A 72,089-nucleotide genomic window follows, 5' to 3' on the forward strand; every position below is an offset into this window, starting at 1 on the left:
TGTGGAAGTATATGGTGATGGGATTCCCAGTATTCTGGGTATGTCCAGACCTTCTCTGTATAGACAGTTCTCCAAAAGCTTAAAAGTTGAAAAAATGTAAATGAAAACCTTTTTCATAACTTTTAAACGCAGAAAACTGCTAGTGATTGGTCAGATGTGATCAGAATTCATAAAATATTCTCCCACTCTACTCTTGCAGGCAGATTCATATTTCCAAGTTTGTTTTTTATCAGGTCAATGATTTTAAGTTGGAGCAAACTCTATCAGGTCCCTTTTGGCCTCTGTGGAGTTTCTCTTTCTGTCATCTCTGTGTCTTGCCTTGGAGATGGGAGTCAGTAACACCACTGATATACAAGATATGAAGTGACAGGTGCCCAGAGACTGTCTGCTCCCTGATGGCTTCCCCAGAGCTGCTGATGTGGATGCCTTTGCTGTGACTCATGCTTGGCTGCTCCCAGAGAAGAGATAATCCCTCCCTTCTGCAGGAGTGCTCCATTCAGCACAGACATCTTTTCAAAGGAATACAGACATAATGCAGATAAACATCATAGCATACAAACAGAGAGCAAGGTACCATCCATTCATTGCACACTCAATAAACTGACTTGGACTGTCTGGAGAAAAAAAGTCAATCTCAGGCCATAAAATCAAACCAGTTTACTGATGGCTGGAGTGAAGTCGTATCAAACCCTTACTTGGCAGAAAATAGGCAGGTTTGACATCTTCATTTTTAATTGTCTACAAGTTCATCATCTGTCTTGACTCTTGTCTATAATCAATGAAGCCTGATTCAACCTGTCCTGAGGAAATTCATTTCAGACAACAGTGTCTGAAGGTGCATCTCTCTTTTTCCTGATTACTGAAAGAAGACAGTTTAGGGACCTAATTTCTAGATTGCTATGCTTGTGGCTTAGGGTTGGTCATACTGTTCAATTTAAATTTCTTCAAAAGACTGAGTGTTTTGATGTGAAGTTTTAAAATGAGGAAATTAAAGACCTCATTTCAAAAATCAGTTTGGTTTTATTGTTAAATGATCAAATATGACAAAATAAGGAAACAACACATCACAACCTCCCACATTTTAAGGAGAAAAAATATTAATGCGAAAAGAAATAACTTATTAAAAGAGAAAATGTTTTCAGGCAGTGGAAATTCTTACAATTCAAAAATCTGTTACTTGCCAAACTTCAATGACAGAAAATAAATGTTGAGAATTCCCACAAATACATCTTGCATTCAGCAACACTGGAAAATAGCATGGTAGAAGAATTCTAAGCTTGACTAAAAGAATATCTTGAGTGATGGAGGATGGCATATTTTGATCTGTATTTGGACTATATATACGTATATAATTATATCGTACAATAAGAATATTTTTTATATAGCATATACAGTACAATGGGAATATCTTATATTTTACATGTTCATTCATAAAATGTGCACATATTCTATTTATTTTATGTGGTTGTAATCAAAAAAGGATGTTTATAATACAATTGGAGAGGAAAAAGGCAAACTGGATAAAATTTAAATGTTCTCTTTTCAATTAATAACTTTATTATCCACATGAAACACAACAGTGATGATGGGGTCTGGATGTACATGGAGATAAATTTCTAAATGCAAGATTCTTAGTAAGGTGAATCATAGCATCTTTGGTGAACTAGAGAAACTTCTGTAATTAGTTGATTTGAGATATAATTGCGATATTACTAAACCAAGGTTTTTATTTAATTTTTAACCTTCTACTGAAGTTTGAGCGTCAAGAAAAAGCTGATCATTTAGTTCTAGTTAATTAATATGGTTGTACATTATCTAAGAGTACTGCTATTTTGTTTTTCTTAATAGTACTCTTTTGTTCCTCATTTTCTTCACCTCCTAATGATTCATTTTCAAGACACTTTGCCCATTATAGAACTCATTCATCAAGAACTTGCTCAGTTTAAGCATTCTTGACTATGTGACCCATTTGGTTTTAAACTTTGCTATGATATTTACTTGAAAATATAAAATGAAAAAAAAATCCAATATCAATTTTCGAAAAACTTAGTTGATTTTAGGTAGTTTTCTGAACTAAGGGGAAGAGAATGAGACTTTTAATGTTACAAACTGAAATAAAATGATAAAAAACTTACTAGCGTAACTGAGCACTAGAAAACTGATGTAGGTAGATGTTATCTGTGAGAAATGTAATAAGAATTAGACAACAGTTGCATTCAGTAGGTTTCACTTTGGGAGATTCAGATTACCTTTGCATTCTAAATTTTCTGGACCAATACTAAATTTATTTTGTTTTCTGCTATATGCTGCTATTCTAGGTCTCCTTTCTGCTGGCATACATTTTGTTGCAGCTAATAGTACATATTCATGTGCCTTCCGTGTGGTGTTTGCCCTTACATATATAGGCAACATTTGCCGCACTGGAACTCTAAAAAACAGCCACACTTAGGAAAGTAAAAATGCACATAATCGAGTGCTGTGAACCAAATCTTGAAATCCTTTTCCCACCACATTTAATTAAAATTGTAATGAAAAAAATGAGATGGCTCTGAAAATTGTTAGAGGAATATGAATATTTTCCTTTCTAGGTCAGTAATTCAAATCTGTCAGACTTGATGGAGATCTGTAATTCCTTCAAGCTCTTTGCTGTAAGCAAAAAAAGTTGCTAACAGTCTGATTCAGGTTACTAGTAAGCAAGAGTCCACGTGGCAAACTTCTTTACAGAGAATTTGAACTACTCAGCACTCATATTTGAGTAGGCCTGAAGAATGGGTGTGAATGTAAGTGTACTGTATCTCTTTCTTTTGGCTAGCCTGTCTAGCTTAATAACCAATTAAGTTTAGTCCCCATTTAATAACATTTTGTGTCTTAGTGGAAGACTTCAAGTCTCCAGTTCTGTCAAGGCACATAGACAAGTAGTAAATTCACAGATACATTCAGCAAAATTAAAACTGGCTTTATCTGTCCAGTCAGTTAGTAATTATGCTCTCCTAGGTAGTCCAATGGATTTTAAAGTTACAGTAAAGTGGTGTTGCTTCAGTCAATTCAGTGAACTGTCTTTGTTTATGCTTTCCAGTTAGGTCTGAATTTATTGTCAGGGGTACCCACTCTGTGGACAGTTCTACAGGGAGGATCTGTGGAGCTGCCCAGACAGAATATTCTGGCAGTGTATTTTTCTCCCAGATAATGTTAATTCACCATAACAAAAATTATTTGCAGGGGTATTACTGTCATTGACCTCATGTGGGAGTTATTGGACAAGAAAGGCTACTCCATCATTTGGACAAGTAGGATATTGAAATGTACTGATTATCAGGTTAGGCAGAGTCAGAAACGGACAGGTCTTACCTCCCAAGTAAGACCCCTAAGAGTGAGCTGGAAAGGCAGTCTCTTTTGAGTATTATTCTTCTGCATAACCAGTATGGTGGCAAAGACCTCAGTGCTTTATGCTAAGAAACTAATGGTATTCCTCAAGTATGAGGAAACGTAGGTTAATTTTGCTAGTTTAGTATAATTCAGAGGACTGTAATATACCTTCTCTGCCCATGCTTTCATTGTTTTGAGACAAGAAATTACACGCCTATATGTCCACATCTCTTGGTATGATTGAATTTGATGAGAAACAAAGCTACATGTCAAATCCTTGCAATGTTTTTCAAACTGCATTCCTGGCTCTGACAAATTATTTCCATATTAAATACAAGCAACAGTCCTCTTGCCAAAATGCTAAACTTATCCAAATCTTATTTGTTCCTGCATGTGCAGATGATTGAATTGAAGTGGTGGGAAGGATAATACAAGACAGACTTATTCTAATTTCCATATAGAAGGAAAAGCAAGGATACAGTTCTATGTTCTTTTGATCTGTAGGAAAAGGTATTTCTTTACCTCACTGAAATAATGTAGGACAATATGCTAGCTCAGGAATGTAGGAAGGACTCAGCTTCCCATAGGTGTGCTGCAGTTAACAGTACATACTGAACTACCATGACTTACAACTTTAACATGGGGCAGTGGTGTGATATACTACTGATTATTTCTCCCTCCTGCCTTATTCTTGTCACTAATTCAAGGATCTTCCATTACAACTCGTATCTGTGACAAAGGAGAGAAAAATACCTCCTTTTAGCAGAAGCTGAGCCAAAGAACAATGTGTTGAGGTACACACTGTAAGAAATAAAAAAGCCTTTACTATAATTGAACCCCAAGTGACCTCTTCAGACTAAGGAAGGGGAAAAAAAAGTCAGTCATCCAGTCTGTAGGAAGAAGAAGATAAAGGGGCAACAGAGAAGCCCTTAACATATTTTTTTAATCCATGCAGCCAAAGCCATAGCTTTTAGTAATGATTAATGCATTCCACTCATGCATCACTTTTAACATTTGGGGTTTTTTATTTAAAGAAACTAAGTATTAAAAGGCTCTCAATTCAGGTTTTCAGTAAAAAAAAAAAAGAAAATAAAAAGAAAGTTAATAGCAAAATGGTCACTGATGGCATAAAAATGAGGCCAGTGTTCTGATGCATTAAAGAAGAGAGATTATAGGCAAGAGCTCCAGAGGACTAGGAAAAACATTGTTAAGGTACCTGCATTGTGGGGTGGTTGTAAATACTGTTGATTAGGTAGCGACAATATTTGTGTTAGTGCTTTCCTCCAGTTTAAAGGAAATTGAGGATAAAAGTCTTGAATTATCCTAGAGATATGTTATGTGAAGGAGAGTGTTGCTTTGTTTTGTTTTGTTTTTCAGGGAGGGAATAATGTAAAGAATCAAAATACCACCCACTGAAAAAAGTGACATATTAATATTCTCTCCTCAAAGGAGCCTTTCTCAGGGCTAAAATCAAAACCATACACTAGGGAAAGAAAACACAATACAATTGTGAAGCTGTGGACAAAGTGGTTAAATTAAAGTGTATGAAAAGTATCATTAGGTGCATTTTCCCTCTACCTCTTTCCCCCTACTAAGTAATACTGTATGGTATTTCACAGGTGTTAAATAACTAAACTCTTAAATAAGGCAATGAGACTTCTTTTTACTCTATGCATGAAGTGCAGAGTTAGATGAAAGTATACTGATACTCGGGGCATTTTAGAAAGTTTATAGCATGCCTGTGGAGGCAAAGCAGCAAGAAGACAGGCTAGCAGGTCTTTGTTTATATGTTCCCTCGTGTGGCTGCTGAGTGCAAAATCTTGATTTAGTTGTGCTTCACATCTCTTTGGTGTGATACAACATTCAAAAATTTAAACTGAGGAGAGAGGAGTTAGGATTTTTAACTATTTTTAGACATTATTGTAACAAAAATGCTAAGGGAAAGTGTTTATGAGATGAGTATTTCTGCCTTTCAGGTTCCTGTTGATGGCCAGCACTGAATCTTACTGGAAATTTTGTATCTTTGTGTGAGCCTTTTGAAAGAGGGGAGAGGAAATGTTCTCTTAAAAGGGATAGATGAAGAAGCAAAATTGGCTGAAGTAAAGAATTAGCCCCATCGCCATTAGTTTCGTATCTAGATAGTTCATTGTTAAAATGTAAAATTACAACCCTATGACAACTTTAAACCAAAGAATTCTCACTCTTTCCAGTAAAATTAATGTCAAAAGATATTATATATTTTCCAAATATTGCAAATTATCTTAAACCTTTTGAGGTGCTGACATGCAGATTTTAAATGCTGTGTTACAACTTTTCAGGAAGTCACACATTACATTGGCTATTAGCTAGGCTGCTCATAGTGTCCTTCACCATTAGTAAATTTATTCTGAAGCTAGAATAAACAAATTTGTGTCCTTCAGACATACAAGTCCATACTAAAACTACTGTAGCATATGGGGCCTCTGAATGTAAGCTCTGTTCCATCCTGTTGCCCTTATTCAAATGACTGTCCCTTTAAAGGCATTGCATGGAACATGACCAGGAGGGGTTAATAATAACAAGGAACTGTTTTGAAACTTAGTTGATTATAGTGAAAGCTGCTAAGGATATTTTTGTTGAGATCTTCAAGGAATATTTGCAGTGAAAATTAATGTGTTATTCTTGTGTAAAGAGACACAGAAAACCATTTGATGCTATGAAAAGAGTGAAAAAATCAAAGCTTCAAGGGAAAAAAGGTAGTTGAACCAAAAAATAAAAAGCCAAAGACAAAAAAGAAAAATAAAGGGGGATGGAATATAACGAAAATTAGAAAAGTAGAAGAATTAATTTACTGAAGAACCCAAGCGGCTAGTTAGAATACCAACCAAATTAGCACAATTGGGGTTTAATTCAGAGTAGCAAATCGTGATTACTAAGTCAGCCTAACTCCAAATCTGATTGTCAAACAGGATTTGTATTGTGATATGACTAAATATGGCCCCTTTCTCCTGGTGTTCTTTTTTTTTTTCTTTGTAACAAATAAAAATACCAACAAGGTGGAAAACTATCAAGTGGAAAATCTGGACGTTCTATTAAAACAGTCAAAGTGAGAACCTCTGCTCAGAGATCAAACAAAATTACATATCTGAAAAAAGCATTCAGAAATTACTTCTTTACTTTGTAATCTTAAGACTGTTTGCCTTTTATTTTCCTAAATGATTAAGTTGCTATTCCTTCATTGGTTCTTCCCCTTATCCTTGATTCCCTTCTATTTTATTTTTCTCTTGTTTTATGTTCTTTTTCTTTTTTCCCTCTACATGTCTTGCAGAAGACTCCATCTCACTGTGGTACTGTGGACCTTTATGTAACGTCTTCAGTTGTTCTTGCCCTCATCTTCTCTTTCCACAGCCTACCTAGCTGCAGGTGACTTGACCTCACAACACTTTATTTACCTATGTATGTATGTATGTATGTATTCATTTATTTATTAAGTTCATGAATGAAAGACATATATTAATGTAGTCCATTGTGCAGAGAGATTTAACCCTTATATTTCAAGTGAATAGTCTTCACTAAAGCTAAAACATTTCTTCTCAAGGCAGTTACAGAGTGGGATAACACTGACTATTCAGTACAGGCCCTGAACCTTTCTTGAGAAAAAAATGCTTTTAATTAGATTTTGGCTAGCGGTTTTTAAGCTTGAGACCATGGGAGACTTTCTCTGATAGCGAGAGATAATACTACTTCTACTTTGGTCCATTCTGTGAAACCTTATGGCTTTTCTGAAGATGGAGGTAGCCCATCCTGTAAGTTACCCTTTCTGCACAAAGAAGGAGAAACTGTGAATATCATATTCTGTGTTAAGTAGTAGAGCTACTTGTGCTTCTGATGCTCTGTGACTGAAGAAGCATTCCAAATACCTGCAGGGGGGAGAGGGATTTGAGGATTCGTGAAGCATTCTCCTTGGCTTTGCATTAGCCACTGCCACAAACTTCTTGCTCTTTGCAAGCAGACAGCCCTTGAAGAATGAATCTCAACACTACACTAGGGAGTTCATGTCTTCACTGTGTACCTGATAGCTTATCTGCATGCTGACTCTACTGCCAATGAACTTTATCCTACCATAGAAGTGAGGTTTGCCCCTGGCTTTTTCTTATTCCTTTGAGGACAGAAAATGCATGAGATTCTGTCCCTGAGCAGTAATGATTTTCAAATACCTCTCTTCAACCCACATATATGAAGTTAAAAATCCTGTATAACTATTTGCGAGTACCTAGAGACTTATGGGCCTATACCAGTTACTAAAATCAAATGCATAATTGCTATTCTTGTGGGAGAAGACTCATAGAGTAGGAGTATTTTAAAATGGGCACAGAAACCAATTACATACATCGAGGGGGTTAGATCCAGATCAAATTTAACAGGATATAAGCACTCAGTGGTGTCCTTTTGATACATATAATAATTGAGGATCAAGATAAAAGTTATGGTCTCACATTATCTATAAGTGGTCCTTCACAGTTTTTAAAAAAATTAAGGCACTTCTTCCACTGCCACAATGGTGACAATGTAAAATTACATGTCAATGTTACTGCAATGTCCCTGAAATGAATTCTTCCTTTCTCCCTGAATTCATGCTTTTCTGAAGTGTGCATAAACAGCTCCGTCCATCATTCAGGTAAACTTCTCTAAGAATTTTTAACAGTCACTACCAGAGTGGAGAAAGTACATTAAAATTCAGTCAAGTTGCTAACTTAAAAAAAATCTCCAATAAACTTGGTTACACTGTAGTTTAACTGCAACTGAATGTTTGCCCTAGTTCCTGGCTTTCAAAAACCTTGAATTTAAAGTTTGGATAAAGAACAGAAGCTGCAGGTCAGAGACACCTTCAATGGGAATCTGCCTATTTTGACTGTTGGAAGTGGGATTTCTGAAGTTTCTAGGGAAGGTGTCCCTTCCCCTCCCCCTTCTCCTTCCCCTTCCCCTTCCTTTCCCTCTTCCTTTCCTTCCTTCCTCCCTCCCTCCCTTCCTTCCTTCCTTCCTTCCTTCCTCCCTTCCTCCCTCCCTCCCTCCCTCCCTCCCTCCCTCCCTCCCTCCCTCCCTCCCTTCCTTCCTTCCTTCCTTCCTTCCTTCCTTCCTTCCTTCCTTCCTTCCTTCCTTCCTTCCTTCCTTCCTTCCTTCCTTCCTTCCTTCCTTCCTTCCTTCCTTCCTTCCTTCCTTCCTTCCTTCCTTCCTTCCTTCCTTCCTTCCTTCCTTCCTTCCTTCCTTCCTTCCTTCCTTCCTTCCTTCCTTCCTTCCTTCCTTCCTTCCTTCCTTCCTTCCTTCTCCTTTCCTTAGTGTCTTCCTTTCTTTAATAAGCTGAAAGTACTAAAATAGACTACTGAGCAAAAGTAGACTTAGGATGGACGTAAGTGCATTTGAAGCATCATTTTTCCTGACTTTGCTTGTAAATGTTCCCATCTAATTATGGGAGTGGCATGATTTTCATAGAATCATAGAAGCATTAGTTTGGAAGGACCTTGTAAAGGTCATCTAGTCCAACCCCCTGCAGTAAGCAGGGACACCTTTAACTATATAGATTGCTTAGCCTGACCTTGAATGTCTCCAGGGATGGGTATTCCACCACCTCTCTTGGCAACTTGTGCCAGTGCCTGACCACTCTCATAATGAAGACCTTCATCCTAATGTCTAGTCTAAACCTACCCTACTCTAAAAGCATTCTGGCCTGGTAGACTTTGTTGGCTCATATCCAGCTTTTCATCCATCAGTACCCCAAGACTTTTCTGCAGGGCTGCTCTCTATAACATCATCCCCTAGACTGTATTGGTAGTGAGGACTATCCCAGCCCAAGTACAGGACCTTGCACTTGTCTTTGTTGAGCTTTATGAGGTTTGCATGGGCCAACCTCTCTAGCTGGTCCAGGCCCTTATGGATGACATCCTGTTCCTCTGGCATGTTAACCACTCTGGCATGTTGTCACCTGCAAATTTGCTGAGGATGCCCTTGATCCTCCTGTCTATGTCACTGATGAATACGTTAAACAATACTGATCCCAGTTTGGATCGCTGAGGGACACCATTTGTCACTCCTGGTGACAAGTCTTAATCTGGTCAACTAATTTGTAAGAGACCTTATTTTCCACTCCAGGAGGGATTTTTTATCTTTTTTTTTATTTTACTATTGGCCTTTAGATTGTTTAAAATGGTAGGCTGGAAACAGGACAGAAAAATGTTTGGCACATCTTCTAAAGAGTGGGAAATTAGAAAGCTGCTGTTCATGCATGGCTTAGATAATACCAGAAGGTATGTGTTCACACAGTTAATAGATAGTTCCTTCTCTCTTGAGGCATTTATTAACCATTACAAGTGACTTGAACAGTAAGTATCATATAAGCGCTAATAGCTGTGCAATATTGCAGGACACATATTTTTGTTGAGACTTTTCAAGTTATATTATTAGAAGTAAACATGAGAATCAAGGATAGGTCTGTCAGCTACTGTGGGAAAAAAGAGAGGAAAAAAAAGTACTATACAGAGTTCAGGGGAAGGAATGTTAATGAGGTGTTTTGATGTTTTGGAGCTACAGACTTTCAACTATAGTCATTCAATTTCTCTTTCTTCCTTTCCCTGGTGGTTTCTGGCATTGCTCAACACAGGGATATCCATCTGGCTCTGCACTCTTCTCTGTGGTACAATTAATGTTGGTTTTGCACGCATACCTTCTTTGTCTCAAAATCACTAGGGAGAAAGAATGCTGGAGCTATTCTTTCTATGTCATTTAATACAATAGTCTTCTTCATGGAATTTATTTTGCAGGCAATTATTTGCACTATATATTTCATTAGATTCAAATTAGCTCACTGCCCTCTTTGCAAAATGTTATGTTGCCTTTTGTTGTGGCTAACCCAGATTAATCCCAAGAAGTACTTTTTTGGATTAGGACATGATGTAGTCTGAAATACTTAAAACAGTAAGATTCACAGATTTCATGTCATGTTCAAGATCGTTTCTTTTTTGTGTGTTTGTGTAAATGAAGTAAACGGTTCATGGGACAGCTGTACATTTCAGCATGGGAGCAGCAAAGCCGGCCTCTCAGAACCATGAATAGCAGCAGTACTGCAATGTAATACTGGGCAGCGGGATATTTGTTTCTGTTTCATGTGCTGCTGTACATGAAATCATAACTGTGGTACATAGTCGTGGCAGAGCAGGAAGAGTAGTAAAACTCTCCCCTCTCCCATTCTGCTTTTCTTCTTCCATCCCAGTTATGTTAAGACCAAGACTGAGAATCTGGGGTAGAGTGAGAGAGAAAAGTTGTCTGTTTTCTTCCTCAGATATGTTCTCAGAGGACCTTTCTCCTTTGCGAGTCTGAGGAGGCAATGGCACTGGCACAGCAGGGCATCCTCTGCTAATCGATGATGCAGATTACTCACTCCTCAACATAAACTGAAACTCCCGCAGTTCCCTTCCGTTAGCTTCTTGATAACGTTTTTCCTTGTGGTTTCAAAATCCAGGCTCTGCCTCCTATTACTTTGCTGTTTATCAATTAGCAATTCTGTTTCTTTTATCACGGGAATATTGAATCATTATTTTTTCGTCTACTTGTTTGCACATCTGGGTAATCACCATGGCAACTGATGTATGCCAGGTGTCTTCTCAAAAAGAACTCTACCATCCCAGAATCTCTCACTAAATTCATTATATTAATTGCCAAGCATATATTAAATCAAACATGGGACTGAATAAAAGATGAAAAAAGTATACGCCTTAATACAAACATTGCAAGTAATTTCTATATAACATAAACCAAATGTATAAATCACTTAAGTGATTGACTTTTAAATTAATATGCAAAATAATAGAAGTGCAAAATTTTAACTGAGGAGATGACAAACTTGCACTTTGGAAAACATCCTACTAGTTCTACTTGCCTAAGATCTCTTTCTCACTGCAGTTAAACAAGTCAAAATTTTCATTTTTTTTTGAAGTTCTTCTAGAGCAGCAATCAAATGCACAGTTAAGAATTCAAATATCAGGCAAATAAGGTAACAAGTTTTGAAAACCTAATAAACCCTGTTTTTTTACATGCAAATTATGTACTTGTATACACATTGAACTTTAACCATAATTATATATTTTTATGATTTTTTGTCCAAACTTGGGATATGCACAGCATTTAATTTTGCTTTATACTTATGTATATATAAATTACTTTTTTTTCCCCCACTGAAACATTATATATTGGTTCTTGAGACACTGATCACAAGAATTTTATGAAACAAGAAGATTGTGTGGTACAGGTAATACTCCACATACCACATTAACATCTGTTCTTTCTGCATATCCAAGTAGAGCTCTGCATCTTTAGCATTCTCTTTTTGTAGCTGTTATTTTTAGTAATTTCCCACCATAAATTACATAAATAGGAGTTTATAACAAGCTTATGCGATCTGATACTTGAATGTCATATCTAAATCATGGACAGGTCCATGCCACAGCCCACCCTGGTCACTGTGGACTTTGAATCTTTCAGGTCAGGTAGCTGACTGAGACAGGCTGTGTGCTCACTGGCAAACGTGCCTGGGTGCCATTTCTGAGGTTATGGGAGGATGATGTAAAACTGGATAATGTCTCTGTAGATTCAGGACACAATTTGAGAATCTCTTGGATTTGGGAATTAGGGTGCTTTGAAATGATTCATAAAATCATTTGATAAAAATATTGGCAATGCTAAATAACAAGTAATTAATCAGATTAACAACAATTTACACTTCTGCAGTCTGCTTACCTCAATTAATCTATTTTTTTTATTTTTCAGCAAATATGTTGATAATACACTGGATATTGTAGTACCTTTTAAACTTCCACATTTGGAACATTTAATGTCATGGCTACAAATGTTAAAAGTGTTCCACCGTAGAGATGAATTTCCTGAAGATGTATTCTTGATATCTAAATTAAAAAAAAACATTGACTGCATAAAAAAAATTGTCATTTAAAATTTTGACAATAAGCATGCTAGGCTTATTGTTAAATTTACTCCTTTAGATCCATATTAAACAGCACTGAAGAATGATTTTATAAAGGAGTGAGATTTTTATGTGTTTTCTGAAGGTCATCATCAACTAATTGTCGTTATAAATATTTCAATTGAGGTGAACATTGTGGAAAATTTTAAATGTTATAAATTCAGGTTAATATTGAAAAACATCATGATGCATTAACTATGGCAGATCTCATACATTTTGTTTACATATAGGAGAGTGTATTCCTACTTCAAGATCAAGGATAGAGAGCAAGCAACAGTGATTACATTGGAAAATGAGGCTGAAAGTGCTTCAGTATTTTCAGATTAACACAAAAATAACATTTTTGTCCCTTTATGACAGATAGAGAATATATGGGGTTTTTTACAATCTAGCATTCAAGAATGTCCCAGCTACCACTTACAAAATCTGTCCTTAATATTTGAAATTATTCCTTTTTAGCAGTTTTTGCCAAGCTATTTTTAAGTTTGGAGTAAAATAAACTCTCTTAAATATATCTGAAGATAATAGTAAGAGTGCAACTATTAAGATGTGTTCTTATTTTTAAGTAGACATTGGTTCATCAACAAGAGTTTATACTGATTAAGAAGTTATTCTGGTAATGTCTTCCATGCAATATGAGACACGATTTTATAGAAATAATTAAAATTTAAAGCTATTAATTATATTTGGTTTTATTAATTTATCATAGAGTACTTTTAAATCTGTTTAGGAAAGGAAATTAATTCTCTCTTTCTTTCCTTTCCCCCTTTATCCTTCTGTCTTTTATTCCTTGTGTCTCTCCTTCCCTCCCTCCATTTTTCTTTCCCTCTAATATCCTGCCAGTGAACTAACTTGCACAATTATACTTTGAGTTCACATATAGAAAGGTGACTTTGCAAAAGAGTAATGCAATCTGATAGAGGATCATAAATGAAATTGAAATGCTTTTTCTGATGATCTCCTGCTCCTTAAATAAAAATTAATGTAACATGTTACTGTAGATTTATAAAACTGCAAATAGCAGCAGCCACAAACCACTGTGATTACTCCCAGCACATATACTAGAAAATTAAAATTTTATTTTGAGTTATACAATATGCTTCCAATTATTTTAAGTTTATTTAAATGGTGTTTGTGTTTTTCTTTGCTTTGTAGAAAAAGTATGTTTGTTTCCAAGTGGCCATTTTAATTGTCATCTTCATCCTGCAGTTTATTCTTCTTTCCTAGCTCCAGTCCACTTTGAAGGGACTTAATATTCTCTCTGACTATTTTAACATTTTCATTTGAGAGAGAGAGTGTTTTCCCGCAAATACAGATTTTACAGTCTATGCAACTCTCTTGTATATCTTGACTTTGTATAATTGTAGGGGATTTGTATAACACTGTGAGCATGCAGGATATCTCCCCTATTAAAGAAATCACAGGCCAGATTTTTTTTTAAGACATGGTCAGTAAACTACCTGTCATGACAAAGATATGCAAAGGTGTTTATTTTCACAGTAATATAACAGATATTAAATTCTTATTTTTTGACATAGGGATTTACTTATTTCCTGAGGAAAAACGCTACTCCACATTTACTGCACCATAGAAGTGTCCATATGTGTAGGTATCACACAGTAACTGTATTATTCCATCCTGTTTTCCATCCTTATTTCCATTTCCATACAGACATATCTTTAGCAACTTCAATAGAATATCCATTATATTAGAATTATTAATGTGTTTTGCCATAATATTTCTATGAGTTACACTTACAAGAGTAAACCTAAAGGACACAGGCATGTGATTTAAGGCAAATCACACCATTTTTTGTGTTGCATGCTGAACCCAAGCATATTTTTCATGCTGCTACTTTTCTTTCACTTAATTTGTGAGAATACCTCAGGATCTCTGAAGTCACCAAACCATGTCTTTGAAAACCAGAACTGTGAATCTGATGATTTTTTTTAACCTCTTGAAGTCTATCAAAGTAAAATTTGCTTTCATTTAGTCTAATGATACAAGGGTAGAGTTAGGAGAATTATATTTAGTAGTGAAAAGGTTTTAGATTTGCTTCTCTTCACTGCCCCCTACCAACATCATGGATTATGTTTTATCTCGTTTCAGTGCAACAGAGACTTGTCCCCAGCATAAATTAGTTTAAATTAAGGGACGTGCTTAATCATAGTCATTAGAAGTAAAATGTCTAAGCTTAAAGTCTCATTGTCCATCGCCACTGCATAAGCATGAGTTCTATTTTAAAATAGAAAAGACAATAGTGGGAGGAAGACAGGTAGGGAATGGGTACAGAAAACAACACCCACAAGTTCATTGACAGACTGCTAAGGGTGAAAATACATCATGTTTATCACAACCACTGGTTCCAAAACGCAGAAATTTAATGAATTTGTGGGTTTGGTCCAGAAAATCCTGAACTCTGATGATAAGCAAAGTCCTAAATCCATGTCGCCACCACACAACTAGAGAGCGAATACTGACACAGAGGCAACCCCTATTTGTATGTACACTGCTGTTCAAGGTTAGCTTTCGGTTTAGGGAGGAAAGGGAGGTGGTGAAATAGGATGAATTAATCGTTTGACTGTGATTTGCCATTCTTTTTTCTTTCTGTGTTGCCCTTACTGGTGTCTACTATACAGCTTCAAAATGGTTAATGGAAAATGGAGTGAAAGAATGAATCCTTTAAAAGAACTTTCTGAACATGCAGATTCTTAAGTAGTTTGTCTGTGCCTATATTTGTAGCATTGCCAGTCAATTGCAATGTCAACATTGCTTTTTCTTGTCCTTTGCCCACATGAAAGAAAATTGCATTTGCCTTCTGGATCAACTTTAAAACTAGACAGCGTTGCCCCTTATGCGCAACATAGGCCATGCATAAAATAATCTTATGCACTATAAATTTCCTAGATGTAATTTAAAGCGTAAGGAAGTGTTTAATAAAATTTTAATGAAATTCTAAACATTAAGCAGACCAAGAATAGACCTCACCATTCAACCTAGCTGTTGTCTTCAAGTGCAGCAGAGGAAAGAAGAAATTCTTTTCTTTTTACTTTTCATTCTTTATCTCCTTCAATAAACGAGGGACTCCTGTACACGTTTCTGTTACAAGACCATGCAAAACTAATTATTACCTTTCTGAAGCAAAATGTGAATATCCCCAAAAGGTGCTATTGTATAAAATATATCATGTAACATCTATCAAATAGCCTTGAGGTCCTTCATAATTACTGACAGGGATATTAGAATTGACAGATTTCAGTTGTATGCTAAAGAATGAAAAGGAAATATTGTGGGCTTGGTTAACAGTTTCTTGTTGATATTTACACATTTGTTACAGGAAAGATCTGGTTTTGTTACCTTTCAGACAAAGATGGATAGTTCAAACTAGTCTGTTTTCTTTACTAACAGGAGGGTACCTGACATCCTGCAGGGAGAGACTTGTAAATCTTTAAGCAGCATAGAGCGGTTCCTTAGGAGGCTTCCAATGAATTTATTGAGATACCTCTCTAACTAATAGTTGCAAGAATATTAAGGGGAAACAATCAAGCATTTTAAGACTTCCTTTTAGGGTACCGAGCATAAAATTATTCCTTCACACGTAATTTTCTGGAATTTCATTGGAAGAAAAGACATTATACTTACAAATAGAAAGCATGCTAAATTGAGTTATTTAATTTTTAATGCAGCTGTGACCTCATGGGTCACAGTCTCCTTCAAGTGTCTCCACCTGCTCCAGCATGGGCTGCAGGTAGAATCTCTATTGCCCACTATCCTCTATAGCCTGCAGGGGAACAACCTGCTTCACCATGATCTTCACCACAGCCTGCAGCTGAATCTCTGCTCTGACATCTGGGGTGCCTCCTTTCCCTCTCCCTCGCCTGCCTCCCCTCCTTCTTCACTGACGTTGGTGTCTGCAGAGTTTCTCACATCTTCTCACTTCTCTCCCTGGCTGCATAAAGCTGCCACTAGGTTGGGGTTTTTTCCTTCTTAAATATGGCATCACAGAGGTGCTGCCACCATGACTGACTGGCTTGTTTGGCCAGTGACAGGGCAATCTTGTAGCCGATTGGTATTGGGTCTGTCTGACCTCGGGGAAGCTTCTAGCAGCTTCTCACAGAAGCCACCCCTGCGACCCTGCCCTTACCCCCATGCAAACCAGTATATCTTGTCTTCAACATTTCTTTTTGCATTGCTGTCATGTTAGCTTGGTAGATGAACTTGCCTCTCTGCACTGAATATTACGATAACCAATGGACTAGTGCTTATTTCAGCCAGCTTTCAAAACATTTTATTTTCTAATTTTGGCAACAATCAGATTTTCCTCCTCTGTCTTGTTTAGAGATACGTTCCGGGGACTAACAGTCTTAATATTTCTTGCCTTCATAAAATCAGATCAAAACAGTTCCTTAGATGCCTCTGAAGAAAAAATGTGTAAAAGCAAAGTCACAGCTTGAAGTCAGGTGAGCTATGAACATTTACAGCCACTGAGGGGTAACCTCAGCAGAGCACTTACCCTTGGTCCATGGCGCCTGCATCCAGCTGTCTCTGGCCTGATCCCAGCGAGTCACAGCTTCTGAGATTTACATCTGTGAAATGAAGACTACAGGGACATGAAGATATAGAGATGGCAAAAGTAATGGACATGTAGATATATAATATATTCCCTGTTCCATAGATGCTGGTCAAACATGGATTCTGTGACTCCTGAATGTCTGCTTTTTTTGTCCTTTATCAATATTTTACGTCTCAGTCAAAACTAACAATTTTTTACTGGTGATAGTGCCTGTATGACTAACCACTATGTGTTTCTATAGTGTGTTTCTGTGAGGCACTTATATGTTTGTTCAGTTTTTAATGTTTCTTTGACTCACTACACTCCATTTTCTTTTTTTCTAACACCTTTGTATTTTTTCCCTTCCTTTTGTATACTTTGCTCCTTCTTGCTATTTGTGCAAAAGTACCAATCTGTTGCATGCATGAATAATAAATTTTTTCATTCAAGAAGATTTTAAATTTAGTTAATTGATGTCTTAGTTTCATGATCATTAGATGAATAGAAGAATATGTCAAAGACATTGATGATTTGTTTCCCATGGATCAGAAATCCCAGCTCCTGATGACTTGAAATCATTATTCTTTGAATTCTTCCTACAGACTATGTTAATCAGTCCTTCCACCATGACTAAATCTGAATGTGAAACTCAAGAACATGAACTAGGTTTAAGGAAGCAGAGAACTGCTCTTTCCATGACTAGTTACTGGAATTCACGTGTACTTTCAAGAATGCTGTGACCAGTTAAATATAACATGAATTATGTTTTTCCTTCAGCACAGTGAAATTAACTTATTGCTCTGAAAATTTTCATTTTGTTACAGAATAAGATTTTGTGGTATAAGTGGTCTTCCCTGTACTTATAAATGCACCCACACTGTATGAAAAAGCTCTTATTGTTTGTATTTATATTAACAGAATAGATCAATATAATAAAAATGTCACAATACTATGAAACACTTTGACATGTATACTGTGGTCTTTTCTAACCATATTATTATTATTATTGTTGTTGTTGTTGTTGTTGTTGTTGTTGTTGTATATTTGAAGCGTATTTCAGATGCTAACATTGGGGCAGCTAAACTATATCAGTGAATTGTAGGAATAAATTTTAAAAAAAAGGAAAAGTTTAATTGCTAGTTTAGCTATACACAGATCTAGGATAGCCTCATCTAAATATCTTTTAGAACCTGGATGACCAGGGAAATGAAACCCCACAGCTACCATTCTGCTACAGTACAGCTAAACATGCAAATACTGGCAGTAGGTGTCAGTCATGAAAACTTTTGCAAAAGCAATTTCAAAATGAAAGTATAATTTTCCTTTTCAAAATGTGAAGAAATAAGCTTAAAAAGTCCTGTCAAAATGTTGAGAATTATGCTATTTTCTACCTTCCCTTCAATTGCCATGAGCTCAGATTGTACATTAATAAAACGCAGAATCACATTCTCCACGTATTTCCTTGTTTTTGAGGAAAACAGAAACTTTACAGCATGTCAGTGGAGCAAAAATAGCTCAATGTGCTATCTCATTCTTCTCTCCTTCATTAGGCCCAAATCCTGCAGGGACACACACAGGTTTACCTTTATGCACTGTAAGTTATTTTTTAACCTGATAGGAAAAACCAAAACCACAGACCTCTCCTTTTTTGAGCTTTGACTTGCCAACCTGTCAGCTACCCCATTAAGTTTCTGATGAAGAATTAATGAGTGAAAATAAGTTTTCTTCACACTGGCCAGGAATGCTTTGGTACAGGATTGAAAACTTCTGAATGCCCGAACCAGTCTGATTCAGGTATTTTTACCATTGAAGACCTTTCATGTTCTCCAAACATTCTCTCTTAAAAAAATGGTAAATAATGAAATTCATTATTTCCCCAAAGCAACAGAATAACACTTACCTCTATGTTTGTTATGGTTTCAGCTGAGATAATGTTTATTTTCTTTCTAGTAGCTGGTGTAGTGCTGTGCTTTGGATTTAGTATGAAATCTAGTATGAGAATAATATTGATAACACACTGATGTTTTTAGTTGTTGCTTGATAGTTGTTTTGTCTACATTAAGCCAAGGACTTTTCAGCTTCTTACGCTCTTCGGCCAGATACACAAGAAGCTGTGAGAGCACAGCCAGGACAGCTGGCCCAGGCTGGTTAGAGTTATATCCCCTACCATTGAATGTCATGCTCCATGCTCATGAAGAAGGACTTTGACTATCATCAACTTCAGGTAAACCAACCTTCCTGAGACTCAGAGGTAGTATTACACTATTGTCAAGCTCATTCCAAACCCAAGATGAATCCTGATCAATTTTCAGTGCAGGTCTATGTTAAGTGGAGGTCACAGTTGGTGACTTCTAGCAACCCTGCATGGACCTTTCGAATAAAAATTAGCGTCAAATATATGTGTGACATCAGATAGAAGCCTGATGTGAAACATGAGGACAGTGGATGTTACAACACAGTGGCTCTCAGCTTAAATTCATCACGATGTTTTTTCCAAGGTAGAAACATTGGCAGTTGTTTCTTGATTTGTTTTGTTTTTTTTCTTTTGTTTGTGGGGTTTTTTTAGAATTATATTCTGTAATTACCTTCCTTGCCTTCCTTTCTTCAAACAAATGCTCCCTGTTAACTTCTCAGCATTCCAAGGAAACAAATTATTTTCCAACTGCAAAATATTTAGATCAGTATTTATGTGATAGGGACACAGGTGGTTTTCCCAGATCTTTTACAAACTTGAGCTGCATACAATCCCTTATCTTCTACTTCTAATATCAAAACAGTTTGTTTCTGTGCCTTAGGCTATCATATCTGGCATTGAATGATGATTCCCAAGCTGGAAAAGTAACATTGGTACAAAATACTAATTTTAAAAGGTCAACATTATGTTACTTTGGAGAATCAAAAGGTCTATCTGCAAAAAGAGTGAAGCTGTAGTTCTCATAATACTTCAAAGATTGAGAAAACATCCAAACGGAAGCCAGTAAAAAGTGGCAAGCTTTGAAGGTCTGTACTGGGACAAATACTTCTTCATTAATCACATACATAGTGGGATTGAGTGCACCCTCATCAAGTTTGTGGATGACACCAAGCTGGGTGGTGCATTGGATACACTAATGGGAAGGGATGTCAACCTGGACAGACTTGAGGAGTGGGCCCATGTGAACATCGTGAAGTTCAGCAAGGCCAGGTGCAAGGCCCTGAAGCTGAATCAATGAAATCCACAGTATCAATACTGACTGGGGGATGAATGGATTGAGAGCAGCACTGTGGAGAAGGACTTGGGGATACTGCTGGACAAAAAATTGGATGTGAGCTGGCAATGTTCACTTGCAACACAAAGTGCATTAACTAAGCATGGCCAGCAGGTTAAGGAAGGTGATTCCACCCCCTCTACTCTGGTGAGGACCGCCTCCCTCCACCCGCCTCAAGTACTTCATCTGAGGTCCCCAACACAATAAGGATATGGGCCTGTTAGAGTGGGTTCAGAGGAGGGCCTCAAAAATGATCATAGGGATGGAACACCTCTCTTATGAATAAAGCTTTAGGGGGCTGGAGTTTTTCATCCTGGAGAAGAGAAGGCTTCAGGAGCACATTACTGTGGCTTTTCAACATATAAAAGGGGTTTCTCAGACAAAAAGAGAAAGAGTTTTTTACTAAGGTCTATAATGACAGGAAAAGGAAGAAGAGTTTTAAATTTAAGGAGAATAGATTTAGACTGGACATAAGGAATAACTTTTTTACAATGAGATTGGTGAAACACTGGAACAGGTTGCCCAGGAAAGTTGTGAATCATGGTAATATTCACTGTCAGGTGGGACAGTGCTTTGGGTGACCTGATTCAGTGAAAGAAATCCCTTCCCATGGAGGGGGAATGGAGTAGATGACCTGAAGGTCCCTTCCAACCCAGAGCATTCTATGACTCTGATATTGTGATTCTGTAATTCTATTAAATAAAATAAAATAAATCAAATGGAAGATTTTTTTTATATTTATAACAATAAATTTATTTGTTTAAGAAATAGAAACAGAACTACTCCCAAATTAAACCCCATTTGTCTGTCCATTTTATACCTAATACACACAAAAAATGAAACTCAATTCTTTTATGTTTGAAAAATGTCCCTGTTGTGTGCTGTGCCCAGGATGCTTGCAAAAATGAACTGTTTTCTTTGCAGTCAACCTTGTTGTAAAACAAAGTCCACAGAAAAAAAGACTGAGAGTTCTTTGAGGTTCTTTCAAAAACTTTCACCCAGACCAAGGAGAGCCTCAGAAAGTATCACAGGTGAGGAGCTCTGTGGGCCAGGACAGCATGGAGGGTGTCAAACAAGTGAGCAAAGAGTAAAAGAGAGTTCAGAGTTCAGACATAGCATTTGGAAAGAAGATATATTTAAAAATTCACTCTAAACCAAAGCAAACCACACACACCCTTTAAAGCAGTTAGGATTTTTTTAACTTGATTTTCTGTTTATGGTCACTTGGGGTTTTTCACTAAAAAGTACCATTCTCATTCCAGATCTGCACAAAATGTGACCAATAATGTGTTCTGTGATGATTACTTTTACCTTATAATTTATATAATCATCACAGTTTATTGTTGCTGATAACTCAAGCAACAATCTATTCCTATTCCTGTTACTGAGCTTGCTACGTAAGTAGTCATTGTTATCCTTTCATTTAAAAAGAAAATACCCAGATATTAAGCAGCAACATCCTTCAGAGGACAGCATTTTCACAACATGTTCCATTCCCTTTTTATTTAGTGACTTAGCCTCTTTTTATTTTTCTTTCCAGTTTTATTTCTTTCTTCGTACCCAAGAAATCTGTTGGTTTTGTCTTATACATACACATAGGGAAAAGTGGAATACGCCTTTTTGCAGAGGCTTTTGCTGTCACATTTTATGGGGAAGGCCAGAGCTGTGCCTCCCAGGCCGCTCTTTCCTCACCCACTCAAGCTGGAGAACAAATCATCACGAAAAAGAGAAGGTACACAGTCGTCCTTCTTCTCTTTCCCTCCACATGCTAGCTGTTGTAGCTGAACTGGAAGTGTCTTGGATTTGTTTGCACCACCACAAAAAGAAAAGAAAAATGTTCTGGGTCAGAACAGAATCTCGGTGAGGGTTTGATGCAATGCTACCATACGGGCCTGTTCCTCTTTTATTTCCTGGTTCTCTCAGTATCTTGTTCTTTTTGCTCACTGTTGCACAACACTTCACACATCACTGCATGTTCCCATCAAGTGGCAGCTACCCCATCCTTCCCCTTAGCCCTGATGGACTCTTGGGCTCAATGCAAGGAGACACAGCAGAACTCCAGTCCCAGGAATGCTGCGAATCTCTGCACCTCTTGGGTCTCTATGTAGAGACCACTGCTTGATGGTGTGTGGCAGCACCAGCTGTCTCCTTAGTTTGAGAACCCTGCTTTATTTTTTCTAAAGCTATCTGTTTTCTTTGTCCAACTCACTGGAGTACTTATTTATTAATATTTTAAAATCAGATTTACATTGTTTTTCTCTTGACAAGGGAAACCTGCTTAAATTGAAACTTTCACAGTTTGCCTCTAATAGAAAATTTCTTTTCAGTCTTGACTCTGTCCCTCAGAATAAATTTGCCATTTTCCCTCATGTTTACATGCATCTTTTTAAAAGCTGTTTCATTAGAATGTTAAAACCTTCCCCTTGGTTACTCTTATTTTATATTTGAAATACTTTTCACATACTTATGGTAAAAACAGATTTGTATTCCTATTTCAACCTTTTTTCTCTGCTTCTTAAAGAACTGCCTGGCTAAACAATACTTTCAAAGCCCAGCCCTGCCTCAGATAACACCTCTGGAATAACACAGAGTGCTGGGAGCACACTGCTAGCAGAGGCTGGCTACCACATTGATTTAATTGCCTCAGAAAAAAAACATCATGAAGATAAGTTGATTTCCTTAAGGTAAAATTGATGCTTTAACCCCTCTAAATTCCTCATTCCTAGTTCAGAAGGGGTCAAGAGACCTGACTAAAAAAAATATCAAGTCGCAATGTTTGCTTCGTAGGCTGAGCCGCAGCTGCATTTCATTGCAGGTGGTTGTTGATGCCAGAATAAATTGCAATAATACTTAAACTGTCATATGGCACACAATGAATGGCCATGCACTGAGCATCAATGGGATTATGACAGTGATGTGGTGAAATTTTAATCAAAGATGCACAACAAAATTAACTTGTGTGCTGAAGAGTTCAGCTGTAGTGAAGTAGGAGTGGGGGCGGATTTTCAAATATTAATACAATGATGTGATGAACTTAAGAACAATACACATGATTTGCTTATACAAGATTTGATGTCTCTTTATGTTTGTCTAAAAAGTAGTAATTTGAGTATAATGTCACATATGCATCCAGCTGATCATACTGGGAAGGAAAAGCATGTATCCTGAAGGGTGCAAAATAACAAGTTTAAGGGTAGAGATATTTCTTTGAATTAAGGCTGAGATCATATAGTTACAGAGATGGTAGAAAATAGAACATCACAAGTAAGAATAAGAGTTTGCAAGAGATTTTCTGAAATTTAGAGGGACACTGAGTTAACAGAGACTAAGCCTAAGATCAGGAACTTGTTTTGGATGGTTCAACAGAATTTTTTTTTCCCTTTTACTTTTTCCCTTTTTCTTTGGGCATGAAAGCTTTCTGGATCGGGGAACTTGAAATAAAGCAAAGGCTAAGTCAGCTCTAGCTCAACTGTCTGGCAAGTAAGGGCCTGTTACAAATGACAAAACTGTAATTAACAATATAGAAAAGAGCAAGTACTCTCTAGGAAGAAACGAAGCATTTTAAATATTTTTGCAACTTATTTTCTTCTAGCTATTCGCTGCCTAGTTTGTTCACATAAGGCTGTTTCCCTAGATAGTTCCTCAAGGCATTGTGGAATCTATAGGAAATAGATTTATTTGAACAAAATTTGCAGCCAGTAAGTACTCACACTGCTGTGGTGCCATAATCCAGGAACAACAAAAACAGAAGAGTAAAACCTATTGAATTTGAGTTATATGATCAAATGGGCTTAGGCAGACTCATATTTGCTTGCTGAAATTTAATCTAAAGATCTATGCACTATTTCAGCCATGGCTATGGTAATCTATCATGATCCCTAAAAGGCATTTTTCAGTGGGATAGTAAATATGTAAGCTGAATTTTCAGTCTCCATGAACAAAGAATAATGTGGATCAGAAATGTGGGAGTTTTGTGGAGAGTAGGTAAAAATACGCATTCTAGAGACTTATTTGCCTTTCACATCCTCAGTAGCAGATCTGGAAGACAGCTGTGTGTGTGTACACATAGTTTTTGTGTTGATAAACATGCTAAAAGTGACCAAAGATATGTTTTTCTTTTTATTTTTTTGCTCTCAAAGAACTTTCTCCACATTCTAATAGCAAAAAGTCAGGGTAGATTAACAAATAGCTATTTAGCAGTACCTTTTATGACTGACTTCATACAATGCTTTGTCTACCTATATTTCAGATCAAAGGCATGCATTAAGAGTAGTATTTGAAACAATATTCTTCTTATAAGTCTGTGAAACTTAAGACAAAACTAAATGCACATCTAATTCTTCATTTCCCTTGATGTGTCTAACCACCAGGTTGCTCATGATGTTTCTGCTTTTGGTTGCAAGACAACTTAATGAACCAGGTTTTTCTCTCCTTCCTCTTAATTCTCTTAGGAGCAAATGCATTCATGAGCAAAATCTTTGCTATACTTTGAAAATCAATTTTGCATGTTTCACCCAATGTTTCCAGCACAGTTATACAGCAGAATTTGTAGTCTCATTACATTATTTATGAAAATTCTTAAATAATTTAAAAAATGTAAGGTTTGGAATGGTATGACCAATAAGAGGACCCACTCTCTGTGATGTTAATTGCAAGATAAGTCTTTGTCAAAGCTATTATATGTTGTATACTATTCTCTACTATCCAGAGCAGAATAAATCTGGGTCTTGGAACTATAGCAGTAATTTTTAAACAGTGCTGGAAGTAGCTCACATCAGTGAGACAAAGAATGGAATGAAGGATAAAGAATCTATCATTTGTGACCTGAACCTCCTCAGATGATGTAAAAATATCTGCAGCTGTTACCTACGTAAGTATAAGGAGCAAACCTTCATTGTGACTGGAGGCAAGAGAAATGCCATCAGTACCAAATACTGAGGTAACAACCAAAATTGATCCTCTGAGCTCTCAGTGTTCATTAAAAAAGGTGATGGCAATAAAATTCCTTTATATCTCTCAAACACCATACGCAGACTTTCATATGAAATATTTCCAAAACCATTTCTAGATTATAATGGGGACAATATTTTCATTAACTTAGTTGTTTTCTCAATAGGATTTCCAGAAGATTTAAAAACTCATTTTGCATTTAGATTAATAAGACATCAATATTTTTCTTTTCAGTACTTTCTGATGATCCCAGGACTCACCTCTGACAACTGCAATATACTAAAATCCTTTTAAAATCTGGTTCAAAATATTATCCGACATGTTATCTGTTCTGTCACAGATATTGAAATGTAAAGCACATGAATCTGGATACAGTTCTGGTTGATGTGAACAAATCTGTTTACCTAAATTGGTAAAACCAGGTACAAAAATTTTAAGCAAATATCTTGTATCTGATCTGCCATAAGAACCAGAAATGCTAAGATCTCAAGAGCAAAACTCCCTGACTGAAGGAGAAGGAAGGCTTTGTAACAGATTAGTTAAATGAAGTAAACCCAAACGCAAAATTGAATTTAACTCTCAGCAGAGCAATATAATTCTGAATCTTATATAATTTGCAGAGTACACAAGCCAGATACAGTGGGGAGGAGGCTGTGTGATAGCTGCAGATTCCCATGTGGGCACACATCATGTTTACTGTGTGCCACTGGGGAAGAAAGGTGGTGAGGAAACTCAGGGACCTCCGCCTGGAAAGTCTGTGTCCTGCAGTAACAAGGAGTGGAATGAAGGCCATCTACTGCCCTGGTCAATCTACTAGAAAGAACGAAACATGCTCCCTTTTGCTTAGCTACAGTTTGATCAATGCAATGGAAAAGGAAAGTTTTAAATATTGTGGTGGAGATTTTTTTTTTTAACATGCTTAAATCTCCATCAGTCGCGTTGAGTATGGCTGGTCCTTCAGATTGGCAGGAGTAGAATTACACTGTGCCAGACACTACACAAACTCAGATTAAGAGACAGTACTTACTCCAAAAGCCTCCTTTCCAAATCTGTTTTTGTTGGAAGTTTTTCACGATCAACACTAAGTACAGTTTGAAGACATAAGTACATTGTTGCACGCTACCTTTTATGACACCTGTAAGTGTGCCAGACACTGCTGCACTCCACAGAAAGCACACAGAATGCTACGCAGAAGCTGTGTAGTCTTGTTGACTGATTAGGCAGGTAATACTGCAGGTGTCATGATGACAACAATAAAAGAGACATTTGATACATGCAAGCACTTAGGTTAAAGGAAAACTAAAAGCTTGAGATATGTCTAAGGACAGCAATGTAGGTGGTGGTTTGTTGGGGGTTTTTTTACATAAGGATATTCTGGGATTAGTAATATTCCAGAGTTGATATTCAGCGTCTGAAACTTGTAAGGAAACGAAACAATAAGTAGAAAGAATATGAGACTTCTGAGACAAAGGCGTGGAAGGCAGAGTTTTAAAGGAATATCTAAGCATTATTGGCAGAGATCCAAAGGGATGTGTTAGTTGATGAATACGTATAAATCTGGCATGGCTGCAGCATTAAATATGCTCACCTGTTATGTTTCATTCTCAAAGAGGGAGAAGGAACAAGGTTTGAAGAAAAGGACAAGATTTTGGTAATGATTTGCAGACAACTGGTAGAAACTGAGATCAGTCTAAAACAGACCCAGGAGGCAGATGTAGTTTATGAAGTAAGAAGAATAATGATTCAGATAATTAGGAGAATTATATTTGTTCCTCTTTCTCTAAAGCAGCAGATGCCAGCTGTTGGCAGTTGAATATTAAACCTGGTGTCCCTGTGGTATGATCCAGTACAAAGGAACCTCAGTTGTAATATCACAAAACAATGTTCTTAAGAATATAAACATTCTTATGTTTCTTCTTCAATATTTGGCTAGGCTTTTACCACAGCCAGAGGCAAACTACTGGGTCCCAGCTGGGTCAGGCTTTGTTTAATTTTTAGAAAAGCTAAACCAGAATGCATATGGCGTTTTTTCCCCTGACAGAAATATCCCTTCCACAAGGAATTCTGTCACTTACAGTTTTTCTTGCAAACTAAAATGTTTTCAAAACTCTAGAATTTCTTCCAGAATGGAAATTCAGCATTTTAATTACTGTTCGTTCACTTTATAGTATACACAGCTGAACTGGCTGATGAAGACATTTTAAAAATCCAGTCAGTAATAAATGCCTGCTATTTTCACTTCTGCTTTGATAAGACCAGTTGCCTTAGAGATAGAATATCTTCACTTCTAGTAGAAAGATTACCATACTGAGCAAAAAGGAAATATTAACTTAATTAGGTGTTCAGGGATATCTGAGACACAAGCAAATATTGTATGTTCTGAAAACAGAAGTTAAAGTATTGTCATGGGTCTTTCATAAGTAACTGTCTTCTTGAATTAATATATTATTTTCAGGCTAAGAATTCAATCAAACAGAAACCATTAATTTCATATACATTTTTATATGTTTACATATACAGAATGGGTGTATAATATGTCTTTCTTCCTAAGGGCAGTTATCTGTCCTGAATTAGATATATATATATGTGCACATATGCAGATGTTACTCATGTATATGCATAGTCCATTTACCATGCTCTGATTAGCAATGGGAGCCAGCTTCAATTTCAAAGTGCCATAATTAAACACTGGCCTGAGTTCTATCCCAAAATCTGGGAAAACTAAACCAAATTAATTGCTCACTGACCTTTGCTGCCTCCTCACAAACAGTGAATCAAGAAGCACAGACACTGTATTTGAGGGATAAATGAAAAGAAGAGAGGAAAGGAAAAATGTAGGATCTGATAGTAGCTCTTTTCCCAAATGACATGAATTTAATGGCCTTTTTCTTGTGTTATTTTGAAGAAAATGTTGAGTAGCTGGATTGCATCTTCATCTTGCAGTAATGCTCAGCTCCCTGGCTGCCAGCGGCAATACTAGCATCTCCTGCCTCCCCTGTCCCCTGTGCAATAGCCAGACTTCAGCCAGTCCCCTGCTGACATCCCCATTCCTTTCTGTATGTTGAAGTAGATCACTTTTCAGTGTCTTTTTTGCTTGTTAAAGTATATCACAGAGTACTGGACCACACACAGTCTTTCTACAGATTTCACAAGTGGGAGTTTCTTCACCCATGAATTTAGTGTCCCAAATCTGCAGGCTGACCCATTTGATTAGGATGAAAGCTTTCCCCAAAGCCTCATTCACTCAAATCCTTTTTTTCACACCAATTGTCAACAGAGTTTCGGGTTTCCTTCTACACTTTTCCAGGATGACCTCCTGTTCTCTCTTCAGCCACCTGTCTTACACATACTGTCACATCTTTGAACTGTTTGTATTAGGAAATTAAATAAATGTTTTTCTTCTTAATTTGTCTTTGTGGCCATCTATCTAAATTCATATGTGCTGATCTCCTAATGATTTTAGTGTGTTTTTCACATCTGCTAGCATATACTATGATCCTCAAAGTTAGGGACATACTGAAACTCATAACCTGATGATAGCAACGAGGCTGCTGCAACTCCCTGAGCTAGGTCCAAGCAGTAGCAAAGCCAAGAAAGGATTCACAATAGGCACATATGCAAACACAAACATGTATATACACATATGCACATCTGGACACACGGATCAGACATAAATATGTGTCACAGATAAACTCAGCACTCACACTAGCTTAATGGCCTCATCTTATTCCTCTCAATGGCTGATTATGGGGAAGGTCCAGCAGTGGGAAAGACACACGAGCACGTGTGCACATGTACGTGCACAATGTAGATCCCTCCAGCATTTGGTCAGCCCACGCATTGGCTACCCTGGCATCCGAATCTTCCCAGTAGCTGGCACAAAGACAAAGAAGACCCTGAGGGCACACACGTACCCCCTTTCAGCTGCTGGTACAGACCCCTCACATTCATTCGCACACTCACACTCATTCCAGTTGTTGGCACTCAGACCCCCATAAACTTACATGAATTAGAAATGGTGTTTAATAAGAGGACAGGGAAGATTGCGTTGAGTGCATACATGTGCTGACCAGCCACCTGTTTATATGTGACCAGCTCTATTTATCCTCTTATTCTTCTATTTTTCCACGTTTGTACCTCCTCAAACTACTTTAAATCCTCCCTTTTTCAACATTTGGTTCCTACCTTAATTGTTCTATAACATCATGTGAAATCCTAAAAATCTCTTCCCCTACATTCCATAATGTGCCCCATACTCCTGGGCAGTGATCCCCTTTCGTTGGAAAGGTGATCTTCACTGCCACTGCATTGGCTTACGGTGGTGGGTGTCCCACCCTGACATGGTGCTTCTTCTGGGACAGCTGTAGGAAAAAACACAGTTAATTTCTCAGAGGACTTACTGTGGTTCTCCTGCCTGCCACTCTGCCTCTCTGTCCTTCGTGTGTGTGTATAAGCCTTTAATCATATAACCTAACACCCATATCTCCTTTTCTGCTGCCACATGATGTCTTTTGTTTGGAAACATTTTAGACAGCCAAAACAGAGAGAGACAAAGTGGTCTTATTTCTGGCTGTTAACCTTACATTAGAAAGGCAGGTGAAGTGGCTGAGAAAGAGGTTAGAAACAAATGTCAAAAGAAAAGTATACTATGACAAAATAAAAGAAAAAAGTGAATGATTATATTTGGATAAATAAGTACTATTTTTCAATGGAAAATTTTGGCAGTGTTCGTTATAAAGCAAAAGATTCCAGGAGAAACACTTGAAGGCATACTAAGACCAAGGTTCAGTTTGATGTACTTAGAGAGTATTAGTGGTTTAGTCGAATTCACAAGATGATGAAATATTCACTACTGGTCTTCGGAATGTCAGTCTGGTGGTTAAAGGTCAATTCTGAATAAGTAGCTAAGGAAGGCTAATTTGCAATGATATGATTAATACTCCAAGACTATTATGACAATCCACTGCTGTCATTGTATTAGCTACCTCTTAGAAGACAATTTAGCAACTCTCTGATGAAAATGTTACATAAAATTTACGATGGGCTTTTAAACTTTGAAAAGATTTCCAAAACAGCTTTGGAGAAATTCAGTGGCTGCTTGATCCACTTGTTTGTTGATCACTTTATTGTTCTCTTGGTAGTTGCTGTGGTATTTACTCTTTGATAATATTAACTACTAAAATGGAGCTTTCAGGGTGTACTCATGGCAGGGCTAGTTGACCAAGTATTGCATTGTTACCCTACAACATGCTAGTGATCTAGCTCCTCTCAGCTAAACCTAATTCAGCTGAGGATTCAGCTGTTCCATATAAAACCAAGACTTTTTTTTAAATTTGCTGTCATTGCATATCACCTCAAATATGATTTGGATGAAACACTTATGTGATCTCCATACAGTTTCCAATCCCCTGATATTTAGGCATATAATATGGATCCAGAGGTTAGAATAGAAGTGTACATCCAGACTGTTTTGTGGTCAAAGATGGCACAAAATGTATGTAGCAACAATGAACTGACTACCTTCAGATGCACAAGTAGTTAGGAAGTGGCCTTAACTTTTCAATAGCGAAAGAGAAGGAAGCAAGGGGATTTGTCCATGTGTCCTGTTTTTTGCTGGGACAGATTTTCTTTCTAATAGCTGGTATAATGCTGTGCTTTGGATTTAGGATGAGAATAATATTGATAACACACTGATGTGTTTAGTTGTTGCTGAGTAGTTGTAACGTCTACACTAAGCCAAGGACTTTCCAGCTTCTCACAGCCGGCCAGGTACACAAACAGCTGGGAAAGCACAGCCAGGGCAGCTGACCCAGGCTGATGAGAGGGATATTCCCTAGCACAGAATGTTGTGTTTCATATATAACCAGAAGGCAGATTCACTACTCTGAAAAAGGCTGGGTGTCAGATTGGTTTATTTTCCTTTTGCACGTAATGAGCAACTGTATTTGTGCTTCACTTGTGGTGGTGGTGTTCCTTTGTTATCTGATTAAACTCTCTATGTGGTTTTTCCATTCTCCTTCCCTTCCCTTCCCTTTGGCATGGGAGGCTTGAGCGAGCAGCTGGTGCTCAGTTACTACTGTCTGGGGTTAAACCATAACACCATGAGTCCGGCCTTCCAAGTAATCACACTGTCTTTAAGCATTGCCAACCATGCCAGCTATCTTCAACTCCTTGTCCTTGGGGGACAGCAACAATCCCGCTTTGTCTATTCCTTGCTGCAGTGTTCCAGAAGAAATCAGCCCTTGCATTTCTTTCATCTGCTGCAAGGCAAAGGGTGTCAAGAGCTTGAAAGAGCATGGGAGATCACTCCTTTTAGAACTTTCTTATCTTGGATGGCAATCTGAATTTTTGCTTCCCATTTGTTTTTTAATCTGCTGTGACTTCTCCATTTCACACTACTTAGAATTTCAGAAAGAATGGCTATTTGTCATTCAAATACATCTGGGTTTTCCTCTTGCATTTTGGTAATTTATTTTCACTGTCAGCACGGGGCATGGACTGCTGCATGTGAATGTAGGTTTATTTCAGATGTAAAAATAATGAAATAGTTGTACTGTGTGTATAAGATATTCTGTGCATAAGGCATTCTGGGCTTTTGTCAGTGAACAGTCTAGATGGGTTCTGGTCTTATTCAGACATGGTATGTAATCTTTTATTTAGTCTGAAAATACATATATGCAGGAAATTATACATACGGATACATATCCATTTCATTCAGAAGATACTGAAGTTCTTTTAGAATGAAATCTGAAAAAAAATCAAAATTAATTTGGTTATTAATTTAAAAGTAATATATCATAGAGGCAAATATGGTTCTAGAAATGCATGAGAATTATAGGTTTAATACAAGACTTAAAAAATAGTTAAAATTTTTACTTATCAGAGACTCATTAAGCTGAGAAAAGTGTAAAGTCAAAGCTGTTTCTAAGTATGATCTCAACAACTGATTTTGATTTTTCACTGAAAATCAGTGCTTTTTGGTTCAAGTAGTAAGTGATCAAGTTGTGAACATGTAAAATAAGAGGCAAATTTCAACAATAATGTTAATATTCTTGTCCATGTAAGAGAAAAAAACCCCTTTTTATGCTGAAATTCTTTTTCTACTTGATTTAATATTGTGATGTGATAAAGCTGCTACGGTGCTTGGTATCACCACTGCCATTAAAGGTAGCCTTTTGTTTCTTTCTTACCACAGGAGTAATACATAAGGGACATTTTAATAGGTCAGAATTCAGGTTTTATTCTAGAATGAAAATTTAGATGTCATCTGGATAGGATATGCATGCTGTATTTTATGTTCTAACACAGTATACATATGCATTTGAGCAAAGCTATTGGCATATTATATTCCTGTTAGTACTGAATACTAACATGTTTGAAATTAAACAGACCTGCACGGATTCTTGACATCAACATAAAATTGCCTTTGAGAAGTGGTATCAAAGAAGGTTTTTGATGTAATTGCTATAATGCTTGTAACACCTCTACTAATGACTATGCAAATGTGCTCCACCACAACAGCAGCAGCAGTCCAAGTTTTAACAATAACAAACGCTCCTTCTGGCTTTACTCTCTATATGCCTGTGAATCTTCTCAAGTGTCCATATTACACCAGTGTACAAAAAGTCTGTATTTTGTATCTTGTGCTAGTACAAATAGATCCAGGCCACAATCCTTTGATTTTACTGAGTTGCATCACTTTACAGAAACAGATTTTCACTTTCGGAATTTCATAAAAAAAGAACATCAGCCACAATCCTGTAGTAAGCCTGGCAGCAGATCAAATAGATCCTATCTGTATGTCCTTAGTGCAGAGTAATGAACACTTGCCTCCTATATTTGATAACAACTAACTTGAAACCAGCTAACTTAATGCCCTTTTTCTGGGACATTATAACAGTTGATTTTATTTAATCTTAAACTGAAATATATTTTTTTTATAATTTGGTCAAGAACAAGGAAATAAATTATCTTGTGTTCAGATATTACCTATAATGCACAGTTATTTGGTTGAATAAAGTAAAACACCAGTTTGGTTTGTATCATTCTGATCTAATGTTACAGATGGGTTTTTCTAATTTTTTTCCCCACAGTATATTAGTATATTAAATATGGCTCATTGGTATATTAGTACATTAGAATCAGTAAACCTTCTTATTATCTAAGTTTAAAATAAGAGGCTTTTGGTTCTTATTTTTAGTCTATTTTCCTGAAATTTTTTCTCACAGTTTTTCAGCAATGATAAAAAGCTTTTGAATTAATAGATAATTATATTTTTAAAACTGTCATGCTCACAATTTTTCAGTTTTAATTGTTTCCACCAAAAGCTGTTAACTTTTCAACAATCCAGAACTCCAAGGTTGTTTTGCCTGAGATGCAATATTTGTTCTTTGTATACAAAATCTTTGTTCAGTCTTTCAAACTCTGTGTAACTTTTTAAAAATCTGTTTACTTACCTAAGTTAAAGTTATTGATTCTAAAAAAATTATTAAAACTGCATTTTTGATAAAAAGCATGAAGACAGATATGCTTTCATTTAAACTCCTCTTCTTATGTCTTCACAAAATCAATGTATTTTAATGAGGTTTATCCGAAGATGTTAAATTTATATAATTATGTGCAACTTGGAACCTCCCCAAACCAAAAAAAAAACCCAAAACGTGAACTATTTCTAATATACTCCTCTAGTTAGAGCAAGCTTATAGCATCAAAGTGTATGATGAGAATAATGTTTTGAAAGACAGTGCACATTTGTAGCCCAGGAATTGGTCTCTCAAACAGTATCTTTATGACTGCGATGAACGCTGAGGCCAACATTGAACGAATCTTAAAAACTCATGCACTACCCTCTGGCATGAATTTCCTGTCAAAGAGGTAGGGTAGTAATAGAGAGATCTATCCTCTTCGATTCTGGAAACTAAATACCCTCATGTATTGTGGAGCACTTATGACCCTGCTCAGTGTAGTGTGGTCGGGTTATGGTAGCCCAGCTGTGCAGCTATATAACTTCTCTTTTTTTTCTCATTCTCCTTCCAGCCCTGAATCTTTTAAACATTACAAGTGCTGCTCTGGGACACTACATAGAAATCTTGCTCTATTGCTCCTGTATCAGTCCTGTGCTGACCATTTGGTAACTTTCTGCCAGGGGCAGATGTAATCAGAAATCAGCAAAACAGAAAGAAGGAAAATTTATGTTACGAACTTCAATGTTACACCAGGCAGTAATGCAAAACAATATACAAATTTATACTCTTTTTAAAGAGAAAGGACTTTGTTTTGGTTTAAGGTTGTTATTTTTGTTGGGGTTTGTTTTATTTGTTTTTCCTGTGAGACTGATCTTTCAAAACCATCAGCAGTGTAGCCATCTACCTCATTCCAACACTAAGACATGACTTAGTGGTTGTGTTGACTGAAGAATGGAAGGTAAGACAGGAGAGAAAAAAGAGTGGTGATGTAGGAGGCCATAATGCCACATATTCAGAGAGGTTTAAATTTTTGCTATGAGAAACCAGAACACTCAAGCTCTGAACCACCCCCTGAAAGAGTTTCTATCCCTATGGATTATGTAGGGGTTCTTCGTTATTAGTCACCTGACCTAAGCAATGACATTAACTGAATGGTACATCTGATGGAGGAAAAGGAACTATCATTTACAGGCAGGAAAGGAGTTGCAGGAAAGGAGGGAAGATTGGAGAGTTCTTACTTGATTGACATGCTTCTTTAGCATCTCTAAGTGCAGACTTCTATGTCCTTATTAAAGACAGAAAGTCATACCAAGAACTTCAAAGGATAAGGAGGCCTCATTAAAACTTATCCAACTGACTTTCAACTTCTCTTAGCTTGCTCTTTCATGTTATGTATACGTCTTGGACATGAGAAGGTCCGTGGAGGAAAGATGGTCTCTGGATAGCTAAAAGTTCCAGGTCCTTAAAAGAGATGTGGTAAGCTCAGGAAAGGGACATTGGAAGCCCAGAAAAAGACATCAGGAGACCTCACCTGGAGTACTGTGTTCATCTCTGGAGCCCCCACATAAGAAGAACATGGACCTTTTGGAGCAAGACCAGAGGAGTGCCACAAAGATGATCTTGGGGCTGGAGTACCTCTCCTATGAAGGCAGGCTGTGACAGTTGGCCTTGTTTAGCCTGGAGAAAAGAAGGCTCCACGGAGAACTTCTTGCATTCTTCCAGTACCTAAAGGAGGCCTACAGTATCACAGAATCACAGAATGGTTTCAGTTGGAAACACTTTCATTGAGTCCAACCATCTATCCAGCCCTACTAGGTCCAACATTAGACCATGTCACCATGTACAACATCCACTCTTCTTTTAAAGACCTCCAGGGATGGTGACTCAACCACCTCCCTGGGCAGCCTGTTCCAATACCTAACAACCCTTCCAGTAAACAAATGTTTCCTAATACCCAATCTAAACTTCCCCGATGCAACTTCAGTCTGTTTCCCCTTGTCCTGTCACTAGCTACCAGCGAAAAGAGACCAACCCCCACCTCACTACAGCCACCTTTTAGATAGTTGTAGAGAGTGATGAGGTCTCCCCTCAGTCTCCTTTTCTCTAGACCAAACATTCCCAGCTCCCTCAGCCCTCTTTTAAACCCTTCACCACCTTTGTAGCCCTTCTCTGGACATGCTCAAGCAACGTCTTTCTTGTAATGAGGGGCCCAAAACTGAACACATTACTACAGGTGTGGCCTCACCAGTGCTAAGTACAGAGGAAGGATGACTTTCCTACTCCTGTTGGCCACGCTGTTCCTGATGCAGGCCAATATGCCATTTTGCACACTGCTGGCTGATATTCACCTGGTTGTTGATCAATACCCTGGTATCTCTCCTCCAGACATCTCTCTAGGCACTCTTCTCCAAATCTGTAGCTTTGCATGGGTTTGTGACCCAAGTGCAGGACCTGGCACTTGGCCTTGTTGAACCTCATGCAATTGGTCTTGGCCTATTGATCTACCCTGTCCAGATCCCGCTGCAGAGCCTGCCTACTCTCTGGTAGATCAATAGTCCTACCAATCTGTCGAGGGTGCACTCGACTCCCCCATCCATGTCATTGATAAAGACATTAAACAGAACTGGCGCTGGTACTGAGCCTTGGGGAACACCGCTGGTGACCGGCCTTCAGCAGGAGGTAAACTCCATTTACCACGATCCTTTGTGCCTGGGCATCCAGCCAGCATTTCACCCAGTGAAGCATATGACCCTTCAAGCCATGAGCTGTCAGCTTCTCTAGGAGAATGCTGTGGGAAATGGTGTCAAAGGTCTTACTGAGGTCCAAGTAGACAATGTCCACAGCCTTTCCCTCATCCACTAGGTGGTCACCTGATCATAGGAGAGCAGGTTAGATAAGCATTGGTGCTGCTCTAAAAAAACCCCTCTTTTGTTTTGTTTTGTTTTGTTTTCTTTGAGGAAGACTGTCTTCTAGTCTAAGACTTCTGAGATGTAGTTCACTCTTAACATCCAGATTAAGCAATGCAATAGCTTGCTCACTGGGGTTCCATGTGCTAGGAATGAATTACAGTCCCTTCTCTCACAGGAGCTGATTCATTCCTCATCTGACCCATGAGTGGTCCCATACAGAGGACTATCCGTGACCATGTTGGAGGATCCAGGAGTGTGTGTGACATCCTTCACAGTGATAAGCAGAAGGTAGTTGCTCCCTTATCAGGAATTACAGTACTGTAAGTACGATACTTTCACAATTATGGTGCCTCGGAGTGGCTTATTTGTAGCAGTTTTGTCTGTCTTGCAATTTTTGTATGTGACTTCTAGGATCATGAAGATTTACTATTTTTACGTTTCTCTTGATCTGATTTTTTATGAGTGATATAAAGAATCTTTTATATCATCTCAAAAATACAAAAAAAAATGCCATTTTGTGTAGGATATCAAGTGGGAGAGATCAATAGCTAGTTCTGGCAATGTACACTTCATACTATCAAGTGCTGAAGTGGAAATGAAGACAATTTTAGACTAGAGTGGGGTTTAAAAAACCTGTGACTTTCTGGGTATTTAGAGGAGTCTTTGAGAGTACTCTTTTGGGCTTTGTATTATGAACAGTTAAATTGACTTCTATGACCAAAGGCAGTAAAATAAGATGTCAACTTAATAATAAATATGTAAAGGTAATGATTTTGTTGGGTTTTTTTTTTAAACTATAGTTGATATGCTAGCTTCTTTGAAAAAATAATTTGTCATGATGACTTTATTTTTTTAATCTATTAAATTTTAAATCTACCATCTCCTCTACTGTTTCGTCCCTATAAACCAGTTCTATACGAGAAGAAGACTCAGTGTTCTTTAAAATAAGCATTTAGTTTGATGCAGTAGGTGCACTAATTAATATAAACAAAACCATAAGCCATTACTGCAAGCTTGAAACGAACAATTTAATGGGCTGAGCTTTATGCAGTTTCTAATGAAAGTTGACCCCTTTGGTTAATCAGAATTCATAGTAATGCAGCACTGTCTAAGTGTTTAATAAAATCCTTTACCTGAAGGTGGCAAATAGATTGTGGTTAAAAGAGGAGGTGGGAGGAAAGCAATAAAAGAGACCTCATAATAATAAAAGAAGCCTCATAAAAGTCCATCATATGCATTTACTCAGGTTAGTTATGTGATATTATTCAATATGCTCTGTAGAACTGTTTCTAAAATAATATGGAAATCCACAACTGCAAAGATATGTGTGGTATTTTAATGTAAGTGCTGCAAATCATTAGTTCCTGGCTTATTATATCCAATATAATTCTTCCGTTTAGACTTCTACTAAACAGTCATTAGTTAAGCAAAGTGCCCTAACAGTACTTCACATCCAAGGTGTAATTTCATGCCAAAGGTATAACTGGTAAGATATGAACATGAAGTATTCAATAATTTTTGTTTTAAGTAGATTGAGTTAATTTTTCATGTTGATTGTCAAATATACTGAATGTTAACAGAAGGCAGGATACCCTTGCATTTGTAGAAGCAGTTGCATAAATATCGCTAGAAATAAGTATCAAAACAGTGAGGTAATGTTAAAAATGTAGGAGGTTGACCCCAAAATCCTAAAATGGAAAAAATAATGAAAAGAGAAAAAAAATCTCAGGGAAGTTTATTGCTACTACTTCTGAAACAATGCACACAAAATTTTCTCATGCTATTGTAGTGTTGAAAGAGCCCCGTTGACAATTATTCTTTCTTTGGGATTTGGAGGTTTGACTTATATTTTCTTCTTCTTTTTTTTTTTGGGGGGGGGGAGGATGTGTGTGTGGGGGAGTAGGAATACAAAAAAAACCCTAGCTTTCGAGTTTAAGGGATTTAGAGTTTTGCCTAAAGTAGCACTTGCATTTCTGCAAATTATTTTCTTAATGAATGAAAATATTTCAGATTTATTTACATTTACTGGAAATAAATTTAAATTCTGAAAAATGCTGATTTAAGGCTGTGCTGTGAGCCATCAATATCCAGTGTAAATAGAATTTACAATTGTTCTAGTCTCCTAATGCACTGCTATTGGAGACGGGGGTCTAATAGGCTTAATCCCTTTGACAACAATTGGATTTGCAAAGGCTGAGATCCATAAATTAAATTATTAAACACTAGTGTTTAAAAGTGTCACGATCAAATGCTTCCTCTTATATTTCAAATAATACTCATCACATTTGTGCCAAAGAAACCTCCACAAATCATGTTTTCTGGTTAATCTTTCAAGTGATTTCTACAGGGGAAAACAAAATGCAAGAGAATAAATTCTCCTCTCTCCTCACTGGAAATAAAACATCTCCGTTGATATAATGGAGTTTACTGAAATTAACTTTGTGTGAGCAAAGACAGATTTTGACCTTTTTGCCCCTCTGTAATTCAGAAACTACGTTTGGTCAGGTAAGAAAGTGTTCAGTAGGGAAACAGTCTCTGTTAGTTTGTTCAGAAACTGCAGAGAGCTTCAATAACATCATATAGTTCCTGAAGGCTTATAATTGGCAAGCAATTTACAGTAATTGTCAGTTGCCTCCTCCTCTCTTCTGTTTCATAAAGCTACTCATAATAATTGGCCGTATAGGCAAAAGACAAATAACGCGAGCATAGCAGGGATTATACTTTAGCATTGCTATTTTATGTTAGCTTGCTTCAATGTCTTTTCATGAAGAAAAGCCTCCATTTTAATTTTTAATTGTGTTTAAATATATTTTTCTTCCTATAAATAGCATGCTTAGCAAGTGAATGCTGTATAACCTCTTTAAAATGCATTTGGAATACTCTGCTAGAATACAAGACCTGGCAAACGGTACTTCTCTAGGTAAAGGACTCTCCAACAAATTGATTTATTCTCTGGGCTCCAGCATCCCTGTTTCCCAACAATACAAAGCCACTATTTATTAGCCCTTCCACTTTGAGGACCTGACTAAATGACTGGAACTGTCTTTAATACAAAATTTAATATAGTTATTGGGGGGGGGAAGCCCCAAAGCAATCCACAGTAAATTATCAAGGAAACTGTTAGCACAGCAGACATCTTGCTATACATTTCCTTACCTCAGCAGAATTTCACTCTATCTGGCTGTATCAATCTCTCCCTACAGTTGAAGACAAACATTCTTGTTTTCCTTTGTGACACTTTTTGTAGGTTTGGTATTAGCACTAGCCAACCAGCATCCCAGGCATCCTTCCATTATCTCAAACCATATACATCCTTGTTGTTTCCTAAGAAACCCAGTCAGCACTTATTTAACATTCTATTATTCCTTAAGAGCTTACTTTCACTTAACTCCTAGCAGTATTGCAGGATAAAATACTAAGGAATGCAGAAGACTATAATGCACACGTGTATACATGTTTGAAACACATTCAAACATATTTTCCATTCTCCACAGCAATGGAAAGTATTTTTTTCTCCAACAGGTATTTGTGGTGCCTTTTTATCAACACATGGTGAGATAAAGCAATCAGTGCATGAACCAGGAATGACAGCAATAGTACAATGACAGAAATTGTATTACAAGGAAATGGATATGTTTTCTCAAATCTGCAAGGCAAAATAGACCCTTATGCTCTCACTTAAGCAATGCAAAGTGAGGGGGAATAAAGCTACATTCTTAGAAGAAAATAGCTCAATACTAACCTAGTTTGCTGCTTTGTTAATTTAAGCATGACACTTTATCTCTCCCAGCCTCACTTTTCTTATATATATAGGGATGATGAATCTACTCAGACTAGTTTGAAATAACAATGTAAATTACTTTTTCAAGAAAGCTTTTTCTTTCATGAACTTTATATAAGAAAGATCTGTTAGCCCAGTGAATTAAAAAAAGGATTAAATTCTGCCACTGTTTGAATGCAATAAGTGTTCTGTAATTAAGACCAGTTGGTCCAAACATCTAAGCACTTTGGATAAGTTCTCTGATGGAAAAAGAACTATGTAATACAGATTTCTTTTTTTTTATTTTTAATGAGAGTCAATATTACTAGTCAATGCAACAGTAAAACATGCTTAGAGAATTATTTAGATGTGAAACCAAAATACATGAAATTCTGATGCAAAGTGAAGGACGTCAGTATACAGACTGAGTTGCTGTGTTAGCTCTAGTGAAACAACACTCTCTCCTTGCACCTTGCTCATGGTCTCAAGAAGAAGTCAAACCTATTGTTCAGGTCTGCCACTCAAAACAGGAATTTCTTTAAAAAGTAAGAATTTTCCCAGAATGTGAAGTTTGCTGTGGGTTGGTTTGGGCTCTGACAAAAGCTAAAGTCCTAAACAGCAGCACTAAAATGGACAGGCATAGCTATAACTATCAGCTATACTTGTTACACATTATAATTATGTATTATAATTATATATGATTAGAATTAGGAAATCTGGTCACCAAGGTGGTTATCCACTCAGATCCTTTATTATTTTTTATGCCATGATTTCTTCTAGCTTCATTGACATAAGTTCTTCTATTGATACCTCTTTTCCTGGCTTTATTTACTATACTCTGTCTTTGTGAGAAGGTTTTTTTTTTTTGTTTATTTACTTGCTTGTCTGATTTTGCTTTGCTAAAGAAACTCATATAAAAAAACTGTGGGGACCTTTATAAAGCATGCTTTTTCTATCACGATAATCTTAAAAATGATTGAACTATCTAGGAGATAATTCTCCAGTATAAAAGAAATGGATATAATATGACAGAAAGAACTATTCTACATTCTCTGTCAGCTTATCATATCAATCTGATCTGTGTATATGAAATTATGAGTGTCTGGTGTTTCTTAAGTATACATCTATCAGCCCAAATTTATTTAAAAAAAATATATTGTGAGAACATAATTGGATCCAAATTTATTATGCAAATTGATTTTTTTTTTCTTCATGAGGTGGAGACAAGGGAAATTCTCAGAAAATGTGTTGTGAAATATATCAATTGCAACTCAAAATCTTATGAAAACACCTAAGTAAAGCATACTGGTGATCTCTAAGGACTAGATTACATTTCATGCATTATGCCTCTTCTTTAATCATTTAATTTAGTTAGGGTTTTGGTTTTGTTGGTTTGGGGTGGGTTTTTTCCTTATTCTGTAGTCCTAAATAACTTCTGCTTAAAATAGATTTAAAAGGTTTATATAAAATTAAAATAAGTTTCTGAGGCAGTCTCAAAGGAGTAAGAATGTCAGACCTAGTGTTGATGAGGTGAGATACACAATTTTTAAAGAAAAAGTCCGGTGAAAACTACTCACAGTTTTGTACATGCATGTACAGAAACTCTGTAACTTCTATATTTCTTTCAAAACTGAACCTCTTAATGTTAAAAAAAATGCTGAAAACTGATCTGTAAATGTGCTGAAAGATTGAGAAAAAAAGACCTTTCATAAATTTAAAAAGTTAATTTGGAGGTTTTCTGTCTTGATTTTTAGAGTTGAACTCATTCTTCATGGTTAGTTGCTATCATCATATTTAATAACTGGCAGGCAAAATGTAATATTGAATTTTAATCTGGTGTGTCACAGGGTCTTTCTGCATGTTCTGTGATGCGTTTTGTGTGAATACAATCAATTGAGGGGTTGGGCTTTTTGATAGCGATGGTGGTGGCATTTTTTTAACCATTGTATTCCAGGTAAATAAAGTTGAGGCATATTTTTGAATTTCTTGTCAGAATGGTGAAGGAACATGCCATTAATTCTTTGTGATTTACATGGAAATTATACATTGATAGAACATAGATCTCCCATTAATAGAATACACACTTACATTGCTTTTAAAATAATCTGCCTGTAGCCTTGCCAAGCTTTTCAATGTGCTTTTTGAAAATCACAATAAGTTTCTTGGTTTGATAATCCAAGAAAGATTTGAAAAGAAGGGAGAAAAAAAGAAAAGAAATGCAGATAGTAGAATTAATGACAATTTCTCATGCTTTAAGAAGAAATTGTTCTCAGAATATTATTATGTAAACTTTATTAAATGAGGATTTTTAAGTACTTGATGGTATTGTACATCAAACTGAAAAACTACTTGACTCTGGATTAAAACCAATATATGCTTGAACATGGAGCTAACGGATCATTTTGCATGACATTAAACCTCTTAAACTTACAGGAATATTTGATGGCATGGCACTTTTAAAAAACTTCAGCCAAAAAAATTTATCACTCCATGTAGGTCACTAGCTAATCACTAGAAATGCATTTCTGAGACATGTATTTAGATGTAAAAAAAAAAAATTCTACAGATTGACCCAAACCCTGAGGTTACTGATATGCAGGAAACTATTCCAAATCTGTGGTAAACATTTTCCTTTAAAGACAAGAAATTTACATATTAATTATTTCTTTTGAAGGGCACATAAAATCTACCTGTGTAGGTTGCACTGTTATTTATACTGCTGGTGATTTATCGTATTATCCTTAAATGATAGATATTAGGGTTAGGCATAGGGTCGTCTGACCCATCTTTGCATAGTAGTAGGATTGTACTCTTTATTTTATAGGTTCCTCCAGTATTTCTCTTTGTGGTATGCTTTGAAGGATTCTGTGATGTTAACTGTTTTGACAGGTTATTCTACTGTCTAATTAACCTCACTGTTATACAGTGTTTTTTTACTTTTAGGCGTCATTTTTTCTTAATTTTAGGCCATTACTTATTCCTTTACCTACAATGATGAATTTAACTAAAACTGTTAGTAATTCCTGGGAGGTACTTGTAGATACTTATTTTATCACCTCTTGCTGGTCTTCTCTGTAGGCTGTACAAGTTCAGTGTTTTTAACCTCTCTTCATAGGTCATGTTTTCTAAACCTTTCATTACTTTTGTCTCTACTGTAATGAAATATTTTTTTACAGCTCAAAAATCAGAATTGCACAGGTCTCCAAAAGCACACTCAACAATTGTTTTTAAAAAATGTATATATAAAAAAAGAAAAAAAATCATTTTGCAATTATTGACATGCATTAAGGTAAAAGATTAATGATGGGATGTTTCATGGGTAACTGACCTGTCCAGACAGGGTTTAAATTCTCTCTTGCTTTGCTTTTTGTGTAGTCACTCATACTAATGCAAGGAGAATGTTCACTTTTACAAAACCAATATGTACCATTTTGCAGTACTTTGTGTTTTCCATTCTGCCTTCAAAAGATGTGAGAAATAGGTCTGAAAAAAAATATTGCTTCTCCTGTCTCCACCAATTTTTATTTTCTGAATAAACCCCCAGATTTATAATGAATATAATATTAAACCTGATTTTCAAGAGGAACATATACTGTATTGAAGTCTTTAAAGTAAAAAATTGAAAGTGTACTAAGTTTGTGGTGTCATTTATAAAGGGTTACGCACTCCTAGAAAAACAGAAGTTTCCAATAATCAGCTGAGGCTGGTTACAAAACCATTACAACAAAGTATTAGTGCAAGCACAAGTTAGAAAAAATCAATAAAAATATAAATTATTTTTAAACTGAAAACTTTAGATCATGTGCTTAAACAGAATATATTACCTCTAAATTTGCTTACCTTAAAAAAAAAGATTTTATAATTTTTCATATGTTGAAGTTCTAAGTTAAAAAATTACCCAAAAGCAAATTCCAGTAAGCATCACAAATGCAGAAATTAATTATGTCATCCCTATTTCGCTGTAAAATATTCTTGCAATGTCTACTTTCAATGTTCTGGTATCTGCTGTTGACTGAAGTCTGGATGGTGTTTTTGGAACTTTCTCTGAATTTCTATATGAACATAAAAATAGCATATAGTCTAAATATGAAAAAAAAAAGCTGTTCATACCCATTCAATTCTTTAGTATTCAACTTCACAAATATGTCTTGCAATAGCAATGACCGTTTCCTTTAACACTAACCACTTTTCTTCTCTAAGAACAAAATGAATGAATTTTAGATGGTCCTGTCAAACGTTACCACAACACAAAATCCATGTAGAAAAGGCAATGAAAGACATTTCTCAACCTCCTTCAATGAAGGCCAGGAGGGCCAACCGTACCTGAGGTGCATCAAGCACGTCATTACTGGCCAGTCGGGGAGGTGACTGTCCCGCTTTGCCCTGCACTGGTGCAGCCTCACCTCAAGTACTGGGTGAAGTTTTGTGTACCACAGCACATGACAGACACAAAACTATTGGAGAACGTCCAGAGGAGGGCAAGGAGGATGGTGAAGGGTCTTGAGGTGAGGTCTTATGAGGAGAGGCTGAAATCCCTTGGTTTGTTCAGTCTGGAGGACAGGAGTCTGAGAGGAGACCTCATCATGTTCTATAGCTTCCTGATGAAGGGGAGTGAAGGGACAGGCACCCATCTCCTCTCTTTGGTGACCAGTGATATAACCTGAGGGAACCGTATAAAGCTGAGACAGGGGAGGTTTAGGTTAGATATTAGGAAGAGGTTCTTTACTGAGAGGGTGGTCCAGCACTGGAACAGGCTCCCCAGGAAAGTGGTTGCAGCACACAGCTTGTCTGAGCTCAAGAAGCGCCTGGATGATGCACTCAGTCCCATGCTCTGACTTGGCTGGCCCTCTGTGGAGCCAGGAGTTGGACTTGATGATCCTTAAGGGTCCCTTCCAATTCAGGATATTACGTGATTCTATGATTCGAAGGCTGTTTTGACATCACAGAAGAGACTGAAACTGTGTCTGAAGGGACAGACAGTAACACACATACATGTTTGTATCAGGATGATCTATTTATATCTTTTGATAAAGACAGTACTTCTATGTAGTGTTATGTGTTCATTTTTCTCTAACTACATCTTTACATGGTTATCAGCATAAAAATTATGTTACTAAGTATTTTGTGCCAAGAGTGAGAGAAAGGGATAAACAAACATCTTCTTCTTTAATTGGTAACTTCTGTTAAGCTTTCTGGAAGGAAACCTGAGATAAAAAACTCAGAATGTATATATGCTATGTTCCCCTTTAAATTATTGCAATGGCAATTGCTGATCCAATAACTGAACACGAAAATGATTGATTATGTATCCAAGTGCAGATGTGCTTCCTCTCTAAGTCAAATCGCTTAAATTCAGTAACTAATTGCATGGGCCATTTAATATAAACTGGATCCAAAATGCTACCAGTTTTAACTGGTCACAGTCTGCATGAAGTAAAAATACCTGAGACAAAGCCCTGAAGCTTAGTACCTGAGATATATTAGCTCAGAAATTTTTACATACTTGCAGTCCTATATGGTCATTTTCATGTGGCCAAGCTAAATGCAGTAAGTGATGTTTCCATGTGTGCCACTCTTGTTTGTTAGTGTTTTAGCCAGTTGGCAATGTGTAGATTATCCAAAACAGGTGCAAGAAAATCCAGTATCAGGCTGGATAACCTACCTTTAATAGATTTGGTGATGTGATTACTTTGGCTCAGTGTGACTGTTGTGCCCATAGTGTGAATCTGAGAAGGTTTAAATTTCACTTATCTCTCTAAAAGGAATATTATTTTACTTTAAAGTAAAAACTTTTTTCTTCCAGCCGAACAAGGAGTCTGTCATGGAACTGTTATATATGTATTTTTCTTCAATTTGTTCTGTCGAGCATACTTAGTTAAAAATAATCAAAAAGGTTTTTTTAAAAAAGTCATTGAACTTGTACAACCAAAGGGGTTCATTTTGGAAATGTTATTTTATTTTCTTTCTTTTTCTCTCTCTCCCATTTCTCTTTCACTCCTTTTTTCTCTGAATTTTGAGCTTGAAATGACATTAAAGCTTAGATAAAAAAAATCTTCCTTTTTCTGTCTGGCTTTTGTGAAAAAAAAAAAAAAAAAAAGGAAGATTTTGAGGAATTTCCATTAATCATACACTAAAATTATTTGTCTGAAAACCATATAATACTTAGAAGCCAGATCTCTCTGGACATGTTTTTTATTCCTTATCAGCGCTTTTCATTCTCTTTTCTTTCATAGTACTGTAATATACCTCCTGGGTCACCACTGAGCTGGATCCTGAAAGTAACTTGGTGGGATTTGGGGAGATTTTTCCTCCAGTTAAGATACATTAGTAGGAACTGCTTCAGCTTGACAACAATCTGCTAAATGTTTCATATTTGTGATTTTGACCTAACATCCTAGTCCAACCAGTAAAAAGGGTGCCAGAACATTTTCGTGTAAGTTCATTGCAGTTTTGCATGGTTGAAGAAAGGGCAAAATAAAACATCCGTGTGAGTAATATAGCAGTAGCAGGTAGCTTAGGACTGGTGGCATTGTTACTGTGCCAACCAAAAGCTTCAATTTATTAGTTAAAAAAATCAATGTTACTGTTGCTTCCCCCATTTTTTAAAAGACTTGATTGATTGCATATGCCAGGTGCTGCAGCATTCAGTGGATTTTAGGTTGGTTATAGAAAGAGTGGAAGGTCTTTTGCCCATTATGCTCCTGAATAACAATCAGATAGAATCTGGTATCTCTTTTATTAAATATTAATGGTATTCTGGAATTTGAGCATTCATTTTGCAGGTTCATGTTGAGTAACACAATGCACAAAATGCCTCCAAATCCAACATGATTTTTAGGGGTTTCAGAAGCTACATAATAGAAACAAAATTGACAAATCCTGTCGATTCACCAAAGCACTCAGAGGAACATCAGAATCTGCTCTACTTGCAGCATCTTTTTCTACCTTTCTATCATAAAATATGTCTTCCTTCCCAACAGCTGCTCTATCTATGAGTTAAGCCTCATTTAATACAATCCACAGTAGTTGTAAACTTATTTTCCCGTGTACTAGCAGTGTATTTACCCCCTATTTTATCTTTCTTGCCTAGCGAAATCCACAACCTCAAGTGAGATGTCAAGACCTTCTAAAAAATACCTGAAAACAACAACGGAAGTGAAAATTCACACTGTTCTAGGTGAGGAGCTATATGTCTGATAGGAACCTGTGTCAGCAAAAGTATGGAGTTGGATTTGTTTAGGCTTATGTATTCCTCATGTAGATTTAAAAGAAAAAAAAAGTTTCGGAAAAAAACCCAAACAGGTTTTAGCAGAATGCAAACAAGACACCTCAACTTTTTAAGGCTAGAAAATTCACTCACTAGGTCAGAGAAAATAGAAATATAAATATTTCCTGAGGAAAAGAAAAAAATCCCTTGCAGGAAGGTTTCAGTATGCTCAGTAGCTTTCAAGGTTACACTAAGCCTTATGCTGCCGCTTTTGGTACCTACGTAGCTTCAGTCTCCTTTGAGACCTAGCTGCCTATTCCCTGCTCCTCAGTGTCTCGCTATGACAATCTCTCCTGTGCCTGCTTCATCCAGTCCTACCTTTCAAGTCTGTGCCCCAAGGGAAGGATCACTTTCTTCTCTTTGTACAGGGTTTTATCTTACCCACTCTGTGCAGAAGGTTGTCTGTATAAAAGAAATATGTACAAACTGCTTCTAAGAAAATATGGATCCTGTGCATAACTGTAGTCAGTAAGAGAGTACGAGAAGGGAAGTAAACATAGAGAACTTCCCGTTCTCACAACATAGGTGTTTAGCCTTTTGGCCAGCAACTCTGCATGGCTGCTCTGGTCTGGTAGTTGGATAAGTAAGCATGCATTAGAATTTCTATTAGAATCATATGGTAATTAAAAGTAATGCTCCTGCCTTCTTCAATGCAGTAATATGTCAGTAAGAATAGTCACACAAGTGGGGCAGAGCTGTGTTAAATTTTCTTTCTGAGAGAATTTTTTATGTCTTTCTCTTTGAATGTGAATGCTCTGTCAGAGTGTAAAGGTTTTGGTGGATCAGGACTATCGCTTAAAATTATTCTGTTTTCTGGGATATGAATAAATATTCATCAGGTCAAAGAATACTTGGAAAGGATCATACTTTTTCCTGGTTTCAGCAAGGATAGAGTTAATTTTCATTCCAGCAGTGGATCGGATGCTGGTTTGGGAGTCATGATGAGAGCAGTGCTGATAACACACTGATGTTTTAGCTGTTGCCAAGCAGTCAGGGACTGTTCAGTTGTTCATATTGCCCTGCTAATGGGAAGGTGGGGGGTACCCAGGGAGCTGGGAGGGGACACAAGCCAGGACGGGTGATGCAAACTGGCCAAAGAGGGTATTCCATACCAATTACATCATGCTCAGCATAAAGGGGGGCTGTTGAGGGAGGAGGGGACAGGTCTAAGACAGGTGTTTTGGGGACGGTCCTGTTTTAGTGTGGCTCTGAGCTGTACAGCCTGAGCTGTGCAGGTTGGTGAGAAACTGTGTTGTGTATCACCAGTCTTGTATATTTTGCTATAAAGTCCAGGTATTGTTATCTCTCTCTTTCTCTGCTGTTCTAGTAAACTGTCCCTATCCCAACCCATGAGGTTTGGGTGTTTTTACTTTGAGGTTCTTTTTCCTTCCTTCCCCTTCCCTCCCTGCCATTCCCCACACACCCCCTCTTAGAAGGTGAGGACCTGCGGTGCTTGTCTCTCGGATGGGGCAAAACCATGACACACTTCATGGCTTAATTCTTGCCAAATGCACAAGTTGGAGGAGCCATCTGAATCCCTAGTAATGCAATTATAAAGCACTGCAGTTGTCACTGCCACTTCCCATTCCAAGGGAAAATGCTGTACGTGTTTGACTAACATTTTTTCACTGAAAAATCTTCTGACTTTAGTGTAAGAGGAAAGCCCGGTTTGTGCACAGTGATCACCCTCAGCAGTTCTGGTCATGCCTTAAAACAGATTCCTGGGAAATGTTGATAGGGTGGGATATTTCATATTGGTAGTAGGTGGTTGAAAATCTACGAAAACTGTTTGCTGACACTTAGGTTTCCGGGTTCTTTTATGGAATTTACCTGAATTATGACAATTTCTTGTATCGAACAGGGCTATGCTTGTGCTGTTTGTCTTGGGTGGAATTTTTGTTTGTTTGTTTGTTTGTTTGTTTGTTTTATTTTCTCCCTCATGTAACAAACTAACACCAAAAAATGTCTGTTGTGATCTGATAAAAGAAAAACAACAAACCCAAATGGTACAGTAGTTAAGAAGGGTTATACAGAGATGCATGGGTGTAGACTTTCAGATCAGTTACTTTGCAATTAAAGAACTGCTGTTAGTCCTGCAAGAGAAAATGTTGTAGCATAAATCTTTGATAAAATACAGTGTAAGGATACTGCTAGTATTGATGCTGTTTCTGATTGGTGTTGTTAATGCTCCTTTTGTCTTAATCTGGGTATTATTGCCACTCTAAGAAAAGACCAAATAGGAAAAATAATTGTATTTCTTATGAATCTTATCTCATCAACCAACCAGCTATATTCAATGTAAGTGCATACAGAGTTTAGTATTCTGCTCTGTAGACTCTTTCTAGAATTATTTCTAGAATTATTGCTGCTAATAATCTCTGATTAAAATATTTCATCTTTTTTTCGAGACAAATACTGTGTTTGCCCACTACATTTAAGTTGATATATTGTTTTTTTCACAGTGTTATTTAAAAAAAAAAAGTAAGTCCTGCAGTGAATAAACATAAAAACATAATCTGTTTTGGAAGATAATTGCAAAAGGAAAAGAGAATTATAGTTCCAAACTGTAACTGTGTCCATACACTATGGGATTTGTGAGCTACAGATGTATAATCTGTCCAAGTTCTACACCTATGTGCTTCAAAAGAGGACAGGCTTAGTAACAGAAGGTTCCTTTCATCCAAGAAGATAAAAAAGCGAAAATAAAAGGTTCTTAAAATGTTTCTATGTTTTTAAACATAAAAAGCATGCTATTAGTAATAGCTGCTGCTTTTTGCTACTTCCTTTTTCTGATTTTTGCTTCAATCAGTGATTCCTAGGTTCGGTAACAAGAATTCACTGCTCAAGTTTTTCTTAGATACTCATACATTTTAGGATGAAAAATTACTGTGCTTTGCTTTGTTTGCAGCAAAAGGAAAAGAATGGGAGAATATGCAACTGGCATGCCATAGTCTTGAGGAACTATTATCTAGTGGTGTTCAAGGCTGGATTCTAGTTTAAGGCTTCTCAAAAGACTGGGGAGGGTAAAGAAGGTGTGTGTGTTCTCAATTCAGTGGCAAGACCGGGAAATTGAACAATAGATAAATTACTAGGTTCTGTTAACTCAAAATCTAATTTTTCCATGGTTTTCACTGAAGTAATGGCTTGAAGCAAGATACACTGAATTTGCTTTAAAATTAAATCAGCTCCATTTTGGGGGTGATTTTTAAGACATAGCAAATGTAGAAACAAAACCTGTGTTTTAAAGGAAGACTTACTTGTCAATCAAAAGTGAAAAGAAGGCAGCTTTCCTCCCCCCCCCCCCCCCCAAGTCCCAAAACAATGGTTAGGGCAATTGTCTAGACCACAGGAGACAGATAAAAATCCAACCTCTTTGTAATTTAGAGGGCAGATTAGGACCAAAGCCTCCCTTGCATGGAGAGCACCTTATCCAGAGAATCCCTCATCCATCAAGTGTTGTTTGGTTCACCCACCACTATGTTTTCTTTCACAAATAAGCTGTCTGTCTGTGGCCAGTTCTCTGTTCTCAGCACTGTCTGTGCTTTGCCAAGTAGAAAGGAAATGTTCCAGCCATTATGGCCAATTAACTTTACTTCCTCTATGAGTCTGTCATAGCCTTGTCAATCCTTTCTAACTAAGTTATGCTTCTAAATAAATGAACAAAGGTCTATTACAAATTATCCATGCTATTATCTGTTAGGAAAAAAAAAATAAATCTGAGTTGATCCTGTACTCAGAGAGCTCAGACCCCAGGAGTGGGGGAGATGTGCCCAGGACCCAACAGCTTCAATACATCTGTGCATCCTGTGTGCTCAGCACACAGCCTTCTCTTATCTGAGGAGAGAGTGGACCTGTTCCACGAGGCCTCTGAAGGTATGACACCCTGTTTGTCCATGCACACAGGTGCAAATTCATTGTCATACTGGAAGATCCCAAGTATAGTCCTACTGGAAATTATATGGCTGATTGGTTCTGTGTAGTACCTTACAGCTTTCACATTGATTTCTCACAAACAAGGAATGTCTCTGTCAGAAGCTGTGGCTCTGCACTCACTCCATGTAAAACCCCATTCACTCTTGCCTTTTGAACTAACATCCACTGTGGAGTCTTTTAGGATGCAGCTACTTTCAAAAGTACTTTTCAGAGTATTTTCCACTATTTTTCATTCCTAGGGTTCCAACTCGTGTTACATCTTTCCTTTTTTTCTTGATCCCTGTACTTTGCTGGATAAACATGACATTTAGTAAGGGACAATCCAGGCAGATCTGGTTACTTTTTTATTGCTTATACATTTTATCCTGCAAAACTTGATAGTGAGGAATGAAGGCTAAGTTGGGAGTTTTCTCAATGTGCCAGACCTTCAAGGAGCAGATTCTGACAATTCTGGAAAGTTTTTGGAAGTTTTGGTTTTAATGGTTTAGAAAATTTACAAGCATGTATTGAAAAGCTGATTATTTATAGGTGAGTTTGAAGAAATTTGGGGGTTCCTTTTTATTATCTCCTTTGGCTACGAATACTCAGAATTACCAAAATTACCAAGAATGATAAAATAATTGCTTAGAGTATCTTGAGGAAAGGAGATAATGTTAAAAAAACAACAACATGAGGTTAATCTAAGATGTATCAAACAACCATCAGCTTGTGTCTATCATAATACAGACAATGGTGTTTGACTGAACTATCAATATTTTAGTGAATTTTGTATTTGTAAATGGGTTTTACTGCAAATTTACTGAAATGTTTTAATAAATCTCATCAAAGTAGCTATATTTATGCATAATGATCAAACTCCTCCAAACTATTTCCCCTCCATGTGGTAAGTAGTCACAAAATAGTTTAACTAGTTATAGTAATGTAGCAGGCTGCAGGGGTAGTGTTTTATCTAGCTGAAAATAATTAAGTGCAATGGTTAAAAAGAAAACAAACCCAACAAAACTACTGTTATGACGTATGCAAAGTTATGGAAATATTACAAATGGGCAAAAAATGCATTAATTGTACTGAATGTTGAATGTAAAATGAATGAGGTGCCACAGATCATTTGCAATTTGATTGAACTGAGATCTGTTGATTCATAGCTTATTAGCATGCTGTGTATGAAAAGAACTAGCTCAGTACATTTGTTTATTTGTCAGAGAAGCTTACACATACACACACACACACACAGACACACACACACACAGTAAAATGGATAGGCTGCAAGAGCACCTGTGTGTTTGCTAAAAAGAATAATTAAGACTCCATGGGCTTCCAAGTGAATGCAAGGATTATCTTCAGGACTATCTTTCTTAAGAAACAAAACGTGGCTTGGTTTGGGTTTTTTTGTGTGTGTTTCCATGATACGGGTATAATCTACATTAAAACCTGATGTTTTAGAAAGAAATACTATTAGGTTTTGTGAAATAAAACATACCATAATATGATGGGACAGAATGAATTTAATAAGTATAACCCTGCTTCTAATATTTGTAATCTTATTTTCTTGTAATCTTGATTACGTATTTTTAACAGCTGGGTTTTCGCATGCACTGTCTTAAATTTCAATACATACCTCATAATTTTTTGGTGGAAATATATTTATGTCCCTCCTCAGCCATCACTGTCTGCATCTGAACAGTGGACTTGCAGCTTTGTAGCATAAATCTCTTCCACTAGAGCTGCACTGTTATAATCATCACAGATGGCAACAGAAATAAGTGGTTATCTCAGTGGACCAGGTGCTTGAGAAAGATACATAGCACAATACACCAGTGGATTACATATTTATGAGTAAACACATTTCACAGAGAACATAGATGACTACTTAAATGAAGGAGTCCCTTTCTTAAAGGCACTATCTAACTGATAGAGGGTGAATTATGGATCCACCACGTTACTGCTTACTGCAGCCTCTATTTACCTTGGGTAAAAGTCCCAAGAACAAAAAAATACCTGGGAAATGTGATCCTTAATTTTGGTCCATTTTGATTCGTCATTGGCTTTCTCTGTTGATAGGTTTGTTTGCTTCCCCCCACCTCCACTCTATCTACCCACAGCAAAACACATGTGTAAAGGATTCAGATCTGATTCTAGTGACACAGATATTTCAGCAGTTCTGTTTTTTTCTCTTGAAAAGAGGTTCAGTCAGAAAAATAGACTAGACATGGTCTTATATGCATGTGAAACAGTCTTAATCCACTCTAAACCCTTCTATCATTCCACAACTCTTGCCAGACTTAAAGTGATAAATACGGTTTCAGGGAATAAATTTCACAGAAGGTATTTCCCAAGCAACAGGACTACGTTAAAAATCTCAGATACCTGCTCCTTATTTCTGTGCTAGACAGTGATAAGCATGCTACGTAATACATTTTTTAATCTGAAAATTATTTTAATGAGAGACAAAATACCATATGGAAATGTGCATGCAAAAGAGGTTTTGTTTGCTCATTAATACCCAAATTACAGCTGATAATGTCTCCCACATTTAGCTCAGTATGGGACTGTAGTATTATTTGGTAAGTTGTTGTGCCCATCTTACCTAATACGTTTCCCCTGGAAGAAAATAAAATATCAACTCTTTTTTATTTTTTTTATCTCCTCTAAAGATGAGAAATTACAACAACAATTTGTTAAAGAAACAATGTGTAAAACACTGTTGTTTTGGTCCTGTTCTTCCTTAAATCATGAGTCAGAGAAAATAAATATTTTATATTGCTAGAACCTAGAAAACGATCAGCCACTACTGTTTGCTGAGGTCTTAAATTAGTTCATCTTATTGTGCAACTGTTACTTTTGAATGATGTGGAACTCTGATGGAATTTACTTTCAAGTATTGGGAAGACAGATACAATAATGATTTAATCAAGTTTTCATAATTCTCCATTCCTGCATGTTGTCTGATGTCTAGCAATGCTTGGGGTGGTTTAAGTATCATCATCTTAGAAAAATGATGTGGTGGAAGGCTTTAGGGGCCATGGAAATTTAATGCAAGACTGGACCCTTGTGCCTGTGTGTTTCGTTTGTTTCCTTCCCCTCACATGAAGGCAAAAAGAGCATAGAGAGCTATCATTAGTTGCTCCTCATGGGCCTTTTGAGAGCAGCAAAGGAATTATTGTGCTGCTCTGGCAGTGGTAAGGCAACAGTGCATGACAGGATTTGGAGTCCCATATTTCCATCATTCTCATGATAGTTTTATTGTAGTTTAGTAAGGATTTAGATGTGTAACTGGCAGTCAGATTCCTAAATTACTGTAAACCATATGATACCTACCTGTTTTTAACACGAAATGAGCAGGTATAGTCTCACAGGAAAACTAGCAAAACACAGTATTCCCTGAAAGATAATCCTTTCTGAATTTACTTTTGTCGATTTTCCATCAGTCCTGTATTAATCGGCCTGACCTAAAACTCTTACAAAAATGCACTCTGCAAGTGCTTAGTGGCTATCCTGTTCTCATTCAGATGTAACAGACACTGAAAAAACTGTGTTCTTTCTTCCTGTCTTTGCAGCATAAATAAATATTTGGGAGTCTGAAACTCCCACAATGTCCCACAGCAAGAGTCTATCAATACCAATTACCTTATCAGTATGTGTGCCTGATACGGATGGCATGCCACGGTTCAGTTTTTTCTTTTTTTTTTTTCCTCCTGAATGGAGGAAGGGACCTTAAATATCATCAACTTCCAACACTCCTGCCATGGACAGGGACACTCTCCACTAGACTAGGTTGCCCAAAGCACCATCCAACCTGTCCTTGAACACTCCTGGAGAGGAGATATTCACAACTTCTGTAGGCAATCTCTTCCAGTCCTTCACCACCCTCACAGTGAAGAATTTCTTCCTTACATCTAAACTAAATCTACCCACTTTCAGTTTAAACCCATTACCCCTTGACCTATCACTACACTGCCTGATAAAGAGTCCCTCTCCAGCTTTCCTGCAGGCTCCCTTCAGGTACAGGAAGGCTGCAACAAGGTCTTCCTGGAGTCTTTTCCAGGCTGAACAAGCCAAACTGTCTCAGCCTGTGTTCACAGAAGAGGTGGTCCAGCCCTCAGATCTGATCCTCCTCTTGACTTACTACAAAAGATCCTAGTCCATATTGCATTTGGGACCCCAGAGCTGGACTCACTACTCCAGATGGGGTCTCATGAGAGTGGAGTAGAGGGGGAAAATCATTTTACTCACTCTGCTGGTCAGGTTTCTTTTGATACAGCAGATCATACAGTTGGCTTTCTGGACTGCAAGTGCATATTGCTGCCTTATGTTGAGCTTTTCATCCAGCAACATCCCCATATCCTTCTCCTCAGCACTACTTTGAATGCATTCTCCACTCAACCCGTAATTGTGCTCAGGATTGCACCAACCCGTGTGCGGGACCTTGCACTTGGCCTTCTGGAACTTCATAAGCTTCACATAGCTGCGCCTCTCAAGCCTGTCAGGTGGATAGCATCCCTTCCCTCCAGCATGTTAACCATACCACACAACTTGGTGTTGTCAGCAAACTTGCTGAAGGTGCATGTAATCCTACTGTCCATGTCACCAACAAAGATGTTAGACTGTGCCAGTCCCAATACTGACCCCTGAGGAGCACCACTGATCATTGTTCTCCTTGGACATTTGGACAACAAGTAATTAAACAGAATTCTTAAGAGTGCAACCATCCAGCCCATTCCTTATACACTGACTGTTTATTACCATCAAGTCCATGTGTCTCCAATTTGGAGACATAGATGTCACGTGGAAGAATGTCAAATGCTTTGCACAAGTCCAGGTAGATGACACCAGTCACTCTTCTGTTATCCACCAACACTGTAATTGAATTGTATAAGGCATGGTTTGTCTTCAGTTAAACAATGTTGGCTGTCACCAACAACCTTCTTATTTTCCATGTGGGTTAGCATTGTTTCTATGCTCCATGGATACTTTAACATAGTTTCCATCTGCTCCATAACCTCGTGAGCAAAAGGTCAAACTGACTGGTCTGTAGTTCCTAGGGTCTTTCCTTGTTTTTTGGTTTTAAAAATGTGGGTTATTTTTCCCCTTTTTGCGTCAGTGGGAACCTCCCTGGACTACCACAACTTCTCAGATATGATGGAGAGTGGCTTAGCAATTCCATCTGTCAGCTCCCTCAGGAGCTGGGGATACCTCTTGTCAGATCCCACAGACTTGTACACCTTCAGGTTCCTTAGACATTCTTGAACCTGATGTTCTTCTACAGTGGGCAGTTCTTCATTCTCCCAGTACCTGCCTTTTCCTTCTACAACTTGTGCAGTGTGGATAGGGCACTTCTGGTGATGACTGAGTTATTAAGTACCTCAGCCTTCTCCATATCCCATGTAATAAGGTCTACTCTTTGCTTCTGGAGAGGGCTCGCAATTTCCCCAGAGTTTGTTTTATCTCTAACTTACCTATAGAAGCTTTTTCAAGACACCTTCCTCATTAATATTGAAAAAATGAAGGAGTTGTTTTTCTGAGAAATAAGGTTCTCTCACAATCTTTCTTCTTTCTTTTTAAATTCTCCACATTAAAAAACCCAACCCAAACCATTGCATCCTATTGATGTTGTGCATTAAATCTTGCTATAAGTGATTTTCTTCAATCCAGAAGAATCCACTGAAACCAAGTAAGACCTCACTGTTGCTTAAATTCTGTAACCAAAAGGGGAAAAACAAAACCACCCAAGAAAAATAAACAGAAGAATCCACAGATAGTACAGGCTTGCTTAATCCATAAGTCTCAGTGTTATTATGAGAAAAGTTTTTCTGACAAATTTTTTCCACTAAACTGATGGCTTTTTGTAAGTGAATTTAAATAACAGTCTCTGGAGACATAGAGGAAAGAACAGAAGGATTAAAGAAAAATATTAACAAGGGACATTTGTACATTTAAAAAGCCTTTCTCTTTGCTATTACCCATGTGGGGGTTAGCCTCTCCTTGCCTGATCAACTAGAAGCTGTAAATTGGCAACATTAATATCATGCAACACTCTTGTAAGGTATCAGTGGACAGATAAAGAAAGAATCTACCTTTCATCTTTGTTCATCTTGTGTCACTACAAATTTCACTGTACTGGGTTTTTTCAAGGACTAAGACTCATAAATATATTTCTCTAACTCACTTTCTTCATACCTGTGATCTTCTCCAGAATGTTTTATTCAGATTATGAATTAGTATTATCAGAACTCACTGGTTAGGAATTGTAAGCAAAATACTTTGTTATCCCATCTTTCATTTCTTATTGAATAAACAATGATATGTTGGAAGAGAGATGTATTCTGTGTGTCTATTTTTTTTCTTTGTTTAGCTTTAGGAACTCCAAATAAAACCCAAAGGCAGGCTGTAAAATAAAACCCATTTCTTATTGGTCATTGGTCATTATTCAAGATATAAAATGACAACAGAACAAAAAAGAATAATGTTCATTACAAAAAACCCAACAAAACCCTACCGACTATCACACTATCTCACTGTAAGAACGAATGAATAGAAATAGAAATTCATGTTTTTATTTCTCAGTATGTTTTCTGTATCTAGCCTTCTTTTTCTCTCTACTAGATTTTTTTTCTTTCAAGATGCTGTTCTCTCACCCCCTCACTGACTGAGCTAGAATCCTTTTTTCTCTGTAGGCTTTCTTGGTTTGATTGCTCTGATCTTTACACCTGTCTGGGATTGCTGCCTTTCCTCACAGAGCCATTGCAGAGCATGGTCAGACAGCAGTTTCTGTCTGTGAGCCTTTTCCCATAATCTCCAGCTTATAATGGCAGCTAGTACCTTCTCAAGCATCAGATAAAGAAATGGTTGTAAGTGGGAGAAGAGTGTTTTACTCCTCCCTGGGGAATGATTGCTCTGATTAGCTAGGTCTGCTTGAATGTTCAAGTTCTGGCACCTGAAAAAAAGAACAAAGCATGCACCCTACCATAGAAAGGTGTTAAGCACTGGCCACCCCTTGGCAAAGCAGCAAAGGCTGTAAACAATTTTGTAAATATCTATCTTCATTCTCTATTCACATACCATTACATGAGGCTTGAAATCAAGTGTGGAAGAGAATTTTTACACACAAATGTGTGGGTTCTGTGTGTGTGGTGTGTGTTTCTCTATGTCTGTCTGAGATGGTTCATAGTGATTTGTAAAGCTGACTTGCTAGGTGTTCTGTAGACATTAGCCAACAAGATATAGCTACAGACAACATTATGTTTGAAAGGCTGAACAATTCACATAGCAGCTGGGTTAGCTGTTACTAAACAAATAGTGTTACACAGGTTTTCTTTGGCATTGGAAACAGATAATATCTCTGAGCACAGACATTTGCTAATATATATTGTATAGAGTAATATAAGACCAAAACTATGTATTAGTAACTTATTGCTAGTATCAATCATCAATGGCATGAAATTTAACAAGAACAAATGCCAGAATGAGACAGAGTGATGCCAAGCACAAGTATAAACTGGGAGAGCAGTGGCTGGAGAGCAGCTGTGCAGAAATGGATCTGGGGGTGCTGGTTGACAGCAGGCTCAATATGAGTCAGAGCATGTCCTGGCCACCAAGACGGCAAACCCCATCCTGGGGTGCATCAAACAGTGCAACCCACCAGACAAAGGAGGTGATTATCCCACCGTGTTCAATGTTGGTGTGGCCTCACCTTAAGACTGTGTACAGTTCTGGGCTGCACCAATCAGGAAAGATGATAAGGTACTTGAATGCAACCAAAACTCCAAACCATAGGTGCCCTTATATTGTTGTGCCAATGTATTTAATTAGAGACATAAAAAAAAATGTATTGTTGGCAGAAAAACCTGACACAAGTCCTTTATGGTGTCTTTATCTATGTTCAAAAATATAGAGTGTATTTTTCAAAGAGTTTCCACTATGTTGTTCATTTCAAGAAGCATAGAATTGCTTTTCTCTTTATCACATTAAATTTTGACAGCATCTCAATATCAACCTTTTACCCCTGAGATTAAACTTTTTCTTCTGAATGATTCTCAGTTACTAATTTGGTCAAGGTTAGAATCCAAGTTAGCTCCTTTGGCACAAATGAAGAATAAATTAAGGCAGAAAGCTAAAAAGTGCTGCTCTTTCTAAAATAATCTTTGATGAGGAAAAAAACCCCATAATTTTATTTTAAGTGAGTTTAATCATGGTTAAATAATATTGGACCACCAGAATATTTGTTTAATTGAATAGAGACATAGAATGTAGCAGAGGTAATTTGTCAGACTAAGGAAATTTAGGTGTGATTCAATTTTCTTCACACACAAAAATCTTCCCTCCATCCTCTGCAGAGAATGTTAAGCACATTATTTATTCTCTTGACATTAGCGTTAGCTGTATTATCATGTGAGCTAAGTCATATAATGTGCTATTTAGATCATTTCACAGAAAGAAGGTGGGGTCTGCAAGGAGGATGATGATTCTTATTTTTATTTTTCATTGCTTTTCATGGATAACACACCAGTCAAACGTAAGATTTGTTTTCATGTGTTAGATTGCTATCAAACTTATTCAAAATCTAACTTTTGCAAAGTGTGAAAGTCCCAGTGATGGAACCCAAAACTAAAAACAGTGAATGAAGATTAGAAACAAATTTGAAACTTCGCAATTTTAATGAAATAAAACTGGATTATTTTCTAACCTGGTTTGAAAATGGTGAACAGTGTTTATAAATTCTTAAAGAGTACTCACTCCCTTAAATTTCTCCGAAAAGTGAATAGGTAATGCTACAAGCTTTCAGTAACAGAAAGATAATTTTGGTATAATCTGTAAATAAAAACCAAATGCAAGTAAACCTAAATACTTCAGACCATGAAGCAGCCCTTGCTGACTATGGCTGAAATATTTGCCTAAAACACGGTGAAGCAGCTTGTACTACAAGGATAATAAATTCAGATTATGGTGCTGTCCATCTGATACCTCATGAGATCAACACAACCACCCAAAACTAAACACAGTGCTGGTTTTCGTTCTCTAAAAATAATATTAGCCTTTGTCCATTTTTCATATGCTTTGTGAAAATATAGCCATGGGGAAGCAGTCTTTAAGTATTGCTGTCTTACTAGTTGTTGTGGTTTAACCCAGCATGCAGCTAAAACAACCACAGAGCCATTTGCACACTTCCCCTCTCTCCAGTGGGATCAAGAGAAATCAGGGAGAAAAAATGGTAAAACACATGGGTTGAGACACAGATAGTTTCATAGGCCTGAAAAGGAAAGAAATGATGATCATGATAATAGCAGCAGCAATAGGATATACAAACCAAGTGATGCACAACGCAATTGCTCAGCACCCACAAACCACCGATGCCCAGCTAGTTCCCAAGCTGTAGTCTAAACCCCCATCCAGCTTCCCCCAAGTTATGTGCTGAGCACGATGTCATATGATATGGAATCACCCTTTGGCCAGGTGGGGTCAGCTGTCCTAGCCATGTGCCCTCCCACCTTCTTGTGCACCCCAGCCTCCTCGCAGGCCAGGCACTATGACAAGCTGAATAGCCTTTGGCTTGGTGTAAACATTGCCTAGCAACAACCAGAATATCAGCATGGGATCAAAAATAAATCCAAACCACAGCACTATACCAGATATTAGGAAGAAAATTACTTCTATGCCAGCCAAAACCAGGACAGCCTAACAAAAAGTATGATCTGGCAGGCAACCTACCCAGGAGGAATGTAAGAAGAAACACCAGAGGAAGATGATCGGTGGTGCTTCCAGAAATAAATGTTAAGACCAAAAAGAAGTAAGTTTTATTTAGGCATTTTAAGAGTCTGTCATGATTTGTTGCTTCCCTGAGCTTCCTCTCTCCCACTGAACTAAACCAAGATACCCTGAAACACCCAGAAGGGACGCTGTTCAGGTATTGTATGTTGTTTAGGCAGACACAGGAGACGCAAGTACTCTCTAGAGGGGAAAAAATTCTTACGTGCTGTAGGAAAGGTCTATGTTCTAGAAAGTTTTAGCAAAGTGAATAATATATCGTTTGCTTGAGATGCTTTAGAGGTTAGAACTACAGCAGATTTTGTCTGCTATGGCCGTTTCACAGGCTAAATTATAGTATGCCCATATCAGCCCTATATCAGCTACTAGTAAGAAAATTACTCTATCGCAGCTGACACCAGGACACCAGTGTATACCTAGAAGTCTATAAGGAGTAAAGAAATACAAAGGAGTAAAATGTAGTCATATTTACATGCCTCTAAATATATAACATTGAGAGGGTTACCTTCTCTTCCCTTTTTGGGAATATTTCAATCTAAGGTTTTCCTTAATTAGCTCTATCCCAGCTTCATCAGATCCTCACAGACAATATTGCACTGAAAAATAAATAAATGACTTTTTGAACATCCGAAGAGGAGCAGCAATATAAGGAAGTTTTTTCAACAAAAAGTGGATGGTTGTGTAACTTCTTACTATACGGTTTATCACAGATTCCAAACACAAAAGCTTTCATGAATCTTCTTATTTCTTTATCCTCTCTAATCCAGTTCAGCTTAAGAGTAGGGATACTGTCTGATCCAGCAGCAGGATGTCACCTATACCTTTGCTGTCTTTACAGTCCCCATAGCTAAATATATGGTACAGAATGATATTCCTTCTGAAGACATTCATAAAAATGTTTCCCCTTTTTGATCAATGCAAAATTTTGAAGTCACTACAGCTAATATAAATCTATGTGGACATAATAAAGAATGTAATTGGGGCCATTGTCTGGGCAAATTTAATGGGTTTTATGATGCTTAGTAAAAGGATCTCAGTATCTCAAGGACATCCTAAATAGACTGACAAAAGGATTTCACTTACTACATTGTATGAGATGGATGATTAGCAGTGTAAGCTGTTGAACATATATAAATGTTAGACCTAACTATTGCATTGTTTTACTCCTAATTTTAGTGCTAAAATTGCCAATGCTTGTACCGATGAATAAAAAGTTGGAACAAAACAAGACCAGAAAAATACATGGATAAAACATGAGAAAAAACATGCCATGCAGGCTTTAAAAACTGTACTTTTTTTTCATTTTTTAAAAGTTTGTTAAGTTAAGTTCTTTCTGAAAGAGCGGAAGGTGGTGTTATGTAAAAGAACAGGAATGAAGTCTTGGGTTTAGGGAGAGGCTTAGAACATGACACCAAAGTGCTTTTGAAAGCTTTTGAATATTTAAGTTTAACTGACTTATATTGGACACAGAAGGAGACAGTCTTCAGAGCAGGGGATAAAGAATCAGAAATGGGGAAAGAAGGTGAACTAGTGCCAAAGGAGTAAAGTGCATGATAGACATGTCATTGCCCTTGCTATGCCTCAGTTATTTCCTGAATGACTACTCCTTCCTGAGAACACAAATTAAATGGAAAGGCTAGATTTTGGAGATGTTCTAAAGGGAAAATGTTAGGATTTATTAACAGTCTGAACATGAGAGATAAAGGACAGAAAAGTGTCTACTATAATAAGTTACCTGTTTAGGGGGATGAGAGGGATTACAGGCTTATGTGCAATGATAGGAAAGGATGCCAAGGTGAGGACACATGTGAAATGCTTATTATTTGCTTCCATCCCTCTAAAAGGTCTACATTTCTACTGTAGAGACATGAAAATCCATAATGGTTTTCAGAACTGAAATTCAAGATGTGTTAAGTATTGAAGAAATACAAAATTTAAGGTCTAAAATTTACATATAGAATTTTGGCTGTCTATGCATAAACTGTCCTACATTTGGAACTGTTGGAGAGGGTTCAGAGGAAGGTCACAGAGATGATTAGAGGGCTGGAACATTTCCCCTGTGAACGGAGGCTGAGGGAGCTGGGCTTGTTCAGCCTAGAGTAAAGAAGGCTGTGGGGGGACCTCATTGCAGCCTTCCAGTACCTTAAGGGAGCTTATAGGCAGGAGGGCGATCAACTTTTTAAAAGGGTAGACAATGGCAGGACAAGGATGAATGGACTAAACCTAAAGGAGGGAAGGTTTAGATTAGATATTAGGGGGAAGGTTTTTTTAGAGAGAGAGTGATAAGGTGCTGGAACAGGCTGCCCAGAGAGGTGGTGGATGCCCTATCCCTGGAAGTGTTCAAGGCCAGGTTGGATGGGGCCTTGGAGGTTGGTGGTCCTGCCTGTGGCAGCGGGGTTGGAACTCTATGATCCTTGTGATGTGTTCCAACCCATACCATTGTATGATTCTATGACAAATGTAGGCATTAAAATACCAAATCATAGATATTACTAGATGTCAGAAAACTTTCCTTTACAATAATGGCTCAATTACAAGGTGTTGATTGAAAAACTTATGTGTGTTTAATAATAAACTTAAAAAATGACAAAAGAGTGGAAGAAGACTGCGTTTATTTTAAAAACCATGCATGTAGAATTCCTTTTCTTCTCTGATTTCAGGTTCATAATTTTCACTCCCCAGGTCTGAATTTTAATTGCAATGTAAAAGATCAGTTATGCTAGATAGTGGAGAAATTCCATAGTTGTCCTGACAGGTTTTTTTGGGGTGATTTTCATTATTTGAGGGGTTGGGTTTGGGTGTTTGTTTGTTTGTTTGTTTGTGTTTGGTTGGTTTTGGTTTGTTTTGTAAATTTAACCTTCTATAGTTCATACTATGTGCTCTTAGTTGGATCAAGTCAGATTTAATTCCACTGAGACTGAACAGTAGTGTCATCACCCTATAAGCTGTTAAATCCCTCTGAAACCTTCAGTTGATTTTGTAAGTGGCAGAGTCTCATACCATATGCCCACACTGTTCAAAATTTGTACTGGGTTTTGATCAAAGTTTTCTTCTTGCTTATTACAAATTATTATGCATGTATGGTTTTTGGATATATGTGTAAAATGAGTCTTGCAGGGAGAGGGAGATTCTACTAATGACTATGCTGGAGATGATCATCAATCCCATGTTTTTCATCCTCCTACCAAACAAGAACTGTTGAAACTCCAGGGCAATATTAATTCATTTTGACACTTCATTAAATACAATTATCATCTTTCAAGTTTTTTTTGTTTTTAAAGGCAGTTCAGAATTTAAAATAAATAAAATTTTAATCAAGTACACAGTTAACCTTGAAGTAGACAGAGATGCATTTCTGGAGCATTCTCATGTGAGAATAAGTCTTTATCATAGCACTAGAGAAACACTTGTGTCAAAATTTGCATTTTTATTCAGGAAAAAAGTTTTTCTGCTTCATTGAAATTCATTCATGCTGCTTCTTATTGCTGTCCTCAGTTTGAGAATATTGACTCATAAGACACTACTGGTTAGTAAAACTTTATTTCTGTAGTATTTGTGATTTCTACTAGAGTACACTGTATGCTTTATATGCTAAGCCAGTTTGAGCTAGCTCTTTCAGTTTGCTGCTGTAAATGTACCCATGCAAAATGAGTTAAAAGGGTATTTGAAGACAAAAAGTGAGCTAAAATAATTCTGTGCCTTATTTTACATCTGCAGCTCTTTAAAATGCTACCTCAAGTGTTGGAAGTAATTTATCTTGCAATGAAAATACTAGTGTTTTCCTATACTTTTACCCAAACAGTAAATTAGTCCATGGATTGCTTTTGATTGCTGTGTTTAGACTGATTCTGATATCCAAGATACAGAAAAGATACATTTTCTTATCTTTTGACTGTAGAACATCTACTTTGTTTCTTGGTGACTATAAATTCATATAGGTTTTTATAAATCTGTGTTGCAGTCAATAAACTTCATGTGCTTGTGTATGTATATGCATGTGGGGGTTTTTTCACATCTTAAAGCATCAAATGGAAAAAATTAAATAAAAGGAAGAGAAGCTGTGAGAGGAAGGTATGCCTTTTGGCAAGAAGTTTTGCTGCTTTATGTCAGACCACTGCATGGGTCAGATATAAGGCATGGGGATAGGGCTAGAAAAAGGCTGGGCTGGGATGTGATCCTGCTAGGGGTTGGGAGGGGGTCAAAGAGGGATGGGTAGGATCTCTCCTAGTGAGGGGAAATGGGCTTAAACATGACCCCAAGATGACTAGGCAGGGCCATGGGGGTGGATGGGAGGAGTCTGGGCACGATCAGTAAGGCCTGTCAGTTCCCTGAGGGCCATTAAGTCTGTTCTATGAAAATAATATGAGCTGAAAAAAAGAAATTATTATAATATTGCAAATTTCATTAGGTTTTGGAAAGTTTCCTCCCACTGGATCTAATTTTATTCTCCTTGTAAGCTTGAATGTTGCTGATTGCATGGGCATACTATAATTTAGCCTGTGAAACTGCCATAGCAGACAAAATCTGCTGTAGTTCTAACCTCTAAAGCATCTCAAGCAAACGATATATTATTCACTTTGCTAAAACTTCCTAGAACATAGACCTTTCCTACAGCACGTAAGAATTTTTTCCCCTCTAGAGAGTACTTGCGTCTCCTGTGTCTGCCTAAACAACGTACAATACCTGAACAGCGTCCCTTCTGGGTGTTTCAGGGTATCTTGGTTTAGTTCAGTGGGAGAGAGGAAGCTCAAGGAAGCAACAAATCATGACAGACTCTTAAAATACGTAAATAAAACTTATTTCTTTTTGGTCTTAACATTTATTTCTGGAAGCACCACCAATCATCTTCCTCTGGTGTTTCTTCTTACATTCCTCCTGGGTAGGTTGCCTGCCAGATCATACTTTTTGTTAGGCTGTCCTGGTTTTGGCTGGCATAGAAGTAATTTTCTTCCTAATATCTGGTATAGTGCTGTGGTTTGGATTTATTTTTGATCCCATGCTGATATTCTGGTTGTTGCTAGGCAATGTTTACACCAAGCCAAAGGCTATTCAGCTTGTCATAGTGCCTGGCCTGCGAGGAGGCTGGGGTGCACAAGAAGGTGGGAGGGCACATGGCTAGGACAGCTGACCCCACCTGGCCAAAGGGTGATTTCATATCATATGACATTGTGCTCAGCACATAACTTGTGGGAAGCTGGATGGGGGTTTAGACTACAGCTTGGGAACTAGCTGGGCATCGGTGGTTTGTGGGTGCTGAGCAATTGTGTTGTGCATCACTTGGTTTGTATATCCTATTGCTGCTGCTATTATCATGATCATCATTGCCTTCCTTTTCAGGCCTATGAAACTATCTGTGTCTCAACCCATGTGTTTTACCTTTTTTTTCCCCCCGATTTCTCTTGATCCCACTGAAGAGGGTGGAGTGAATAGACGACTTTGTTGTTAGGCTGCATGCCAGGGTAAAATGTGATATAGTCACAAAAGAATGGGCTAAGATAGCAAAGCCTACATTCACCTCAATTGTTACAAGCATGGCACAGATTTCAGGTAAAGAATTAATTGTCAATTTTCTTTTGAAAACATTTTTAAAACTTTTTTGACCTGTTTCAGAAGGGTGTCTTTTTTTTTTCACTGAGTTTTATCAGAGATTTCTTTAAAAGGTATTTGGAGCTCTCAGCAGATATATCCTGAATGCAGCATTACATCTAGAGGAATGCATTTTGTTGAAATAATATTCCGTTAGTAGAGGTGGAAATATATCTCTCAAACATTAATAAATAAAAATCTTTATTGAATAGACTTGTAAAAAAAATTGTTTATTAAGCACCAGACACAACTGGTCAGATTAAATTTCGGACGACTTGGGTTTTAATAACTGTTATATTTACAGCATTATTCTGTTGATTCTGTCTATATATATCATTCTTCTTGAACTTGAATAGAAAAATAGATGCATGGAAACATTATAGGAAGTCAAATAAAGACCATTACTGTATGGCTGTGAATTGTCAGAGCAGAAACAGATGTGATTTTTGGATGAGGAAAGTGAGCAATGATTGCTTAACAGTTGAGTATCTGCCCCACGAAGTCAACTATAATATTTGAACAGGTAATATTGTTCAAATCACAGTTCATATTCAATTTGAACTCAACCAACTTTCATTCTGGTGAGGGAGGGCTGTTTGATCAATTTATGTCTTTCATTGAAAGAAGGAGTGTAGTAAAATAAAATAAAATAATTTAAAAAAAAAAAAGATTCTTGTTCCTCATCCACTCCTAAAAATTTTAGTAACTTTCTTGAAAGAAAAGACATGTGTTTCTTTAAGCACAATTTGAAGGGATATTTCTGCGTAATAACTTCTTAGCAGACAATTTAAAGAGATAACCTTTACTGTCTTTTACTACTGTAACTTCTCTCAAATTCCCTTTATCAGACCTCCCACGGTGAGACGTTAAACCTGGCAACTATTAGGATGGAGGAGTTAAATGCTGTTAAAATTAGTGTTGATATTAAGATTATAAAGCTTATTATAATCTTTTAGGTTTAAGGTTCTATAATGTATTTGTGATTGTTACCATCCTTATATCTCCTGAGCCAAAAAAAGACCAATAGGATAAATTCAGATCAGGGAAAGATTTGACCCTGGGCACATCTAAAAGTGAATAAAAGCTTGTTTCCTACTCTCTTTCTTTTTTCATGTGTGAGTTATCTTGTTAATCCAATGTTAACTAAATTAATGTGGTAGAAAAAAGGCATTTCTTCCCGCACTACACACAGGCTGCCGCTTAGTGCCATGTACAGCCTGCTTAGTACTGCGTGAGTGTTGAGAACCTAATGAGCTCATATCTCCTTTCTGAAAGAGGAAGGAAAAAAAAAAAAAAAGAAAAACTCTGGCCTAATGATTGCTTTTACAGCCAGCAATAGCAGTGCAGTTAATATATTGCTATGTGGGAATTGCTTCTAGCAGCTGTCACAGTATACTTCCACCCGTTAAGTACTGAGGTGTAGACATTACTCTTGCTTTTGATTAACTAGGGGGTAATCAAGGAGGGAAAGGTGCAAGCAATGCGAAGAGTAATTTGAAAGAAAGGCTTGTCTCCCAGCATAGCAAGTACATTTTCTCCTAGGATTTTTCTCCCAGGCAAAGGACTTGCTAGAGCTTCGAAAGCTAGGCCAGGTAATGGATCTTTAATTGGTATTGCAGTTCAGATCCTTTGCCGTAACACAGTCTTTTCTGTTTTCATAAAATTCTCCCAAAACTTCTCAGAACCAAGTTACATTTCCAATTTGAATTATGTTTTTTTTTCCTGTGCAAAAAGAATGTTTCTGTGATAATTAGATAGCTTTGTTTTGGGAAGGTGAAAAACAGCACAGCAGAGATATATGCCTAAGGTATGAAAGTTTAAGACCCCCCTGCAGCTCTTTTTTCTACTCTGTAGACTACAAAAGCATTTGTGATGCTTGTCATAAATCTACTTTGATATAAATAGAAAAAGGCTTAGAGAGACAAGTGGTAAAAGTGTTTAATATAACTCATCTGACACCATGACCTAGGAAGATCTGATTCTACTGACTTTCAGGACTCAATGCATAGCTTGCTTTTTTGTTCTGCAAGCATTTTAAAAAGGCATGCCTAGGGACCTTTGGCAGAAGGATGAATGCTAATAGCTTACTCTGATAATATTAATCTATAAATTTCAGGAACCTAACAGTAATTGGTTTTGGTTTTGGATTTTGCCTCTGCTGCCAGTAATAATTTGTCACAATAAGTTTTGTGAATTGACTTACAACACATAAGAGTATCTAGAATTGAGATGGGTGGTTTAAGAAACTAAAATTACTTTTATTTTTACAAAAGAATATGTATTTATGTTATGTGGATCTTCTTCAAAGAAATGTAAAAATGTTCCTCAGCCTAACTGACCGTAATAGGGTAACTCATTAAAGTTTCACAACTGCCTTCACCTGAATATCTGCAAGTATATAAACACATGTATGAGTCTTACATAGTTTTAAAAATATCTCTAAGCTTCAGTACGATTCACAGGAATGCTTGTGTTACCAAATTATGATGATATTAAAAAAAAAAAACCCAAACCATTTTATAATAATCGGCCCACCAACTGTCCAACTGTTGCAGTGACTCTAATAGCAACATGGCTTCAGTAAGCGGGCATATGGTTATATTCAATTAATTACTTGAGCATTGGACTGTGCTGTATGCATGTAGAGATGTTAGAACATGTCACTGCAGATGCTGCGTTAGAGACAAAAGTAGTGAGTTTACTTTAGGGAAGCATATTTCTGATTCAGGAGTGTAATGGCCCCTGACAACCTCATTCATAAGTGTTATATACTGTTGACATAATAGCACAAGTTCAGGAACATTTTCCTTAATTGCCTTTTCTGACTGTTGATGAGTTTTGTTTTCTAAAAAAAAAAAAATGTAAATCAAGAAGAAAGTCTATTATCCCAAAATAAGGCAGATAGAAAGCTTTTGCTAATTTTATAAAACATACTGCTTTTATTCAGATATGCTTGTACTGGTAGGTAAGACATTTGATTTCAGAATTGCTATCAAGGGAGTTAGTGGGCTGTCAAGCTCTAGGAGGTTGATGATATAGTCTCTAGAAATGGTTGAACTGTTTTCCTCTGAAAATAAATTATCTAAGCAATTACGCCTTCTTTATTCTGTTAGACAATCGTTTATCAAATGAGCTTCATTCCTTAAATGTGATTTTTATGCATAAATGTAATCTGAATAGCTTAGATAGCAGTTTGCAGTCTAGGGGGTATATGTGAATTGTCCATTTTGACTATATTTTATCCATTATTTGTGGTATGTAATTGGTCTCATCTGATGTTTGTTATTGATTATTTGACTGTTTGTGAGAACTATGTAACCGTCAGTTTTTAAACTGAGGAATAAGATATTCAAAGTGACAATAATGATAGTGCTTTCAGAAATAGTATCCGTTTGTCAGGATTTCCAGAACCAGTGCAACTTTCAGAAACAAATTAAACATAATTCTTCTTCTCAGAAACTTCTGATGCATCTGATGGTCTATGAAATGTTATTACTTAATCTGGTTTCCTTCTAATCTTCTTCCTGAAGAAAAACGTCAAAGCAGAGCACATTAGTTTAAGAGACTTTGCCATGGTCTGCCTAGTTTCTTCCTGAAATTCTTTGAAGTGAGACAGCATAAAGAACTGATGGGAAGGGGCACATTGTCTTCCTCCATGTCTCATTGTGTCTTGATTTGAGATATTTCCTCAGAATTTCCTTGGACTGAACACAGGCAAAGGCTTTCTGATACGGCAGTCTTATGTTACTATTACAGGACACGTGTGAAAAGTGGATTCTACTAAATTTTGGCAGGGTCTTTCAGACAAGCATCTGATGGGACTAATGGGCCTTTTTTTGCAGCTCTGGGTTCACTTTAAATATCATGTCACGCAGTTACAAATACCTTATTTGGAAAGCTTTAGTCATGAAACAGTTAATAAGCATAAGAAAGAAGTAGTTTTGGACATTTTAAAGCTGTCTTTTGAATGACACTAAGTAGAACTATCCTTCACAAATCTATTAAAAATAACAGTTTCAAACTATACCATGAGAATAAAGGATAAATTATTGTCCACTGGGAGATCACAATATCTTTTCTTCTTGTTTGCTTGACAATTTTTCATTCAGCAACAAATGAGCTATAGTCATCAAGTAAAAGGGTTTTTTTTCATTGAATTATTTTTTTCTCTTAGGCACAGGGAGAAAGGAACAGCCTTTTTCACCCAAAGACTACTATTTCAAACACATTAGCACTGCACTGAGTAGCGTGCACTTACTCATGTCTATTTGATACTGTGTCAGAGGGAAACAGCTCCCCAAACTGCCTGTTGCAAATTTTTTTAAATGGGTTTCTTTACTCCATCAGTCACTAGATGATTTCACCTCTTGAGAAGCTCCTCCCAGTGCTACAGTCTTCTAAAAAGGAAAAACTAGTGCAATGGCCAAAAAGGGAAGCTGGGACTTGAGTAACTAGGTTACTAGGTTCACTTTAAAAGTGAGCACTCAGCTCTAGGTGTCGTTTTAATTCTGGGTTTTTCCCCCTAATATTTCTAAAGCAAAGAAGCAACATTTCAATACCTCTCAAAACTTTTATTGTTTGTTTAGTTTATAAGTACATTGAAGAAATGGTGATCCCCTATATGCTGCATTCTTTAACTACTGAAGTTACGTAATTTATATTTCTGTTGTTGCATATAGATATTCACGTTTATAGATGTACAGCAGATGAAGACTGGATGCGCAAGTGGAATGAATAGTTGCATATGTAATGTAGAGGTTTGGTTTGGTTTGGTTTTGAGGAAGAAAACTAGGTATTTCTAAAACCAACAACATTATTATGTATTTGTAAGTAAATTTGTGTTTGTAAGTAAATTCTTAAAAGAACATGAAATCAGCCCCAAAACCCTTCAGTTCTTTTTATTTCTTTTCTTTTTTTTTTTTTTTAAGCAGCAGTGTTTAATATTTGAAGGGGATGGATAACAGAAGAGAATATTTTTTTACAAATTTATATATCAGAGAATATATATCTCTGATCAGAGAATATATATATATTCTCTGATATTCCCACATCCACTGAATGCAAGGATAAAAACCTAGACAGGAATTTAATTTTTTTAAAAGCTATCATTTTGTCCAAGCTACATTCTCATTATAAATACGCCAGAAAGCACAGTTCATGGCTATTTCATTCTTTGACATTGTGAAAGATGACTTGCAATAGTAAAAAAATACCAAAACCAAACCAAAACACAAAACCAGAAAGGGATTCAGAGACAAAATTTTACTCTTGTGGATTGTGTAGT

The sequence above is a fragment of the Gallinula chloropus genome, assembly GCF_964237585.1.
Source record: "Gallinula chloropus genome assembly, chromosome: 2".
NCBI classification, from domain to species: Eukaryota; Metazoa; Chordata; class Aves; order Gruiformes; family Rallidae; genus Gallinula; species Gallinula chloropus.